This window comes from Parasteatoda tepidariorum, chromosome 11 (genome assembly GCF_982258835.1).
Source record: "Parasteatoda tepidariorum strain Cologne lab strain chromosome 11, Ptep-v5.0, whole genome shotgun sequence".
Classification (NCBI taxonomy): Eukaryota; Metazoa; Arthropoda; class Arachnida; order Araneae; family Theridiidae; genus Parasteatoda; species Parasteatoda tepidariorum.
The window spans coordinates 98,489,914-98,557,001 of record NC_141765.1 but is presented as its reverse complement, the minus strand read 5'-3'; the positions used below and the strand labels follow the sequence as shown (position 1 = coordinate 98,557,001).

At 30.0% G+C, this 67,088-nt stretch overlaps 1 protein-coding gene and 1 long non-coding RNA gene across 17 annotated transcripts; one reads left to right on the top strand and one right to left on the bottom strand.

Moving 5' to 3' along the window:
* Positions 1-14,731: 14,731 nt before the first annotated feature.
* On the bottom strand, positions 14,732-27,818 carry LOC147801981 (mitochondrial potassium channel ATP-binding subunit-like). Of its 16 annotated transcripts, none has more exons than XR_015430339.1 (6): positions 26,741-27,809; positions 25,359-25,449; positions 19,892-19,964; positions 19,720-19,811; positions 18,717-18,778; positions 14,732-15,521 (listed from the first exon to the last, which is right to left on the bottom strand). XR_015430339.1 is itself a non-coding variant. In XM_087154780.1 (6 exons), the coding sequence occupies exons 5-6, from the start codon at positions 18,584-18,586 to the stop codon at positions 15,361-15,363; spliced, it is 189 nt and encodes a 62-aa protein (XP_087010906.1). In that variant the 5' UTR covers positions 18,587-18,623; positions 18,717-18,778; positions 19,720-19,964; positions 25,312-25,449; positions 26,061-26,594; the 3' UTR covers positions 14,732-15,360. The 16 variants fall into 16 exon arrangements, 3 of the variants coding, with proteins under 3 accessions (XP_087010906.1, XP_087010907.1, XP_087010905.1); XR_015430337.1 differs by lacking the exon at positions 26,741-27,809 and adding an exon at positions 26,061-26,593 and having other exon boundaries at positions 25,312-25,449; XM_087154780.1 differs by lacking the exon at positions 26,741-27,809 and adding exons at positions 18,559-18,623; positions 26,061-26,594 and having other exon boundaries at positions 19,720-19,964; positions 25,312-25,449.
* Positions 27,819-31,008: 3,190 nt separating this feature from the next.
* Positions 31,009-41,946, top strand: LOC147801980 (uncharacterized). Its single transcript, XR_015430622.1, has 2 exons — positions 31,009-31,376; positions 33,273-41,946. It is a non-coding gene; the product is annotated as an uncharacterized LOC147801980 (long non-coding RNA).
* The last annotated feature ends 25,142 nt before the right edge of the window (positions 41,947-67,088 follow it).

Here is a 67,088-nt window from a genome sequence, read left to right as displayed (position 1 = left end):
TTAATTAACAAAACCTATTTTGGCCCATTATGTGCCCCCTAATTAATGTATAAATATATCCTTTGGTACGATTGTTTGGTATATAAGACTTTAATTTCTGGCAGAGTTTGAAAATTATAAGTTAATATTAAAGGGAGTTACGGAGTGAGTCGTGTGCGTAGCTCCGGAGTCGAAATTTATCCGTTTTGAAGCTAATATTCCCTCTTTCCCAAAAAGAATAGTTATTTTTATATATAGAACATTTTATTCATGCTGAAATGTCGAAAAAAAGGTTTCAAAAAAATAAAATAAAATAAATAGAAAAAAAATAAAAATTAATCCGTGACCAGCACCAAACCCCTGACCACCAGGTCAACAAACTTCTCTACTGGCGACGCTAACAACTGCGCCACGGCTCACACGTTGCTTCCACGAATATATAGTTTAAAGAACTTCCTTCCGGTTAATTAACAAAACCTATTTTGGCCCATGATGTGCCTCCTAATTAATGTATAAATATATCCGTTGGTACGATTGTTTGGTATATAAGACTCTAATTTCTGGCAGAGTTTGAAAATTATAAGTTAATATTAGAGGGAGTTACGGAGTGAGTCGTGTGCTTAGCTCCGGAGTCGAAATTTATCCGTTTTGAAGCTAATATTCCCTGTTTCCCAAAAAGAATAATTATTTTTATATATAGAACACTTTATTCATGCTGAAATGTCGAAAAAAAGGTTTCAAAAAAATAAAATAAAATAAATAGAAAAAAAATAAAAATTAATCCGTGACCAGCACCAAACCCCTGACCACCAGGTCAACAAACTTCTCTACTGGCGACGCTAACAACTGCGCCACGGCTCACACGTTGCTTCCACGAATATATAGTTTAAAGAACTTCCTTCCGGTTAATTAACAAAACCTATTTTGGCCCATGATGTGCCTCCTAATTAATGTATAAATATATCCGTTGGTACGATTGTTTGGTATATAAGACTCTAATTTCTGGCAGAGTTTGAAAATTATAAGTTAATATTAGAGGGAGTTACGGAGTGAGTCGTGTGCTTAGCTCCGGAGTCGAAATTTATCCGTTTTGAAGCTAATATTCCCTGTTTCCCAAAAAGAATAATTATTTTTATATATAGAACACTTTATTCATGCTGAAATGTCGAAAAAAAGGTTTCAAAAAAATAAAATAAAATAAATAGAAAAAAAATAAAAATTATTCCGTGACCAGCACCGAACCCCTGACCACTGGGTCAACAAACTTTTCTACCGGCGACGCTAACAACTACGCAACGGCTCACATGTTTCTTCCGCGAATATATAGCTTAAAGAGCTTCCTGCCGGTTAATTAACAAAATCTATTTTGGCCCATTATGTGCCCCCTAATTAATGTATAAATATATCCTTTGGTACGATTGTTTGGTATATAAGACTCCAATTTCTTTCAGAGTTTGGAAATTATAGGTTAATATTAAAGGGAGTTACGGAGTGAGTCGTGTGCGTAGCTCCGGAGTCGAAATTTATCCGTTTTGAAGCTAATATTCCCTCTTTCCCAAAAAGAATAGTTATTTTTATATATAGAACACTTTATTCATGCTGAAATGACGAAAAAAAGGTTTCAAAAAAATAAAATAAAATGAATTGAAAAAAAAAAATGAAAATTAATCTCTGACGAGCACCGAACCCCTGACCACCGGGTCAACAAACTTCTCTACTGGCGACGCTAACAACTGCGCCACGGCTCACACGTTGCTTCCACGAATATATAGTTTAAAGAACTTCCTTCCGGTTAATTAACAAAACCTATTTTGGCCCATGTTGTGCCCCCTAATTAATGTATAAATATATCCTTTGGTACGATTGTTTGGTATATAGGACTCTAATTTCTGGCAGAGTTTGAAAATTATAAGTTAATATTAGAGGGAGTTACGGAGCGAGTCGTGTGAGTAGCTCCGGAGTCGAAATTTATCCGTTTTGAAGCTAATATTCCCTCTTTCCCAAAAAGAATAGTTATTTTTATATATAGAACACTTTATTCATGCTGAAATGACGAAAAAAAGGTTTCAAAAAAATAAAATAAAATAATTGAAAAAAAAATTTAAAATTAATCCGTGACGAGCACCGTACCCCTGACCACCGGGTCAACAAACTTCTCTACCGGCGACGCTAAGAACTACGCCACGGCTCACACGTTTCTTCCACGAATATATAGTTTAAAGAACTTCCTTCCGGTTAATTAACAAAACCTATTTTGGCCCATTATGTGCCCCCTAATTAATGTATAAATATATCCTTTGGTACGATTGTTTGGTATATAAGACTCTAATTTCTTCCAGAGTTTGAAAATTATAAGTTAATATTAAAGGGAGTTACGGAGTGAGTCGTGTGCGTAGCTCCGGAGTCGAAATTTATCCGTTTTGAAGCTAATATTCCCTCTTTCCCAAAAAGAATAGTTATTTTTATATATAGTACACTTTATTCATGCTGAAATGTCGAAAAAAAGGTTTCAAAAAAATAAAATAAAATATATAGAAAAAAAATAAAAATTAATCCGTGACCAGCACCGAACCCCTGACCACCGGGTCAACAAACTTCTCTACTGGCAACACTAACAACTGCCCCACGGCTCACACGTTGCTTCCACGAATATATAGTTTAAAGAACTTCCTTCCGGTTAATTAACAAAACCTATTTTGGCTCATTATGTGCCCCCTAATTAATGTATAAATATATCCCTTGGTACGATTGTTTGGTATATAAAATTCTAATTTCTGGCAGAGTTTGAAAATTATAAGTTAATATTAAAGGGAGTTACGGAGTGAGTCGTGTGCGTAGCTCCGGAGTCGAAATTTATCCGTTTTGAAGCTAATATTCCCTCTTTCCCAAAAAGAATAGTTATTTTTATATATAGAACACTTTATTCATGCTGAAATGACGAAAAAAAGGTTTCAAAAAAATAAAATAAAATAAATTGAAAAAAAAAGAAAATTAATCCGTGACGAGCACCGAACCCCTGACCACCGGGTCAACAAACTTCTCTACCGGCGACGCTAACAACTGCGCCACGGCTCACACGTTGCTTCCACGAATATATAGTTTAAAGAACTTCCTTCCGGTTAATTAACAAAACCTATTTTGGCCCATGATGTGCCTCCTAATTAATGTATAAATATATCCGTTGGTACGATTGTTTGGTATATAAGACTCTAATTTCTGGCAGAGTTTGAAAATTATAAGTTAATATTAGAGGGAGTTACGGAGTGAGTCGTGTGCTTAGCTCCGGAGTCGAAATTTATCCGTTTTGAAGCTAATATTCCCTGTTTCCCAAAAAGAATAATTATTTTTATATATAGAACACTTTATTCATGCTGAAATGTCGAAAAAAAGGTTTCAAAAAAATAAAATAAAATAAATAGAAAAAAAATAAAAATTATTCCGTGACCAGCACCGAACCCCTGACCACTGGGTCAACAAACTTTTCTACCGGCGACGCTAACAACTACGCAACGGCTCACATGTTTCTTCCGCGAATATATAGCTTAAAGAGCTTCCTGCCGGTTAATTAACAAAATCTATTTTGGCCCATTATGTGCCCCCTAATTAATGTATAAATATATCCTTTGGTACGATTGTTTGGTATATAAGACTCCAATTTCTTTCAGAGTTTGGAAATTATAGGTTAATATTAAAGGGAGTTACGGAGTGAGTCGTGTGCGTAGCTCCGGAGTCGAAATTTATCCGTTTTGAAGCTAATATTCCCTCTTTCCCAAAAAGAATAGTTATTTTTATATATAGAACACTTTATTCATGCTGAAATGACGAAAAAAAGGTTTCAAAAAAGTAAAATAAAATAAATTGAAAAAAAAATGAAAATTAATCCGTGACGAGCACCGAACCCCTGACCACCGGGTCAACAAACGTCTCTACCGGCGACGCTAACAACTACACCACGGCTCACACGTTTCTTCCACGAATATATAGCTTAAAGAGCTTGCTTCCGGTTAATTAACAAAATCTATTTTGGCCCATTATGTGCCCCCTAATTAATGTATAAATATATCCTTTGGTACGATAGTTTGGTATATAAAACTCTAATTTCTGGCAGAGTTTGAAAATTATAAGTTAATATTAAAGGGAGTTACGGAGTGAGTCGTGGGCGTAGCTCCGGAGTCGAAATTTATCCGTTTTGAAGCTAATATTCCCTCTTTCCCAAAAATAATAGTTATTTTTATATATAGAACACTTTATTCAAGCTGAAATGACGAAAAAAGGTTTCAAAAAAATAAAATAAAATAAATTGGAAAAAAAAATGAAAATTAATCCGTGACGAGCACCGAACCCCTGACCACCGGGTCAACAACCTTCTCTACCGGTGACGCTAACAACTGCGCCACGGCTCACACGTTGCTTCCACGAATATATAGTTTAAAGAACTTCCTTCCGGTTAATTAACAAAACCTATTTTGGCCCATTATGTGCCCCCTAATTAATGTATAAATATATCCTTTGGTACGATTGTTTGGTATATAAGACTTTAATTTCTGGCAGAGTTTGAAAATTATAAGTTAATATTAAAGGGAGTTACGGAGTGAGTCGTGTGCGTAGCTCCGGAGTCGAAATTTATCCGTTTTGAAGCTAATATTCCCTCTTTCCCAAAAAGAATAGTTATTTTTATATATAGAACATTTTATTCATGCTGAAATGTCGAAAAAAAGGTTTCAAAAAAATAAAATAAAATAAATAGAAAAAAAATAAAAATTAATCCGTGACCAGCACCAAACCCCTGACCACCAGGTCAACAAACTTCTCTACTGGCGACGCTAACAACTGCGCCACGGCTCACACGTTGCTTCCACGAATATATAGTTTAAAGAACTTCCTTCCGGTTAATTAACAAAACCTATTTTGGCCCATGATGTGCCTCCTAATTAATGTATAAATATATCCGTTGGTACGATTGTTTGGTATATAAGACTCTAATTTCTGGCAGAGTTTGAAAATTATAAGTTAATATTAGAGGGAGTTACGGAGTGAGTCGTGTGCTTAGCTCCGGAGTCGAAATTTATCCGTTTTGAAGCTAATATTCCCTGTTTCCCAAAAAGAATAATTATTTTTATATATAGAACACTTTATTCATGCTGAAATGTCGAAAAAAAGGTTTCAAAAAAATAAAATAAAATAAATAGAAAAAAAATAAAAATTAATCCGCGACCAGCACCAAACCCCTGACCACCAGGTCAACAAACTTCTCTACTGGCGACGCTAACAACTGCGCCACGGCTCACACGTTGCTTCCACGAATATATAGTTTAAAGAACTTCCTTCCGGTTAATTAACAAAACCTATTTTGGCCCATGATGTGCCTCCTAATTAATGTATAAATATATCCGTTGGTACGATTGTTTGGTATATAAGACTCTAATTTCTGGCAGAGTTTGAAAATTATAAGTTAATATTAGAGGGAGTTACGGAGTGAGTCGTGTGCTTAGCTCCGGAGTCGAAATTTATCCGTTTTGAAGCTAATATTCCCTGTTTCCCAAAAAGAATAATTATTTTTATATATAGAACACTTTATTCATGCTGAAATGTCGAAAAAAAGGTTTCAAAAAAATAAAATAAAATAAATAGAAAAAAAATAAAAATTATTCCGTGACCAGCACCGAACCCCTGACCACTGGGTCAACAAACTTTTCTACCGGCGACGCTAACAACTACGCAACGGCTCACATGTTTCTTCCGCGAATATATAGCTTAAAGAGCTTCCTGCCGGTTAATTAACAAAATCTATTTTGGCCCATTATGTGCCCCCTAATTAATGTATAAATATATCCTTTGGTACGATTGTTTGGTATATAAGACTCCAATTTCTTTCAGAGTTTGGAAATTATAGGTTAATATTAAAGGGAGTTACGGAGTGAGTCGTGTGCGTAGCTCCGGAGTCGAAATTTATCCGTTTTGAAGCTAATATTCCCTCTTTCCCAAAAAGAATAGTTATTTTTATATATAGAACACTTTATTCATGCTGAAATGACGAAAAAAAGGTTTCAAAAAAATAAAATAAAATGAATTGAAAAAAAAAAATGAAAATTAATCTCTGACGAGCACCGAACCCCTGACCACCGGGTCAACAAACTTCTCTACTGGCGACGCTAACAACTGCGCCACGGCTCACACGTTGCTTCCACGAATATATAGTTTAAAGAACTTCCTTCCGGTTAATTAACAAAACCTATTTTGGCCCATGTTGTGCCCCCTAATTAATGTATAAATATATCCTTTGGTACGATTGTTTGGTATATAGGACTCTAATTTCTGGCAGAGTTTGAAAATTATAAGTTAATATTAGAGGGAGTTACGGAGCGAGTCGTGTGAGTAGCTCCGGAGTCGAAATTTATCCGTTTTGAAGCTAATATTCCCTCTTTCCCAAAAAGAATAGTTATTTTTATATATAGAACACTTTATTCATGCTGAAATGACGAAAAAAAGGTTTCAAAAAAATAAAATAAAATAATTGAAAAAAAAATTTAAAATTAATCCGTGACGAGCACCGTACCCCTGACCACCGGGTCAACAAACTTCTCTACCGGCGACGCTAAGAACTACGCCACGGCTCACACGTTTCTTCCACGAATATATAGTTTAAAGAACTTCCTTCCGGTTAATTAACAAAACCTATTTTGGCCCATTATGTGCCCCCTAATTAATGTATAAATATATCCTTTGGTACGATTGTTTGGTATATAAGACTCTAATTTCTTCCAGAGTTTGAAAATTATAAGTTAATATTAGAGGGAGTTACGGAGCGAGTCGTGTGAGTAGCTCCGGAGTCGAAATTTATCCGTTTTGAAGCTAATATTCCCTCTTTCCCAAAAAGAATAGTTATTTTTATATATAGAACACTTTATTCATGCTGAAATGACGAAAAAAAGGTTTCAAAAAAATAAAATAAAATAATTGAAAAAAAAATTTAAAATTAATCCGTGACGAGCACCGTACCCCTGACCACCGGGTCAACAAACTTCTCTACCGGCGACGCTAAGAACTACGCCACGGCTCACACGTTTCTTCCACGAATATATAGTTTAAAGAACTTCCTTCCGGTTAATTAACAAAACCTATTTTGGCCCATTATGTGCCCCCTAATTAATGTATAAATATATCCTTTGGTACGATTGTTTGGTATATAAGACTCTAATTTCTTCCAGAGTTTGAAAATTATAAGTTAATATTAAAGGGAGTTACGGAGTGAGTCGTGTGCGTAGCTCCGGAGTCGAAATTTATCCGTTTTGAAGCTAATATTCCCTCTTTCCCAAAAAGAATAGTTATTTTTATATATAGTACACTTTATTCATGCTGAAATGTCGAAAAAAAGGTTTCAAAAAAATAAAATAAAATATATAGAAAAAAAATAAAAATTAATCCGTGACCAGCACCGAACCCCTGACCACCGGGTCAACAAACTTCTCTACTGGCAACACTAACAACTGCCCCACGGCTCACACGTTGCTTCCACGAATATATAGTTTAAAGAACTTCCTTCCGGTTAATTAACAAAACCTATTTTGGCTCATTATGTGCCCCCTAATTAATGTATAAATATATCCCTTGGTACGATTGTTTGGTATATAAAATTCTAATTTCTGGCAGAGTTTGAAAATTATAAGTTAATATTAAAGGGAGTTACGGAGTGAGTCGTGTGCGTAGCTCCGGAGTCGAAATTTATCCGTTTTGAAGCTAATATTCCCTCTTTCCCAAAAAGAATAGTTATTTTTATATATAGAACACTTTATTCATGCTGAAATGACGAAAAAAAGGTTTCAAAAAAATAAAATAAAATAAATTGAAAAAAAAAGAAAATTAATCCGTGACGAGCACCGAACCCCTGACCACCGGGTCAACAAACTTCTCTACCGGCGACGCTAACAACTGCGCCACGGCTCACACGTTGCTTCCACGAATATATAGTTTAAAGAACTTCCTTCCGGTTAATTAACAAAACCTATTTTGGCCCATGATGTGCCCCCTAATTAATGTATAAATATATCCTTTGGTACGATTGTTTGGTATATAAGACTCTAATTTCTGGCAGAGTTTGAAAATTATAAGTTAATATTAGAGGGAGTTACGGAGCGAGTCGTGTGAGTAGCTCTGGAGTCGAAATTTATCCGTTTTGATGCTAATATTCCCTCTTTCCCAAAAAGAATAATTATTTTTATATATAGAACACTTTATTCATGCTGAAATGTCGAAAAAAAGGCTTCAAAAAAATAAAATAAAATAAATAGAAAAAAAATAAAAATTATTCCGTGACCAGCACCGAACCCCTGACCACCGGGTCAACAAACTTTTCTACCGGCGTCGCTAACAACTACGCCACGGCTCACACGTTTCTTCCGCGAATATATAGCTTAAAGAGCTTCCTTCCGGTTAATTAACAAAATCTGTTTTGGCCCATTATGTGCCCCCTAATTAATGTATAAATATATCCTTTGGTTCGATTGTTTGGTATATAAGACTCTAATTTCTGGCAGAGTTTGAAAATTATAAGTTAATATTAAAGGGAGTTACGGAGTGAGTCGTGTGCGTAGCTCCGGAGTCGAAATTTATCCGTTTTGAAGCTAATATTCCCTCTTTCCCAAAAAGAATAGTTATTTTTATATATAGAACACTTTATTCATGCTGAAATGACGAAAAAAAGGTTTCAAAAAAATAAAATAAAATAATTGAAAAAAAATTTAAAATTAATCCGTGACGAGCACCGTACCCCTGACCACCGGGTCAACAAACTTCTCTACCGGCGACGCTAACAACTACGCCACGGCTCACACGTTTCTTCCACGAATATATAGCTTAAAGAGCTTCCTTCCGGTTAATTAACAAAATCTATTTTTACCCATTATGTGCTCCCTAATTAATGTATAAATATATCCTTTGGTACGATTGTTTGGTATATAAAACTCTAATTTCTGGCAGAGTTTGAAAATTATAAGTTAATATTAAAGGGAGTTACGGAGTGAGTCGTGTGCGTAGCTCCGGAGTCGAAATTTATCCGTTTTGAAGCTAATATTCCCTCTTTCCCAAAAAGAATAGTTATTTTTATATATAGAACACTTTATTCATGCTGAAATGTCGAAAAAAAGGTTTCAAAAAAATAAAAAAAAAATAAATAGAAAAAAAATAAAAATTAATCAGTGAATAGCATCAAACCCCTGACCACCGGGTCAACAAACTTCTCTACTGGCGACGCTAACAACTGCGCCACGGCTCACACGTTGCTTCCACGAATATATAGTTTAAAGAACTTCCTTCCGGTTAATTAACAAAACCTATTTTGGCCCATTATGTGCCCCCTAATTAATGTATAAATATATCCTTTGGTACGATTGTTTGGTATATAAAACTCTAATTTCTGGCAGAGTTTGAAAATTATAAGTTAATATTAAAGGCAGTTACGGAGTGAGTCGTGTGCTTAGCTCCGGAGTCGAAATTTATCCGTTTTGAAGCTAATATTCCCTCTTTCCCAAAAAGAGTAGTTATTTTTATATATAGAACTCTTTATTCATGCTGAAATGTCGAAAAAAAGGTTTCAAAAAAATAAAATAAAATAAATAGAAAAAAAAATAAAAATTATTCCGTGACCAGCACCGAACCCCTGACCACCGGTTCAACAAACTTTTCTACCGGCGACGCTAACAACTACGCCACGGCTCACACGTTGCTTCCACGAATATATCTTTGCTACGAACGAATCTTTGCTACCACAGGAAAATCAAGCCAGAAATTAAATGCTAGCCAGCAATCATGGTCTACTATAGAGAGAAAACATATGCCATAATGAAAAAATTCGAGGTTTGGGTTTTTTATTAAAAAATAGAGTTCTATACGCAGTGGCCCCCATCCCCCCCAAGCTCTTGGGTGCATTCTTGGGCAAATTTTAAATTCCCCCCCAAACTATTCGTTTTATTTAGTGTAAAAATTCCCCCCCAAGCCTTAAGTGGGCTCATCGTGCGCCCACCTCCCACCCTGGTGGGGGCCCTTGTCTATACGGAATACAACCCTCTACCATTTCTAACCAAAAGTGCAAAGCACGACTTCAAAGATGGATTCTTTGAATGGATGGATCTTTACAGAGATATAACATTACTATCAAACATTGCCCTGGAGACATGGGTGCAAGTTGGAAAATAGGCCAAGACTGAAAATTTTTTGACTGAAATACCTAACATACACAATACCCCCTTGACATATGCAAACTATCTAAGAAAGCTTTACCATAATACATCAAGTTTAAATACTGTACAAAAAATATTTATTCATCTGTCTTTTGATAAAATAACAACAGGACATACGAAAGTAGACCAATAACGTAGACCTAAAAAATATTTTTAAGGACAGAAAAAAAAAATTTCCGTCTTCGAGTCCGTCATACTTCCGTCCGCGGACATTTTCGAAAGACGGAAATCCGTCCACTGGGGACGGAAGACTTGCAACCATGCCTGGAGATAAAATGCCCGCTCCGTCTATTTTAGTGTTTTTATATAATTATTTTTCAGCTGTGCATAATGAACAATTTTTGTGCTTAAAGAACATTAATTTGTTTTTCCATCAAGGTATTCGTAAACATTATTTTTACTAATTGAAATGCATTAATTTTGGTTCATGATTAAAATATATTAATATAATGGTAAATTTATTAATAAGAATTTCCAGTTTTATGTAGTTTTGATGAAAATTGTAAAACTTGTGGTATTTCTTTAATTTTATATTCTATATTTATTTTAATATTTGGTAAGGTTATTTTAATATTTGATCATTTTTGTGTTAATATGTGATAATTGTTATTTTAATAGTGGATAATTGTGATTTTCATGTGGATAATTACAAGCTTACTTTTGTATATTTTACAAGCTATTTTATCGAAATATTTAGTGTTTATTTTGATATCAGAGAGAGATTATCTTGGTAGTGGGGTGCTCACCGCTAGAGGGCTAGTTAATCACTAACCCAATTAAAGAATTAAGAGATGTAGAGGAGCCGGCGCGTTAGGCTGGTCCTATTAGAGCAATATTTTTACATTTTGGCCTCTGAGGGCTCTTAATATTTTCCATAACTGTTTTAAATATTAAAAAATATTTTTCTTACTGTTACGTTATTAGATATATATCAAAAGGAATAATCCTCATGACACCAGTTCTGATTCATTTTAAATTTAAAAATGTAGAATGATTAAAAAACAAATTGTTACTCATGTAAGAATTTAACTCCTTAAGTCTTCATACTTGTATAGTCTTATTATTCACTAATTTCGAATAAACCAAAATGTGTCAAAATTAAATGATATAATTTAATCATGAACAAATTATTAATGCTTCCATAATTTAAAGCAAAATTAATATTTATTCAGAAAAAGTGTTTTTCATTTCATAATACAACCTGAAACATTAATAAATGTTTTGATGGGCAACACACCTTACAACAAGATGAAGAGTTTCCAAAAAAAAGAGTCTTCATTCTACAAGATTATATAATCATATTTTAATAAAAATCATAAATTAACAATCATAAACTCTTAATTTGTATATTAATTTTGATATGTTATAATTAATTAGTTCTTAAATTTTGTATAAATAACAAGTATATATTTTTTGCATATTAGCATTAGAAGCCTTTATGCAAGGCAATTAATGAAATATCTTAAAAAATTTAGATTTTAAATGTTGTTTTTTTTAAAAAAACAATGATGTGCTAGAGTAAAATGTTTATTTCAATTGATTAATTGTAATATTTTAGAAATTTCTATATAAAAAGATTTTTTGTTTAAAAAAAATAATAAATTTTTATCATAATACTTTACTTAAAGTTTAAAATTTTATTAAAACAATACTATGTAGAAAATTTGTACCAAAATATTTATATTGATTAAGTAAAAACAAAATTTCTTTTCTACTTTAAACAGACTTTGATTCATTTTCATTTTATTTTAAAACCGTCATTGAACAGCAGACCCAATTTTGAGTTTAAAACTACCAATGTTCAGCTCCGTAGTCGTGATTTTGAACCCAATCCAGAAGACAAGGGAACTCCTGGATGCAATCTGGATCTTATAGGGAGATCCCTAGACCGTATAGGCAGAAATTTGCCTTTGGAGGTCTTTTTGAAGGAACTAACTCGCATTTGTACTTTATGGAGATGAAAACCTCCCACGGTTAATCTGACAAGAAAAGGGAACTCTAAACAACAATCTGTCCATTACAGAGGATATTTTACATCAGCTCTGTGGTGGGTTTTAGCCCAACATTGATTGGAATCAATACATTTTAATGCATTACATAAATTTTTTAATAATTTAGAAAATTTTGGATAGTCTAGATGATAACCAGATGATTTAACACAAATTTTTTAAAATTAAATTTGTAAGATAATTAATAAATTTTGACAGTCTAAATAATAATTACATTCTAAATAATAAATGGCATAACACTAGAATGGCATTTTGACATTCTAAATAATAAATGGCATAAATTTTGACAGTCTAAATAATTTATTCATGTTGTACTTTAAGTTGGGAAGGTCTTCGTTTATTTGCGTTCCTAAAGCAAACATTGAATTTGATGGATAAAAATTATGAGTTTGAGGTGAAAAACGATAGAATCATTATTGATTACTATAGGATAGTCAAAGCTAATGAGGATAAAAAATCAGAAACTGAAATTCCTGATAAAAATTCAGATAATTTAAATTTGTGCAATAAAGAAATAGTGGATGAAGAATAAAAAAAAGTCTCGAATGGGAATTAAAGTTAATTTCTAAATATTGAACCCATATCTGTAATGAAAAATATACACAGTTAAAAAAAACATGGATTCCAGAAGAATACATACATATTTTTCTGGAATCCATGGTTTTGTCAACAGTGCATATTTCTCATAATCAGATGTCTTCAATATTTAAAAATGATACTAAATCACAATCGAAAATATTCATCATTCATCCCTTTGCTCTTTTTCAATACATATAGTACGTGATAATTACGTGATTATAGTACATGATCTCAAAACTCACAAATTACTGTCAGCATAGATATAATAATAATTTTTTAATCATAAAAGATGTATTCTTATCGATCCACAGGGTTTATAAAATAAGATTTTACAGTATCTAAAGAAATTTTAAATAAGTAGTATATACCTTCGTACTTAGCAGTGTAGTATCTAGAAAAGTTAAGTAGCACAATGCTTATTAATAGTTTGTCACAAAGGCAATTTTAGTTAGTTACTGCATTTGTATTAGCAACATTGAAAATGCTTTACACTATTAAATAAAAACTTATCCCTAAAAGAAAGTACTTTTCCATTCCTCCAGCGCAGGCAATCAAGTTGCCAATAGAAATTCACTAGGCCCAAGTAAATTCAACTGTTTTATTCTTTTAGGTGACAGTAATTTTGTTAAAATAATAAATAAAATAGATGAATTTAATCATAAAGTACCAAAAAAATTATTCTCATTCTATGAATTTTAGTATAAAAAATAACAATCCATTACTCGTGTAATTAAAACTTCTTGACTATTTACACAAGCCTGCCAACCATCTACTTGCTTTATCACAATAGTCACTTCATGTAACTAGTGCATAGCATTTTTTTATATAAATATTTTTGTTTCCTAATGTTTACTAAGTTAAAGTGTGATAGAATTACTGCTGATTGATCAAAACTTTGAAATATATTTTCATTGATTAAAACAACAACAAATAATAAATAACATATTACATTTCAAAAATGGAATTTAATGTTAATACTTGCTATGATTCGATGGTGAATACTTAATTAATACTGCTTTTTAAATTCATTATCTAGTAAGTTAAATCTTACCATTAAATTGTAAGCTTTGAAACACATTTCATGGGAAAATTTTAATAATAAATATATATTCATTGTTTAACTATAACTTTGTATAACTAAATAAATAAACAATAAGTATGAAAAAATATGTTTTTTTCTACCGTGTGCATGGTATTGGGCCCAATAAGTAAAAGTGTCACGCCGCTTATATGGCGGCATTAATCTGATTAATTCTTAGAAGGTTTTAAAATTAAAGTAATGAAAATATATAAAAAATATTAATTCTACAAAAATAACATACTTTAATTTTTATACATAAATATACAAGGAAAAGTTTGAACAAAAATATTTAATACTGATATTCAAACATTGGTAATTAAAATATTTAAACAAATTTTTAAAACAGCTCTTTAAATATTAAAAAAAAAATCAACAGCACACCATCAATAGTTTGATTATAAATAAACCAGATTTTTAATCACATCATATTAAAAATGCAACCTTTTTGACAAAATATCAAAGTGCAAAATATCAACTGTGCTGGATAGGTAGAACATAGCATTCATTCAGACATAACGAGAGTTATGGCAACTAGCGTCTAAGTCATGACAGTTAAATGGAAGCGAACAGTCTAAGTGAGAAGGCATGTTACTTCAAAATGGAGATATGCATTAAAGTAAAAAATATTTTTAAGTGATTTAAAATCTCTAGAGGAAAATTGAAGTATAAAAAGTGTTTCCAGCAATATGAAAAAATAATTTCACCAATATTTTTTGGCAGTTACAAATCTGATATCAAGAGTGCATTCTAATTAATAGTAATTATAGTTGACCCTTGATCTTGATTGCTATAGTTTTCATTGTGAATGAAAAAATAGGAGAAAACAACAAAGGAGGGTCAACATGAAATTTCAAGTCATGAATTTGAAAAAAAATTAATAAATTTACAATAAGGAAAAAAATTTCAATTAAAAAATTTATGTATTTACTGTAAAAACAATTGCAATACAACATATAAACAATAGAACGATGAATAAAAGCATTCATTTAGTTAGTTAAATAATTCAAAATCTTAGCTGTTTAAACACTCTCAACACAAACAATTACTTTTACAAGATTTTAAATTGATTCTTGTTCACTTTCATGTGAATACAGGAAGTTGTTTCAAAAGCTTTGACACCTTTTGTAGTTTATGGAACTGACTTGTTCCATTTCCCAGTCGTAATCACTTTGCTTTTGCCTGCAACCATTTCTTGAAACAGCAGCGAAACAAGTTTCAACATTTCCATCAACTGATACGGAAACATCTAACGTAATGTTTATAAGGAAATAGAATATTGTATTTTGCATAAAAAATGCCTTTAAATTAATTTCAAATTAGAATTGTCAGAAGAAGATTAGAAATTAGAATTAAAGTACTTAGTAAAAATATGCGAGACAATTAATGACGCATTTTTTCTTGTTATTATTTACATGTTGATGGCTCAGGCACTGAACTGTCAATGTTAAGAACTGGGGATTAATCCCCAATAGCGGTTTTAAGCCCCCTTCCAGCTTTGATGGAAACCAGCTTGTATGAGAAGTAAAGGCGGCCAGCGCACAATGCTGAACTCAACTATTTGGCCTCTTTTTACTACAGCAATGAAATCTACATTTTGGACTGTACTCAAACTATGAGCTATCACTAGCACAGTATGACCTAAGCAAATAAAAAGTGAAACATTTTATTCAAGAAAATAAATTTGTCAATTTTATAAAAACTAAAAGCAAACACATTTTTCAAGGAATTCAAAAAAAAAAAATTTTTTTATAAAGTTTAACATAAAAATAAGATGTGCTTAGTTATATATAGCTTATAAATCTTATTCTTTTATAGTCTTATTATTTTCTATAGAATTTCAAAGTTTAACAAAAGCTTTGAACTCTTACAAGTAAAAATTATTAAATCACAAAAATTGGAAAGAAACTCTCAGGTAAGAATATATTTTGTTGAAATAAAAATTTTCATGATGAAATAAAATAAAAATGCAGCAAAAATTTTCAAGATAAAGTAGATTACAAAACATAAAAACCAATTTAATTTGACTCAGTATAACACATACAATAAAAATAAAATGTATGAGTTATACTGAGTACTTTAGCATGCTTTTTACAAAAATGTACTAAAAATAATATAATTATAAAGTAAAAATTATATAAAATGCACACTTAATATAAAAATTTTTATATTTGGAAAACTTAAATTATATAAAAATTTGATTCCATTTCCTTTAACAGCATAATCTAAAGCTTCTTGAACAACTTTTTCTGATTCTACATCTGAGCACTAAAAAAATTTAATGATTGATACAAAACATTTATATACATTATTTTACATAAGAAAAATTAAAGTCTTTAACAAATTAAGTTCTCTTGAATATTACACAAGAGAGTTAGAACTAAAGGAAACTTTTCATAGAAGAAATTTGAGGTATCAAACATATGAAAAATGTTTGAAGAGCTCATCAGCTATTTCAGAACCCTTTGATTAAAAATTTGAAGGGTATCACGAGAAATTTAAGATTTGTTCTCTTAAACTTAACATGCTTTCAGTTTTTAAAATATAGGGGAGAGCGTAGTACTATGGCACAAACAGCATAGCCCGTCCATCAACTAGCGACTAACAAAACTAATCTGACATAGTCCTTTCCTTAGCCACTAACAGTTAGCATATAGTATCTAGCATTATAGTGAGATCAGTGGGAGCTAGAAAATAAAAGGAAAATTTTTATTGAAAAGTAAATTATTATTTTTTTCAATTCTATTCTTTCCTAATTGATTAGTATTAAAAATTAAGATAATGTATTGAACTTTTAATTGTATTCTACTTAATGGTATGATAAGTTAATCTGAACAACTAACTGTAAACACTTTTACATGCCATGTTTTTTTTTTATTTTTAATGTGTTGTACCTAGGGACTGAATTGTTAAAACGGGAATGAACAGAATCCTGTGCTTGTTAAAATGGGAAAGAATACCTTCCTTTTAAGAAATGAAACAATATACAAAAGAGATGAAGAAGAAATAATATGTAAACTGCATTCACGCTGAGCAGCATGGTCTTCAGCTTGTCAGAAGCAATCACTAAGTACCCTGTGCATTTCAGCGCATATGACCACCAAAAAATAAAGGCGTTGAGATCACCAAGGTCTTTTAATGACGTCACAAACAGTGGTGTATAGCTGATAAGCGATTAGTCGCCAATTTCAAATATTTGCCATTCATTAAACAGCAGTCCCGTTTGCTTGTCGGATATGTCATTACAAAACACTATCAAAAATACATATAGCATTATTTTACAACTTTTAACAATGCCATATGCATGCGTAGTTCCAAAATGTAAAGGGAACTACAAATAGGGCCTAAAGTATCCGAAAAGAGAAGAAAAGAAACATAGATTAATGGATAACGAGACAGTCATCAAATAATGGTTAATAGTCGAGTAAGTGTTTATCTTTTGTATTTTAATATACGGTTTTTGCAGACTTCATGGTTACCTTTTTAATGAAATAAGTTGTATTTAAGAATTACAATGTTTTGAGTATTGTTAGCGAAGCAAATATTAGAATATAAAACTAGCAAAACATTCGTACTTTCGCAAAACTTTTAGACGTGAAATAAAATAAATTTAAACATCATTAGTCTTGTTTAAATATATATATAAACAAATATCAGGTATCATTAAAGAGTTAAAATTTTTATTATTTAAAAAACTTGTAAAAAACGCTTTAATTAAATTTTTAAAAGAAAGAAAAATGCTGATTGGCATTTGAAACTTATTAATACATAACGATAGCTTACGATGAGTAAAATTTCATAAATATTCAGAATTGGATGCAGAAGAACTTCAATGCATAAAATCATATTAATAAAAAAGGAATTTAATTCATTGTTAGCCATTTTAGTTTTTGAGTTTGCTCCAGATTAAATAAGCTATTCTCATTTTTATGTTTATCTCATAAGTCAGGAAGAGTTTATGTAAACAAGCTTTAAAACAATGATATATAAGTTTATACATATGTATGCATAATAATTCAAATGTGTCTTATATGTAATATATAATTAATGGAGATTTATCACATCAAGTAACAGGAAAAATGATTTTAATAAATGCTTTAATATTTTTTCTATCTTAATTTTTTTTTTAAATTATGATTTAAGAAAAACTTGTAGACAATTTCAAATGTAGTTCATAAAAAATATTCAATATTTTCTTGTCTTTTACAGTGCTTTATTTTTTTAGATATTGAACGATTTCTGCTCCAAAAGTAATATCTATTTTGGGATATTTTTTAACAAATCTTATAAGAAAGATTGTCATCAATAAATTTATATGCTAGAAAAACTTAATATTTGAAAATACTTTATTTTTTTATAATAATCAGCAAGAAATAAAAAAAGGTATATTATTTTCAAAAATAATAAATACTATTTTAAAGTTTTACAATCTTAAGGATCAAAATACTTTGATAAATTACTTATAATTTATTTATTATTATTACTTTATAATTATTACTTAGCTAAATTATTTTGTCCCATTTTAATATTATATGTGTTGTTTATTTGTAAATAATTGCAGTGTTTATGTTTAGATTATTTCCATTGGAATTTAAATGTATATCATACGATTATGAAAGAATTCTATAGAACTTATTTTAAGATTATGAACGTGCCAATAAAATTATAATTTCTTTACTTGTCTCTCTTCTGTCATGATAAGACATATTTTTATGTACAAGTAAGAGTCTTCATATTTCAAATCTAAAACAATAAAATGTCTCGCTCAATAACCAAAATCATAATTATAATAATAATGGAAATAATTGAAATAATGATAACATTTGAAATCAGTACCTCCACCAGATACTCCACATTCTTCTAGGTGGCAAAGTTACATCAAAATGTAACAAAACAGCCTATAATGGATATGTTAAAAATAAAATTATTGCTTTCAATCTACTATAATCAATAAACCATCAATAAAATTACTAGATAAAAAAATTTAATACAATAAATAAGAATTTTTTCCATTATACTATTTATTACCAAAAATGATAGCAAATCAATTTCTTTACTTAAATTTATCGAAGAAATATCAGGGAATTATATAAATCAGTTTCCTTTTAATTTTAAATTCTAAAAAACAAGAAACAAATATTCCTATTTTTTTGAAGGAATACATCAAATTTAGCTTTTTAATGTTGAAACTAATGCAGTAAGCTAAAATGAATCTTGATATGTTTTAATTTATTAAAACATAATAAATACTTCAATAAGACAAAAATAACACAATAATTCAAAAATCTCATTTAAAATTTTCGTTTATGCGCAAATAGAATGTATCAAACTACTTTCTCTGGTAAGAAAAAATTCTTTTACAACTCTTTGTTATTTGAAAGATAATTTCAGCAAATTTCTTATGAAAAATGCCATTTTTTAGTATAAATGAATAGAATCTACAAGAAAGTATGAATAATGAAAGTGACAAAGTAAAGAAGAAAATAAAAGACCAGTGTTACAACTCATTGTAACATGTATTACAACACTTCAATTTTGTTTTCACAGCATTGTAGTATATGCTACAATGAGTTGTAACGACCAGGAATATTTTTTTTAACTATTTACTTTAAATTTATAATTGTCCAAAAAACAATAAATAAATGGAAACCAAATATCAATTTTGAAAAAAGAGGAGAATTTAGTATGATCTACAATACATTCATTTTAAAAAGTTCAATATTAAATATCAAGAATGATATATTTTACAAACCATCATAAATAACAATATTACAATAGATATTCATATTTCAAAGAGCTTGAAATAAAATAGTTTAATTTTAAAAGTGACCAGATTAACCTGATTAGGTCTTGATGGATATCTAAAAGTAACATCACAAAATTGTACTTCTCCAAAAAGCTAAATTATTTTCACTCCTTTCAAAGATATCTCTGGAGATAAATTCATGTACTTTAAAATAGTATTTAGTTTCTGAGTACATCTAAATAAATGCCAGATAAAACTTGGTTACTTGAAAAATTCTTGCACCTGCAGCTAAACCAGGAATGAACTGCCCAAATAATAAGGACAGATGAGCAATGGATCTGTAATAAAAAAAATATCTGTAACTAAAAACGATATTCATAAACAAATAAATTAGCAACAAAAAATATTTAAACACTTTTTCAAGACTTTCACATAAAACTGAAATTTTCATGAGATAATTGAATCTGAAAAAAAAAATCGAAATTAGGATTCTTAGAATTAAGTGAATTCTTTCCAAATAGAAAAATAAACTCCTTATTAAAATTTTAATAATGAAAAAACTAATCATGTATCAGACAAGAAGATATATTTTCAGCATCATATTAAATCTTACATAACATATATAAACTGATAGATACTAACTTTTTTTTTTAAAATCAATTACAAGAAATCTAAATGCATGCTTGATTAAAAAATAACTGCAACTATCTTGCATAGTTATTTTATTCAAAAATGCATTGTTTTAATAAACATAAAATAATTCATATCAATTCAATCATTCATTGTTAACAGAATACCCTTAAATATATACACATAATTTTGAAGTCATTATCTAGATGTTTTTAGTTTTCTTGTTGCCATAGGACATTTTTATGCAAGAAGTTAATGTTAATAATGAGTGTGTCTCAGATTGCAGCAATTGAAGAATTGAATTCATAAGAATAAGGATCTACTATACACGGTATATTAGAGTAGGTGTCCCTAATTTTTGCATCGCTTTATACTCACCAATTCTTTACATGAAAATTCTCTTAAGTTCACATAAAGTATGAACTTTCTTGTGACTACATGCAATCTACATTTGACAATCAAAATGGATGATGTTTGAAAACATATTCAAAATCTTTATACAAAAAAGTACAGACCTTTGAAATTTTCCAGAGAGGAAAAAAGAACGAAAAATTTGTCTTTCATACTCTAAAAAGAATGAGAAGCACTGGTGTCTGCTCAATTCATATTACAGGTGGAATAAAATAAAGGTAGCGAATGTCATCAAAGCTGTTGGAGAATGACACAATCCATATCAAGCATTGTTTGAGGCATTTAAAAAAAGATGCAAACATCATTGATGAACAGAACAGGATTGTGACTTTCATCTCTTCAGAAGATAAACGTTTTTTATTCTGCAAGACAGTTACAACCGGCAAACCAATTGTGTATCAGCAGCAAGTCTTACTATAGTATAACTTCATAACCTAATAGTCAGTAATAATTTAAGATCCAATCTAAATATCATAAGTTCAATTTTAAATCTCAATTATCCAACTTCACAGCAAATAAAAGAAATTTGATGTTTTATCAAAGAACTTAAAAAGTGATAGTTTAATTATTACTCACTAATAAAATTAATACTAAATATCCTAACATTTATGGTATACCCTATTATTGGTAAGTAAATAATACTATCTCTAAGGCCTGCACTAAGAATATCAAATTACTAGCCAGTAAATTATCCAAATATCGAAAGTGTTAGCCAAATTTCAAAAGTCTTAGCCAAAAGCAAACTTTAACAATTTTTAATGATTAATTTTTTCCCCCATGGAAAACTGAGTTAAAATACAAATTTACTATAAATTGAACTTCCTTAAAAATGCAACTTCAATTGAAAAGTCATTTTACAGTTGAGGAGGAATAAATGAGCAATGAATTGGGGATAGGATCAAAAATGTTTTGTCTTCGAGGAAAAAAAATAAGAATATGTTTGGGTAAATTTTTGATAGCTTCTTAGACTAGATTAGTAATATAAAGATAAACCTGAAGCAGCATATGATATTTTTATCTATTCCGACTATCTTTTAAATTAATATATTTCATTTCAAATAAACCGTTTCATTCTTTAAGTCTTTTATTTAAAAAAAATTACTATCTCAAATTTTTTTTTAAAGTCACGATTGTAATCATTTAGAAAAAAAAAGTATCATGGTAGAAGATAAGTTATATGAATAATTTAATTGTTCAATTCTGTTTTGAAAGGTTTTTTTACTACTTGCAGAGATTTTTTGACAGAATTTGGGTGGGGGTTTAATACGTTTATTGACAACTGTGTGCAGATGGTTATACTATATATCGATCATCGAAAAGTGGTAATCTTAAAAGATAAAATTAAAGTTACATTCTCTTATTTTAGTAAATGCTTTAATTTCCAAATTTTACAATAAGTTTACTTTAATAAGCAATATGATATTGTCTTGAGAACAAATATTTTCCAAAAAATAGTTGGATGATTACATGCATCTAGCTACCATTTAATCTGCTTAATTGACAGAAACTTTTCGTCATGCGATACCGCCTGATCCAGCCAACGAACATATTAATCTGTATTGCACATTTTACTTTACTTCTTTCTTCCTGATGCTTATATAATCTCCTTTGTTGCTTACATTATCTGGACTCAATATAGCTCTAATTAGTTATGCAACATATCTAAGGAAAATAACTGTGATTAAATAAAAAATACAAGATTTGTTTAGAAAAATTCATTTTGTCAACATCAAGGAAGATATATATATATTTAGGCAAAAAAACTCGTTCGCCAATACTTTTACCAAAACACTATTTGGTTTGCCGAATTTACAACTTTATTGCATTTAGTGAGGTAATGAATGCTTAGTGAGGGCCCTGTATCTGGTATTATTTTTTAAGCTAGTTCATTTTTTAAGACTAGAAAATATTCAAGTGAACTTTCAATTATATTTGCAAGCAAGTTTTCTATTTGATTATGTTAGCTGCAATAAATATGAATCAACCTGTTATTGTAGAAAAATTTATTCTATACAAAGAAAAAAGACTTTCAAGGACCTTAAAAGAATTCTCCTAACTTAGTTACGTTGAAAATCAAAAGATTTCTTCTCTCTACTAAATTTTCATGTGAAATCCTTCCTACAATTGCTGATCTGATTACTGAAGCAGCATACATATTAATGACCAACCTATTCTTACTCTTAGTGTATTTTTAAAATATGGTTATAGAAGCACAAAATGATAGTCATAATAAAAAACATATATAAAAGTGAAGCTCAGAATTGCTCAAAAAATTATAAACAATGTATCAAATTAAGTAAAATATTTTGCTAAACCTGGATTTTTTTTCTTTTAAAGTTCAAACCAACTATGATAAATGCATGGTAAGTACAAAACAAAAGCAGATAAATAAATGTCTTTCATTTTTTAATTTTTGGTTTTTCTGACAATTTTTTTTTATAATTAGTTTCATTTAGAGCAGAATAATTTCTGTAAATATCAGATTATTGAGATTTTAATATAATTTACACAAGACAATAGCAATTGTACTAAGTATTGCCTCGAATCTAAACATGATTATACTTTTATATAGTTTGTGTAGCAACAAGAAAGGCAATCGTGCATTTCAGCAGAGCACAAAGATCCTTCCATGCATAAAACACCCAACACAATACCTAATAAATAAAAATTCAATGAATTTTAAGCACTACTTAAAGATTCTGGTTATTAATTTATAAAAAAGTAATATTCACTTATAATATAAAATAATTTATAAAGGCCACAACTTTATATAAAATTATATTTATTTTAAAATAATAATAGAATCTACTAGTTCCAATTGTGCATATTTTTTTGCATATTTGCTTAAGCTTTCAAGTTATTTACAATAACCAAAATAATTCTGAATAAAGTAAAATGTGATTTTCTGCTGATGAAATATCTGTTTTTAAGTTTATCAGTTATTTGAAACTATAATGAAATTTCAACAAGCTAAGAAACAAGCAAGCTAAGAAAAATATTACATTGCAGTATTTTGTCAGAACTTTTACGTGTATGCAGTATTGCATTTGCACTATATTTATTAATGTGGGAAATTTAGTAATAATCATGAGATATATTTTATTTTTATCTTAAGAACCAGAAATAAATTTTTGGGGATGTAAAATTACATGTTATGCAAAGATGAAAATTAGTAATTGTTGAATTCTGTAATGTACAAACACATTAGTTTAGCAACACCATTCTGATTTTGCCCAAAAAGTAAAAAAGAAAAATAAGCATTAAAGCAAATTAAAATAAAATATTTTAAAATTTAGATTTTGAACAATATAAATATTTCACATTTTAATTTGTACATATAATAGGGCAATTAACACAATATATTGATGTTATTTTAATATTTTCAGTTCTTTAAAAATAGTATCTACTCTGAAAACACCAAATAAACTGGTGCATTAAAATTTCATTTCCCTTTTTCAAGACATTGTCAACTAATTGAGTTCCAAAAAGTGACACTTTTGTTAAATCTACAAGAATATTAGATTTATAACATTAAAACTTTAACTGCTCGAATAAAATCATACACAAATTCTCTACTTTTCCACTAAATAAAAGGCAAAAAAAATTCGCTCGATATAAGCAACAAAATTAAGCCTTAAATTAAATTTAAAATTGAAGAATTTAAATAAAAGGATTATTTTTAATAATTTTTCTTAAAACATTAGCATTACTTCTATTCAGATCATTATTAGAATGTTTAGTTCGATTTTTTAGAAGAGAAAAAAAAAACAGTGCCTGTATTACTAATTTGATTGAACATAAAAGTAATAATTTTCCTTCATTTTTTTAAAATTTAATTTTCGTGCCATTATACATGGATACAAAAGGAAAGGAAACTATTTTTAAATACTGGCATAAAATTTTCAAGCATTTAAAATTATTGTGAATGATTGCTGCTTAACTTAATTAAGAAAACACAATAATATATTTTTTGCTAAGCTTTGAAATGGCAAACTTATCAAGAGAAATTGTTCATTTTTAGAAATTGAGTTATTAATAAAAGAGTCAGATTTAGTATTTTTGACAAAATAAAAGAAGATAAAATAGCTTGTTTTCCACGTTTTCAGAAAAGAATAACTCTGGAATGTATCAACATTGCCTTAAACCAACCAAAATATTTCCTATTTTTGAAACCATAAGTTGCAAAGATATAATATAACAGCAGGATATTATAGCATTTTGAAAAATTTAATCACAATAAATAAATAATGATATTATGAAACATAATACAATTATTCTGAAACGTGCCCTTTGTCATAATTCATATTTTGTACATTGAGTTACAATTATAAAATAAGTACAACATTTACAGAACAATTGCATTTTAACAAGCTTGATCACAAAAAAATAAACACAAATAATCAGTTGAAACTTACTAAAATTTATTCAGAAATACATGAAACTGCGTAATTAACCAAAGCTTTTCATATTCTGCAAATTCTAAGTTGAAATTACAAAATAAATAAGGCATTTGCAATATTTCCTTTAACAAACTTCATTAAAAAAAAAAAGTAGCAAATTCTTATTATAAGCACCATAAAAATAAAATTTCAAAAATGAAACATTTAAAAAAGTTTCAGTATAAATAAAAAGAAAATATCAAACCATTTAGAGCTAAATTTGCAAGTCCTTGAAAAAAAAACAATGCCTACTCTTAATGTGCTGTTTAATTTTCTAACTTCATTGACATGCACCCAATGCAATTGGAATATGGATATTCAATATAGCAACTACAAGAGCACTCTGAGAAAAAAAAATCAAATAAAATTTATGAATTTTTATAGATATTTTAGTTTTGGAAAATTAAAAATCATAGTTATAGAAATATCATTTACAAAATACAGTAACAAAGTAGCAACAAAAAAGACTTATTAAATTAATATTGATAATAGCTTAAATGCTGAGTCGTAAAGAAGTTATTTGTGACTCAAAGTATGTTATTTTTAGAAAGCAAAGGGAATTGAAATGATAGTATAAAATAAAAATATATTTATAATACTGTAGTATGTATATAAAGTTTGAATATGTCGAATGTTAATAGAGCGTATATTTTAAATGTGGTAAAAAAAATTATTCGAAATAAAGTTACAAATTTTGAAACTTTTAATTATGTCATTAAAAACAATTGAAATCGTTGCCAATAAATGTATCTCCTCTTCAGGGCATTGGCGTGGGGTCAGGTGGAGAAGGAATTACATAAAAATCCTATTATGTCACTAAATTATGAGATAATTTGCAATATACAAAAATTTTGATATTGTCATTATTTTTAAGAAATTTAAATTAAAATCAGAACAGTAATAATAAAAGTATTAAATAAATAATCCTAATAAACTGAAGCAGTAAGATATTACTCGATTAAAAAACTTCAGTCGCTTCAAAAATATACACATTGGGAATAACAGCCAACATTATTTCAAGTGCTCAAAAATAGGCCCCTATTTTCAAGACTTGCCAGATTTGAATGAGGAGAAACGAAAGTGATTTGATATATAAAATGTTCAGTTGTCAAGGAAACAACTTTCCGTTTTACTTAAATTACATTCAATTTTCGTAGGTAATATTATGTTTTACATTTCAAATCACCTTTGTTCCTTCTCATCCACAACATCTAGAAAGTCTTGAAAATAGGCGCCCATTTTTGAGTGCTTGAAACTTGTTGTTTGTTATATTTGATCAGTATATTTTAAGCCTAGGAAGTTTTTTAATCAAGTAATAATACAAGCAATTATTAAAGTGTCAAAAACAACATTTGTAACAGTTATGGGAATTTGTATGCATGCATACATTAAAAACAAGAAAACACAAAAAAAAAACTATTACGAAAAGCAGAATAAAAAATAAAGCAGAGTAAGAATATTTAAAAAATTAAACAGAATAAGAGTTTTTTAATGCTTTTTTTTCAAAACTAACAATTTAAAACATGTCATTATAATAGTCAAGCGAATTTAGAATATTGAATTTTTTATTTGGTTATTTGAATGAGTAAGTGGTAAGAACGATAAAAGGGGCCTCCCTGGATAAGTGGTCTCACCATTCCACCAAACGCTCTCTAACTTGGAAGTAACGGATTCCACCGCCGTCCTGAATGTATCATTGCAATTTCCTTCTCGAGTTTTCGTCTCGCAGTGGACTGATTGTAAAGACACGGTTCCCAATAGAATATCGAAGTCAATCTGATTGAGGTCAGTAAGCGGGTGGGTAATCGCTTTAATCAGCCGGCGTATGGACCGATTGCGCGTGATATCAGTCCTCGTGAAACTGTTCTACCGTAAAGTGCTTGACTTCAGGTGCAAGCCGTCCTTCTACAGAGGATTAAAATTGTGATGATAGGTCTTCAAATCATCCTTAGGGAGGTTTCTCAGACCGTTGCTAATAACCCGTTGTGCAGCTCTAGTACGACGTAAATTAAATACCCATCTGCCTATATCAAGCTATTTGTTCTTGATATTGACAAGGGTTGATAAGCCGTGCTTTTAAATTAGCATACAAGCTTGCATATGCATGTGAAGACAATAAATAAATTAATAGAACGATACAATATTTTATTGGACAACAGTTTGGTTGTTGAGCTCAGGGGATAGAGCGTTCGCCTTCCAATGAGGTGAACCGGATTTGAATCCCACCAATGACTGTCCGATACGAATCCACATTCAGTTTGCACCGACTACAGTGCTGACGTGAAATATCCTCAGTGGTAGACGGATCACTGGTTAGAGTCCCTTTGCCTTCAGGCTGACCATGGGAGGTTCTCGTGGTCTTCCTCTCCATGTAACGCAAATGGGGTTAGTTCCATCAAAAAGTCCTCCACGAAGGTAAAATTTCTCCCAATACTTGATCTAAGAATCCCCTTTGTCTTCTGGATTGGGTTTCAAATTACAAGCATACGGAGTTGATCGGCTGTTTAACGACGGTTATAAAATAAAATAAAATAGTCTAAATCAGAGTTTCTCTAATGTTCTAATAGTGACGATCTGCGTTTCATCCATCCTCATGATTCGAAGAAGGTAATGTTTATGTTATTTAGTAACTAAGAAAAGCCTTCTAAAATGTAGGCTTATTTTATTATTTATAAACATGTGTCGCTATATAAATAATTCGCTGACTTGTGTACTCATTAGAAAAAACGGTTTTTCGATATAAAAACATTATATGGCGATCCTTTTGTCGTAGTGGTTTTTCAGAGATTTTGGGGAACGAATCTGTTCATATCGCCATGCGGAAATTTTGTTTCTTTGCTACCCTGCTAGATTTTATTTGATTTATTCACATGCATAAAATGAATATTCAATCAAGCCCTTCGTTTTATTTATTTTGACCTTTATCGAATCGAAGAACAGATAGCACAAATTTGATAAGGTTACAATCAGGGCGAGAACGAATTCGAACCCGATACCTGTGCGCTTCAAAGTATTCGGCAGGAGGACATGTATCTTCCATCTGTCCGATTTAAACTGTGGTAGTGTAATGCGTGTGAATTCGAATCATGAGTAGGATTCGTTCTCGCCCTACTGCGTTCTCACCTGAATCAGAGAACGATCGATCTCCAATCCAGTACTCCCCAGAGGTATTGATTTGTTATGGGAACATGGAGGACTTTTGCGACTCGACAGATTTAACGTGCATCAGTCACTTTACTACATGGGGAGTCTTCTGTAGGCGGGGTTCGAACTCGCGGACATGGGTCCAGCACCCTACCGACCAGGCTATCCCGTCCCTGATTTGTTGTAATTGACTAATTGGCGATTGTGATGAATAACAGGATAATGAAAAATGACAGTTGCAGATCAAAACTGGATCATAAATTATAATAAAACTTTTATTTAGTAGTATTCGTAGAGCTCGAGATACAAATTATAATTTTATCCATAAGACTTTCTAAGTTAAATAAATTTCGGATAATAATATTAATAAGGACAGGCAATAGGGGATTGACCAGTCTAATCAAAAGCCAAATTAAAAACTGATTGAATTGTTCCTAACGGACAGTTAGGAGTATGGAGGAGATCCAAGGTTGGTGATTTATCGAGAGATAACATAGCCAAAAATAAAGCCTATGGCCAATATTAGGTTTGAAAATACTTTGACGATCGCGAATCGCTAGCATGACTGTGAGAATTAGTATAACCATGTAACTGAAACATATTTGTGTTGTTGTTGTTATTTTACTTCGCACTAGAGCTGCACAATGGGCTATTGGCGACGGTCTGGGAAGCATCCCGGAGGATGATCCTAAGACATGCCATCACAATTTTGATCCTTTGCAGAGGGGATGGCCCTCTCTCTTCGGTAGCCCGATGACATGCACGCAAAATCGAGCACTTTACGGTAGCACAGTTTAACGAGGACCCATACCGCACACCCTCGGTCCCTACGCAGACTGTTCCAAGTGGTCACCCACCCGCACACTGACCGTAGCCAGTGATGCTTGACTTCGGTGATCTGCTGGGAACCGTGTCTTAACGCTCAGTCCACCGCGGGACTTGACTTATTTGGGGTTCAGTAAAGATGAAGTCCTGCGAGTCCTTTTATGGACTTTTTGGAGGTGTTCGGATTCATGGGAGTCGCCTAGCGCTGCTGGACGATTCCGAGATTAGCAACAACATTTTATTTATTTATTATTTATTTTTCATTTTTTTTGAAGATTTGACAGCTGAAAAGAAAATGCCATTTAGAATGTTTTGGAAGTTCGAATCCCACATCAAATATGGATGTATCCTTGCGATGTTTTCTACATTGCGCTTCAACTTGACAAGCTTATATAAGCCGTTATTTATATTGATAACACAAGCCCCTAATGAATTGACTTTCAAAATGCCAAATGTTTGAAACTTATTTTTTGAATCAACCATACAAATATGTAAGTTTGTGCACAGTTTATTCTTCTTTAGCTATGCTTTGCTCTGTACACTTTCATTTAAATATTTACGTATCAAACGTAACAAAATGCAATATAAAAAGTCCCGCAGTGAACCGAGCGTTAAGACACGGTTCCCAGCAGATCACCGAATGTCAAGCATCACTGGCTGCTGTCAGTGTGCGGGTGGGTGACCACTTGCATCAGTCTGCGTAGGAACCGAAGTTGTGCGGTATTGGTCCTTGTTAAACTGCTGTGCGAGTCATTGGGCTACCGAAGCGGGGTTGCCATCCCCTCTGCAGAGGATCAAAATTGTGATGGCATGCCTTCGCATCATCCGCAGGGATGTTTCCCAGACCGTCGCCAATAGCCCATTGTGCATATATATATATATATATATATATATATATATATATATATATATATATATATATATATTTATATATATATTTTATGTTACTTAAATGTGTAACTACAAATAAATAAAATCAGTAATTAGGTATTAACTATTAAGGATTTCTGTTTTTGTAAATTTTGTTTGCAAAATAAAACGAAATGTTCCTCAAAAAAATTATCATAAATTAAGAAATGAGAGTTGTTTAATTATTTTTGACGAAACTCACAGAACATTTGTAATTAGCAAAACTTCTGCTGTAGAACAATGAATATAATACTCCTTGCTGCAATTTCGGGAAACTGACCTTCTAGAACTCTCGGCCATTTCGGTGTTGCTTTATTGAAATTACATACTTATTGTTGTTGTTAATTTACGTCGCACTGGAGCTTCACAATGGGCTATTGGCGACGGTCTGGGAAACATCCCGGAGGATGATCCAAAGACACGCCATCACAATTTTGATCCTCTGCGGATGGGATTGAAATTACATACATTTGAAGACTTGTGTTGTGTTCTATTTAGGCTCATAAACCTTTATCAAGTAGAAGGACAGATAAAACAGTTTAGTGAAGGACATCACTATGTTGTCCTTAAAGACAAATAAAAAAGATTTGATAGAAATTGTTTAGATTGTTGTTGTAGTTATTTTACGTCGCACTAGAGCTGCACAATAGGCGATTGGCGACGGTCTGGGAAACATCCCTGAGAATAATCCTAAGACATGCCATCCCAATTTTGATCCTTTGCAGAGGGGATGGCCCTCTCTCTTCGGTAGCCCGATGACATGCACGCAAAGTCGAGCACTTTACGGTAGAACAGTTTAACGAGAACCAATACCGCACACCCTCGGTCCCTACACAGACTGATCCAAGTGGTCACCCACCCGAACACTGATCGCAACCAGTGATGCTTGAAGCACATCACGAAGAATACATTCAGGGTTACGAACCTGAAACCTTCACGATTCGCACAGTCTATTGCGGGTGATACCACTCGGCTAGGGAGGCCCCTTTTCAAATTTAAATTTTTGTCTAAAATAATCGTTATCGGCATTTTTATGGAGTATATATATGTCCGAAGTCGAGAGTTTGTTCCTCTGTCCTAAGGTTTTGCGACCAGGTTGTGAGTGTCTGGAATTTTCCATCGAAATTGTTATTTTTTCTAACAAATGGTTGTAGTTATATACTGTAATTTTGACGTTTTTTTTTATATTCAATGTATATGGTGTACTTATATTTGAGATTAGTGGTTTTGATCGAACTTTATGTAGTTTCAAAAATGAAAAGAAATCTGACAGTTTATCCTAAATCGAAAAAAAGTTTATCCTGAATTGAAAATTCCGTTGTATCTTCCAGATCGCAGATTAATTTTAAAATTTGCCAGTGCGAAAGTATATTTCAACAGCATCCTTTTCCGGTAAGTGATATATTCAATTAATTATTTTCAAAAAACTTTTCGCGTTTTTGTTTAAATGATAATTTAAATAATTTACTGAATTGTTGTCTTCATTTATTTTTCTCACTGAGGCCGTTTTACTAATAGGCAACTTTAAAATACATAGCTGAATATTACAATAAAATTCTAAGTTAGAAGACGATGATAAAAGACAATAGACGATAAAGCTCTACGTTGCACTGTGGGCCAGAAGATTATGATCTTTGGCCAAAAGTAAAAAATTAAATTTTCAATTAAAATATCTGCAGGCAGTTTTAATATATCCCAAATTAAGTATTCATAATCATTCCAAAGATTGTAATTGACTTTTTGGACGACTGGCGAGAGTACAATTTAATGAAAAATATGCTAACAAAAATTGTTTTAAAAGTAACTTTTTAATTTTTATTTCAGAAATATATATAGGAATTTTACATTACTGTTACATTTTTATCAGAGTAATTAGTTAGTGTTAAATTATAATACAATTTTTCAATTTGTTGGATAAGTTAATACTCTTGACAAACTTATAGTTTATATCTTATCATTTGACATTTTACAATGTTTGATTGACTTTCGAAACTTAGTTCCACGAGATAATTAGCTAAACTTTTTTTTTTGTTGTCTTCTTTGATGTTTCTTCTTTCGAGAAAACATGACCCATTTTGCCCGTATTGCAAAGGTGGACTAAATATACCGAAAAACAAAAGTTATGTTTTTTTTTCTTCAGGTTTTTGCGTTATTTTCTAATTCGTGTTATTTTGTAACATTACTACGGAAATATAATTTGCTTTTCATTTATGATATAAAATTACGAAAACTATTATATTTTCATTGCTATATTAATTATTTAAACGTACTGTATTTTTTTACTTTTGCTCGTTATATTTCAGCCGCCATTTTGTTTCACAATTGTATTTTTGAGTTCAACTTATATTGCTTTAATGTTGTCGTCTTGCATTGAATCCTGAATTTATAAACACATAAAAAACTCTGTCATTAAAACAAATTGTGATAAATTTTATTCAAAATATCGTTAAAAATTGAGTATACAAAGAAAATAAAATAGTCAGATTTAAATAAAATTATAGCCTTCATGCACAACGCTTGTACGCTTTAAGGAGTCGCTTAATAAGTCGTATTTCAAAAATACTGCAAGAATGTAATGCTCGACGTGGCTATTCTTTGAGTTTTTTAAACTAAGTTGTTTCTTGGATCTAGCACTGGCTTTTTCGGTTTTTATAGAACGAACAGGTTTTTTTAGAAAGGAGATTTTCACTGGAAAAATTACATTTAGAGCAAACAAGTAAAAATTAGAAAATGGTGTCTTTTTTAACTATTTCAATAAAAGCTATGCGCTTATTAAATTGTAATGTGCTTATAAAAGCTATATACTTATAATTGAACATGAGCTTATTATACTTTGTACAGTGATCTTCGTAAGAATCAATTATGAATATGATAAACAATTAGGTAGCTAAATTAAACACAAACTTATGTTCTTAGAATATACCTTTTTATAGATTTGTAATCTAAATTTGGGTGGTACTCATACTCAAAAATCCTTTTACTGTTTTGTTTTCTTTTCGGTACATTACCATAGGTAAAGTTAATTGAAAACTTTTTGTGCATAATAGTTTTCAAAAATAGTGCATCAAAAGATAATCTTATATAACGAGTAGCTTTGAATATGCTAGTGGTTGAAAAATTCGGTAAAAAACAATTTTACTTTTTTAATTTTAAACTCAAACTTTAAAATACAAAATTTAAGCTAAATCGATGGAATAGTGAAAAATTTTAAGAAAGTTTTTAAAATTAAGATTTTTAAACTATGAATTAAGTTTTTCGTCGTGACTAATGAATGTCCTTTTCTTACAGCTTCACTACCATTTTCATCAAGAGTGCAGTCATTAGTTCTTCTGTCAGAGTTACCAGAAATCTGTGTACATCTAAATTCCCGTCAATAGACAGAGCAACGACAACAGAGCAATAGTTCATGGAAGTCTACTTGCAATAAAGTTTTGCCACACCCTACAATAAGTTAGTCTATATTTTTCTTCGAACTTAAAAATTATTTCGCTTCTGTACTGATACATTTTGTACGAAACATTGTTTTAGAGAATTGACATCTGTTTCAAAATATTTATTCGAAATATACTATTTCAGTTGATGTTTTTTGTACAGTATAAAGTTCGGTATAAAGTACGGAGGCAAATGTGTAACTCGAACTAATTGTTTCCTGTTTTGATGTACATATCAGTATGCTTTTTATCAGTTCAGAACTAGTTAAGAAATGAAAAGGAAGTCAAATAACTGACAGTTAAAGAATTTGTTAAACCGTATCTATTCTAATGTTAAAATCTCTTAAAATAATTGTAACTTTTTAAAATTTTAAATCTGCCTTTTTTTAAAAAAAATTTAAATGCTTTTTAGTAATGAAATCTTTAATTTGCAAATAGTTTGACTGAAAATCATAAGTTGGACTTCTATTTGTTTCTTATATTAGTGGTTTAAGTCTTTATTTAGTTAATTCTGCGATAAATGCTGGAAGAAATAGTAATATGAATTGGCGCATTGAAACTGTAATCTATGTTAATTTCAACGTTAAAACAATTCAGTCTTCATAGACAGTTAAATAAGCAAAGTAATTTATAAGTTTAAATAAAAGTTTAAAAAACTTGCAAATCTCACATTTTAATTTCTTTTAAAAATACAAATCTAAATGTTTTCAAAGCTTGAAACGGGAAAGATAAAAATCTTAATATGTTTTTGCATTTAAAGATGCAGGTTGGGTAAAAATAATTTCTAAAAATTAAATTTTTATGAAAAGTGAATTTAGATTTACTGGTTCTCTAACTTAAATCCAAAATTCCAACTCAATATGGCATTGTTTCTTTTTTTTAAATGTGGATACAGATTAATAAATTGCTGCATTAAACGGAAATTTACTACATTAGAGTAGTAAGTTTAAAAATTGTGATTCAATAGTAAAATATAATGGTTATAAGTAATGGGAAAAAACTAAAGGGATAAAACTTAAATTGTAAAAATAGAATAATATTAAATTTAAAATCTAGATAAACTTACTATTAAACAGTAAATGATAGAGAAATACAACATAAATACGTTCACCGTAAGGGATAACAAAATTCAAATTTTCCAAGGGCTAGAAACCAGTTTTTGTAATCTATATTGAGTAATCGGCAATCGAATATAAAGTATTAACATTTATAAAATTACATAATGGCTATTTAATATTTTCAATATTAAAAATGACCATCAGTCCGACTAAACTAAATGATCTAAAACATTTAGATGTTTATAATTTAAACAGAGCAGAAACATTCTATCATTTAGATTAGAAATCTACTGTAATCTGGAAATTTCAAACATTATCTTTATATGTTTTCCTTGTTTCTGCGACTTCCCAAATAGTTGGCAGTAGTAAATTTCTTCGATTCGACGAAGTAATTTTAGTTTTAACAGACCCCTCCTTTTTTAACGCTTCGACGCAGAATTTTCATTAAACCAATTTGCACTTTTTCATTTTGTATTTAGGCCAAAACAAGTGACAAACGTATTCAGCTCTTTAATAATTTATAGTTATGAAATGCAGCGTAAAACACCGGTGACTTTTTGGCGACTCACTGCTCAATACGACTCACTTCTAAATCTAAAAAGGTTATTCATCCTTAAAAGATCTTAAATACACTTGATAAATTTTTCAATGAACTTTTTTGTATTTTATAAAGTATTTATGTAATTTCAATAATCTAACATACTTATTTAGTAACTAGTTTACTTTTTTTATTAAGATATAGCAAAATGTTTTGCTTGTAATCAGCTTCTAAAAATAGATATGGGGCGCAAGTAAATATCGGAAGAAACTTGGTAAAAACGATTACTAATTCGACATACTTAACAAAACACTAGAAATGTAAAACTAAACGCACCGATTTTTTGCAACCTCTGATTAAATAACTAAGAGCTACAGTATCTTTACTTTCAATGTAATGCCTGAGGACGAACTTTCTAGTGTTCTGCACCACTAAAGTTTTCAATATAAATTCGTAGCTTCGGAAAGGGCTAATTAAGCGTGTTTAAGAATATTCTAGATCATTAATCTTTAAATCAAAATTCTGTCTAAAAACGTTTAAAGAATTATCAGGATTTACCCTTATTCTAAGCACCACAGTGACTTGGAGTTTTTGCTTTTTTCCACCTCCACGCATATTAAAAATTTATTTGCTCTCATTTTAGAGTTTTCAAAGATTTAATAGAACCTGAAAAGCTTTGCAAGTGGATAATTGTTTTAAGTTAGTAAATAAATTTTTAATATTTTCGTTTAACTTTAAATCTTTTGGTGGCTAAAGAGAATATTTGCAAATAAGGGAAAGTTTGAAGTGAAGATTGAAAAAGATGAAATAAAATTGCGTTTTATTTAAAAATCTTAACAAGACCCCTTAATGTTTAGTTGGGTTTTTTTAAGTTTCTAAACATATTCAGTTTATCTACATAAAGTTTAATTTTTACGTCCCTTACGTTTCAGGTAAAAGTATTTAATAGGGGGAAATCTTGATGAAAATTAAAATTCTTATAAAGTGGCTTCTTAATTCTTCAGAAGAGATTCAAATCTTATTTCGCTCTGAGTAAATTACTAACAAGTAACTCCATATAACTTACCTTAACAGAAAGCTAACACTAACTTATTTCAGAAGCAAAATAAGATTTGATTTGCGTGGAATAACATAGTAATTTAACATAGGATTAGAATCCGGATTTCTTATTATAAAGAAAATGAATTATAAAAATTGCTGAAATTTCATAATTCTGAAGATTATGAATAACAGATTATCTGTTCCTTTCCAAACTATATAGTTACAATATCTAGTTTAAAGTAAATATTTTTAGAAATGACTAAAATATTGATTATTTAAAAATGCTTAGGTCAAAATTAGATCACTAGCCTTTATAAATGGTGTTGGATAATCTCAAATTTTGAACCAGTTTTAATTTGTAAGAATGTTAAATTATTCTGTAATTTTAGATTTTTATTTAAAGGTACTGAATTATCTACTGTAGTTTACTGGTAGATTAACTTCATACCTTGAAACAGCATTTACTTGAATTTCTTATTTGCCTCAATATGTTCAGATTGCTTTTTTGTTGAGAAAAATAAAAAGTGGAATTCTAGTCACTGTGGTCGTAGTATATGTGTTATTCTTAAATTGTTTCTTTAAAGTGCAAATTTCCTTAGATCTCTTATTTTCAACAAAGACTTGTTGTAGATATGATTTCCAATATCAAACATTTCTACGTCGTTGGTCATACGAAATTTAGAAAAGTTTAGGAATAATGAAACACGTACAACCATAATATCAAGTTAAATAATATCAATGGGTCTAGAATTTTTGAATTAACTCTGTATTACTAAAATATTAAACTGGGAATTTTATGTTTTAAACTTGCAAGCACCATCTTAAGCACAAAATTTAAAGCAAGAAAATGCAAAATTAGCTGAAGAAAAGTAACTAAAATAGTTAAGACCCTGTCTTTGATCAGAAATTTACTTCCATCAAGGAACTTAATTTTAGACGCCTGCATTTCATAATTTCAATCTTAAGAGTCCGTAACTTCAGTTTAATTCTAAAATTAATTATGACTTTTTTTTCTCCTAAAAACCAGCAATCATTGTTTTCACAAAGATTAGTAAAAATACGAAAATTTTATCTCCAGAAATGCATAGGTAGAATTTTCCGGATTTCTAAAAATCCGGAATAAGCCTTTCTTAAAGAACGAACGTCAGTTTCACAGAACAATATTTATATAGGATTCTCCTTTACATATTTCTGAGAGCGAGGTTTAAATGAGTTTTTTAATTTCTTTTTAATTCAAATTTGAAGTTTCTGCTAAAGTGACGGGTATCTTCAGAAAAGGTTGCAAAGTATAAGTATTTGGGTACTGCTATAAAAATTTTATTACGTGGAATCAAATTTTATTTGAAATCAAACATGAGCATGCACTGATTTTGCATGAAAAGCAGTGTTTTTTTCAGAAACTAGTGTGGGAAGTGTGCTGACTATTTCCCGCAAAACAGAAGCTTTACTGTCAAAGTATAAACTGTTATTTTAAATACGACCTTTCAATTAACTTTTACTTAAACAGAGCCTTGAAAAAGCAGGAATTACGGTAAAGTTTTCGTTCAGTTTGCGGCACTAAATAAGAGTAGAAGTTATCTAAATCTCACATTTAAAATCTAATCTCGAATATTAATTTCAATGGGCTTTTTGACGTATTAATGTAATTTAGTTTACATTAAATAAGAAAGGATTTTTTTAAAAAGAAGCGAAATTATGAAGTTCAATTATCAGATTCAGTCATTGGTTTTGCATATCGTTTCAAATTTCCAACTGAGGCACTTTACATATTGAATGTGTAACAGATTATAGTGTAATAGTAGTTTCTACTGATTTGCTTTAAAATACTGTTTTTAAAAGAAAAGGTATGAATTTGATCAGAAGGATTCAGCGTAATTGTAATTTTTCAAAATTTAACTTTTAAACATTCTGTAATTTATAAATTTATATTAATGTTCTTTCCTTGCTATAAAGAAAGATAATACAACGAAAATGGGGTATTGTCGATAGTGATAAGGAATTAAATTGTATAATACAAAGTAATCTGTTTCCAACTCAAATTAGAACTTTCAGTCAATGTTCAATTTGTATTTTCAACATCTTTTTTTTTCTCCATTTAGTTATGAATTTTTGCTTCTTAATGTGCGACCTATAAATGTTGTGTAGTCAAAAATTCTGTTTAAAATGTGTAGATTACTGTCTGGAGGAAGACCATAATTTGTATTAAAGTTTATTTTGTACTTTCTTTGAGTGATTTGGAAATTGCTTAATATTTTCAATGGTTTGAGATGCTTGTTTTCCAGTACGAAGTCTTTTCTTTCAGTAGCGGGAACTTAATTTTGTTTAAATTATCCATTTCATCTATTAGTTTTTCAAATGCTGAATCCTTTCTAAATGTTAAATTAAAGAACTAAAATTTAAAGGGACTTTATAAATCTTTTTTTCTTCTCGAAAATAACGAATTTTCTACATTTAAATTAGCTTCTATTTCTAAATAGACCCGATAAACGTTAATAAAATTTAATCCTATAAATCTGCTTTATATCCCAGAGATTGTCTCTAAAATAGTAATTAAAATTTCTTTGCGTTACTTAACAAGAAGTTTCAGAAAAAGTCATTAACTATTACTGCGATTAATTAAGGAAAGATGGATTGTTTTAACTTTTAGTGGAAATGAATAGCAGTTTCGTAACTCTTAAATTACCATGCGTTTCCCGTTAAATTCCCGTAATAGTTTTTTTTAGTGCGCAGAATTTGCATTAGATGGAATGGAAACGGCGAAAAACTCCAATGGTTAGCCAAACTGTTATCAGATCCTAAATTTTTATTACGGAAAGCAACTTTTCTTCCGTTGAAAGAAAGCCTAAATTTAGTGACTTTCATACCGAAATGAGAATTGCTGAATTAATGCAACATAGGACAATTGAAAAATTGAAACTTGCAAGTAATGATCAGAAGTTTTGAAGTGACTGGGAGAATGTGATGCATGAAGTGAAAGTGGTAGACGGCCGCTACCGCTTTTGCTTTGTGTTTCACACTCTTTCAGCCGTTTCGGAACTTCACGATATACTTATTCAAATTTCTGTTTTTGGACAATTCGGCTTCGTGCTGTGTTAGGACAATATAGAACAGGATCTTGCAAGTAATGATCAGAAGTTTTGAAGTGACTGGGAGAATGGGATGCATGAAGCGGAAGTGGTAGACGGCCGCTACCGCTTTTGCTTTGTGTTTCACACTCTTTCAGCCGTTTCGGAACTTCGCGATTCACTTATTCAAATTTCTGTTTTTGGACAATTCGGCTTCGTGCCGTGTTTTCATATTTCGTAGAAGTATGAAAACAAATGCTCAAGGAATAGAGCGCTTGCCTCTTGGTTTGATGACTCTAATTCAAATCCCAGAGATGATGATGACCTGGTCGATTTGAATTAGGCTTGCGGCTCTCCCAGACTCCAGTCTTAACGTAAAATATACTCTGTGATAAAAGGGATCATGGGCTTGAATCCCCTTCTCAGGCTACCTATTGGAGATTTTCGTTGCTTTTTTGTCGATTTGCATATGCGGATAACTTTACTGTAACGTTAAAACTTAACAAAAATTCGGTTAAAAATCGCCCAAGACTATTTCAGTGCTTGATAAACGTTTGTCTTTTGGGTATGATTCAAAATTACGAAGCTACAAAGTTTAACATTGATAATTAAAACCCCGAAAATTTTATAAAATGAAATTACTAACTGAAATTAATAAATTAAGAAGTGAGATTATTTTAAATTTTAGTTGTAAAGTAATCGAAATATCCCTTTTCACTGAATTGAATTAATAAATTTAATCAATAAAAATCATTTTGTTTTAATGCATGGGAAGCTTGCAATTTATTTTTATTAATGTTTAATTCGAAAAAGTAGGAAATCCCCTAATGTAGTTCCCCTAATTCTGGTTTTTGAACGAACTTTAAATTTTAGTTCTTGTAAACTGTAAAGTTTTCTTTTAAATCATCATTTATATGTAGTAGTGCTAAATTTCATCAAAATTGTATGTAGAACTAAATTTAACATTTACATGTGAATTTTCGTTTAACCTCTGTTTGGCAATAGAAATTTTTTTCATTGGTAGTCCTGTATATTAGAACTTGTACTGTATGCATGACGGAATTTGTGAGCTGTTTATTTCGATGTTATAATTTGTGCCAATTTTTCTCAGTTTTGCTGTGCATTTTTAAAATGAGGAAACAATAAATTAGTCTTGTAAGTATTTATGTGTATTTAATGATGTTTCTCAAAACAAAACTGTCAAATCAAACTGTCACTTTAAATACGAGCTTTCAATTAACTTTTATTAAAATTGAGCCTTAAAAGCTTGAATTGCGGGAAAGTTTTATCTCAACTGTGGCATAAAATAAGAATAAAATATATTCTAAATCTAACATTTAAAGAAAAATCTTGAACGATCCTTTTATTTACTTTCAATGAGGATCCTGTAATTTACCTTTTTAAATAAGAAAGGAATTTTTAAAAAACAAAATGAAGTAAATTTATCTGATTCAGATCATTGATTTTACATATGTTGCTTCAATTCTTCAGAGGCACTTTACATATTGAATGTGTAACAGATTATAGAGTATTAGTAGTGTTTCTACAGATTTTCTTTAAAATACTGCTTTTATAAGAAAAGGCATGAATTTGATCTCACGGATTCAGCGTAATTGTAATTTTTCAAATTTACCTTTTTTTCTTTTTTAAACAGTCTGAAATTTATAAATTTCTATTAATGTTATTTCCTGCTATAGAGAAAAATAAAAGAACAAAAATGTGGATATTCAATATTGATAAGGAATTAAGTTGCATAATCCAAAGTAAATAAGTTTCTAACTCAAATTCTAACCTTCAGTCAATGTTTAATTTGTATTTTCAACATCTTGTTTGTTCTTTTCGTTGTGGATTTATGCTTATTAATGTACGACCTATAAATGTTGTGTTGAACCAAAATTCAATAGAAAGTAAATCACTGTCTGGAGGAAAACTTAAATTTGTATAAGTTTATTTTATAATTTCATTAAATGTTTAGGAAATTGCTTATAATAGCAAATGGAATTAAAAATTGTTTCCAGTACGAAGTATCTTTTTCTTTCAGTACTTTATTTTGTTTCAATTATCCATTTCATACTCTAGTTTTTTTAAAAATGCTGAATCCTTGCTAAATGTGACGTTAAGACTTAACAAAAGTTCGGCTAGTTTTCCAAAGTTATCACCCAAGACTTTTTCAGAGTTTGAGAAACGTTTGTCTTTTGGGTATGATTCAAAATTACGAGGCTAAAAAGTTTAACATTGATAATTAAAACCTCGAAAATTTTATAAAATGAAATTAGTAACTGAAATTAATAAATTAAGTGATAGTTTATTTTAAATTTTAGTTGGAAAGCAATCGAAATATCACTTTTCACTGAATTAATAAATTTAGTCTCTTAATAAAAATAATTTTGTTATAATGAGCATAGAAAGCTTGCAATTTATTCTTACTAATCTAATATGTTTAATTAGAAAAAGTGAGAAAAGAAATTCATATAAATAGAATTTTTTTTGTTCCCCGAATTCTAGTTTTTGAACGAACTTTAAATTTTAGTTCTTGTAAACTAGTGAACTGTAGTAAAGTTTCTCTTAAATGATCATTTATATGTAGTAGTGGTAAATCTCACCACAGTTGCATGTATAACTAAATTTGTATTGACAAATGTGAAATTTTGTTTGAACTCTGTTTGGTTATAGAAATTTTTTAAGCATTGGTAGTCTTGTATATTAGAACTTGTACTGAATGTATCCTGGAATTTGTGAGCGGTTTATTTCTGTTATAATTTGTGACTATTTTTTCTTAGTTTTGATGTACATTTAAAATGAGGAACTAATAAATTAGTCTTGTATGTATTAATGTGTATTTACTGGTTTTTCTTAACATTCAGAAATCTTACTTCCGTGGTGTCGTTTCATATAGTATGTCCTTTCAAAATAACAATTTAGTAATCAATAAAGTAATTTTTTTAGAGGGAGAAGTCACATTTCTAATTTACTTAAGGAAATCTGCGAAATTTGAATCAATTAGAAACTTTAGATTTACAAATTTTTACCCTTCTAATTCTTTAATTTGCACATTTAAAAGTGTTTTCCTTTAGCATAATATCGACAAATTTCCTTTTACAAACTAAGCATAAAAATTTTATTGAGTTTAAGCTTCACGCTTCAAGCTTCACTATAAGAGTTTAGTGTACGGCTTTGAATATCTTTAATATGCATTAAATACATGGAAGTAAATATCAACATTCATTGTTATATGCAAATGTTATTACTCACTACTTTGTTAGATGCAGCTCAAATAGTATAGTTAAAATTCGATAATTTACTGAAATAATAACTAAAATTGTGTTTTGAAATTGCTAAATTTTAATCTGAAAAAATGTAAAAAGTTGGAAAATTTAAACTAGATGGATCAACACTAGTAGCACAATTTGAACTCCTAAACTAAAAAAAAAGTGAACTATAATTTTAAGCCACATTCAATGTTAATTTCTACATCAAGGAATACTTGTAAAGCAGTGGAAAGTATGTTTTAGGAACACTTGCGGCGCTTAGAAGTTCTGAAAATGTTTTGCTACTACTTTTATAAAATTAGTTTGAAAGCAGTTTTAACTATGTATTTGTAATTTAAGTAACATCAAACGTGTTTGTGGAACTTAAATAAGAGTTTGTGTTGCTTAGTTGTTGGACCGCTTTCTATGTTAATTCTTCTGATCTATATGAATAAATGCTTTCTGTTAAACATACAACTGGTTTTGACAACTAATAAAACTGTAAATGCAATTTTATTCTCTCAAACTATAGAATCTATGTACATTTGGTATACTGAATCTGACAATGACAGTTTTTAGAAATTTCAAAAAAATTAATCGCATTTGACATTCGCCATGTCTCATTGTTTTGATGAGCAATAAAACGGTAGCCCATGATGTCACATTTTTCAATAACTTTGATCTCCCTTTTTTTCTAAGTGCACAAGCCATTATCAGAAGTAAAACTACATTAGATAAACATATACCCGAAATACAGAAACTTATTTATAGATTACATTTTACTTTTAAATAACAAAGTGTTATAATATAATTAGAGCATAAAATAGTTTGTACAGTATTGCTTTAATTCAGATTAATATTTACAAGAAAAAGCGCAATTAAAATAAGAGTGAAGTGGAACCTTTAAAAATATAAGCACTAGAATATATTTGAACTAAAATGTGTGATGTGGTACTTGTTACCTCTCCCTCGAAATTAATCTTCTCAAGTCTTTGCATCTTTGTTGACGGCCTCTTATTAATATTACTTTTAGTACAACCTTGCATAATTTTAACCTAATTTAAGAAAAATCACTTAAAAATTGTTTTAAACAAATCTATAAAGTACAGATTATTTTGTTGGTAAAAAGCATATTTATTTGAAAAGTTTTTGTTTTACTTGATATAAATCAAACATTTGAAACACAAAATAAGTTTAATTGTGGAGTTAATGAGAATTGTGGAGTTTTTTTTTCTTACCGAATTTAAAAATGTATAGCATTTTTAATGTAATAACTTTGCTAAATTATTAAGTTTACTTTTTTTAACACGAGGATGTTTTTATGGAACATTCATTATTCTAGCAATAAAAACCCAAATTAAATGTCTTTATTTTGTTTCGAATAAATCAGTGGTTGTCATTATCTTTTGTAAATGTTTTTTCAGGGGAGTGAAAAAGATTAAGCTTCTTAGTAGAAAAAAATAAAGGCTCATAAATTGGTTCTATATTCTATGCAGTAGTGATTTAAACAAAAATGATTTAACTTGTATCTGTTATGTTGAAGTAAATTTGACCCACGTTAAGATTCAAGTTACCGTATTATGGTTGAAATAATTTTCCTGACGTATATGCATAACATATTTTATTTTACCTAGACTGAACTAGATCAGTCTACAGTTAGCAAAATCTTTTTCTTAGTGACTATAGTTTTGTGTGGTCAATTTAAGTCGAATGTTGCGTTTTGTATTTTTTTAAATATCAGTTTCTCACATTTTTTTAAAATTTCTCTTCCGTGCTTGTAAATCTATCATTTTATCACACTTGTGATCTTATAACTTATCGTATCCCAAACAACATATGCAATCGGATCAGAAGGTTTGTGAATCAACTTTTTTGACTGTGTCTCGTGTATTTTCTTTTTATGCATTATCTTCCTGTCACACACATTCAATACCTATCTTTTAGATTTATTCATTTGTTTCATCTCCTGATAACAAAAATTTAATTTTTCCTAAATTCTGAAAATTTAAAAAAACAATTTTCTTCTTTTCTTTTGGCCCTTTTCTATTTGTTTGAGATATCTTTTGGAAAAAAAAACCTAAAATACATCGAGTAGTTATAATTTCAAATTCCTTTGTATGAAAATGTAAGTTTTTTTTTTGCTTTCAAGGTCTTTAAATTAATACAAAAAATGCATCCTAACTTAGTATACTACTGAGCAGTTATACTAACTACTTCTTACATTTTCTCAATCTATATTTTTGCATTAAATTTAGTGCGTAAATGAGTTTTATTTATTTTTTCACATTTATTAAACTTGTCAAATCTTCCGATTTTCAGTGTTTTTCTTTTTGAAAAATTTTCATAAATTCAAGGAATTCGTTCAATTCTTTGAAATTAAACAACTTTTTTTCTCGAAATTTAAAAATTTATTTAATTTCTTATAAGAAAAATCCCATCTTTTCTGCAACGTACGGGGACAGCTATTCTATGTAATTTAAACAAAATATATCTTAATAAAACATTGTTTAATTGCACTTAATGAAACATCTGGTAGTTTGTGTAGCCGATTAAAAATATAAAAATAAATTTAATTTCTTAAAGTCGAAATCGCACATCCTGAATCTCTTAGAATAGGGGTGCACAACCTTTTAGAATAAAGGGCCACTTGCACAGCAGGCTGACTAACGAAGGGCCGCACATGTATTTGGATATGTTAACAGCAAATGTAGTAATATTTATTTAAACATTAGTGTTCTATTTCTTTTTATCAATAAACTTAGTAATATATTTGTAGAAAATTAAAGTTGTTCAATTATTAAAATTCATTAAAAGATAAAAAAAACTAATAATTTAAGGCAAAAAAAATTGCCATTTTTATCATATCAAAAATAGATTCATCAAAATAAATAAACAGTGGAGAAAAGAAGTGCTTTTTTTATCATATTTTGCAATACAGAAATTCATTTTAAAAATAAACTCTAATTAAAAAAACTGCAATGCTCATAGAATGAAAGTAGGAAAAAATTTGGTACATAATTAAGTAATATAAATGTTGAATTCCAAACGTAACAGAGGGGAAATCACACAAGTATTTTATTCTAAAAAATATATTAAATATTTTTGAAAACAAAAATTCTACTAGAATATGATACTTTAGGGTTTAATGTTTAATTAATTGGCATAAAATAATAAAAGAGCTTCATAGTTAAATTGCAAGTTAATTAAAAGTACTTGTTACAGAGGAGACAAATGAAATCCCCTATTTTTGACATGCAGTGTTATTTATGCTAAATTCTGTGATTAAGAGCATCCTAAATTTAGACCCTGTAACTTTTTTTAAAATTATCACATTTCAAGGTAAAATAAATTATTATAAGATTTTTAAAATTGCAAACACATTTTTTTAAGTCAAAATAATGCATTATAACAGAGTACATGGAATGTAACAGAGGGGAGGTCTTACAAATTTGACAAATAGTTAAAATGAAATATCACTATTATAAGTTACTCTTCGGTTATTTAAAGTTGGAGTTGGCAGCACTGCTATGATTGAAAACCGTGCTACATCTTTGTAGTTATATTTGAAAAATTTTATTTTACCAGACCGTGTTTAAAAAAAACTGGTGTATTGTTTGTTTCTTTCCCAATTTCAGTTATTTCGGCAACAAAATTAGCTACTAAATTTTTTCCTTGAGCTTTTTACTGTTACAAAACTATCTATTACACGGCATTTATGAAATAAAAAGTCAATTGAGCCATTGTCGCAAGTCGCTATATTTAGTAATTCTATGTAGTTATTAGGCTAACAAGTATGATTTTAATAGTAAATTCACATTTTTGTGAATAGCACATACACATTTTATATGGTGTTTTATCTACACATAAAATATGGATGGGTCATAGTGCAGCAAACTTAGATTTGCCAATTTTTATGTTTGGATGCATCTGCTTTGTTACTTGATTAAATTCCATCAAGATGTACATTTGGCTTCGTGGATCCATTTTCTTTGACAATCATACACTCAGCTCTACCAGAAGTCTGGTAAGAAAGTTTATTAGATGAGTAGAAATTTATTACAAGCCTTTTTTGTTTCATCAATTACTAAGCTATTTCTTTTGTTTTGGTAGTAAGGTTACAGAGTATGCAGCATAATGTTTTCTTAGAGATACATATAATGCATGGTTCAGCTTTTACTCTGAATTCAACTTTTTCAAAGCTTTTTAAGCTCCATACATTTCATAATGTTTGATTGCGTTTATGTAGAATTCAGCTTTTTTTGCTAATTCGTATTTTCATCTCTGATGGTTGGCTTTTTTAATACATTTCCCCAATGCCTAAAGAATACTGTAAAGAAAATATTCTACCTCAGTTTCTACTGCTTGTATCAGTGCATTTTTATTTTTCCCATATCTTCATTTTTTTTTTCAATTTATCTATTTTTCTGCTAAGTTTTTTTTTTCAAAATACTTCTGTTATCATAAATTTTTGTTTCATATTCTTTATCTTTCTTCTCACAAATATTTTTAATTATCTGAGAGGATATAGAACATTCTAGTTCTATATTCTCTCATTCTTTCAGCTGCTGTTTTCCCCATACTGATTACTCGCTTAAAAAACTTTTAACTATAAACTAAGCACAATGTCAAATGAAAATTGCACATCTTTATATGAAAAGTGTGCTCTGATAGTGGAGGAACTAATTGAAACTTATTGAATCAGGATGACAGTTCCTTAATGGTCAACTTGTCAATTTTGCGTAACTGAGGGGAGATTTAGTTTTGACCTCTCTGTTATAGGAGAAACTTTAAAATTTTTAATTTTTTTTTCTCTAAAAATATAACATAACATGATTGTACTAATGGACTTCATTGTAAAAACCAAATATTAAGTAAAAAGGTTTTTTGTGTAGTGATAAAATAAACTTAGGAGAATAATTGTAACAGAGGGGACAAACATATATTTGAGATAATTTTTGACTTAAACAATAAGAAAAAATTTTTTTTAACGGTAATCACTGCATAATTAGACTCAGGAACAATTTATTTTACAATATAAATCAAACTATATATAAAATCGTAATATTTTTATTAACCTATTCTTCTTTAAAAGAGACAGTTTTTTTGGTAAAATAAGTCAAAATCATAAAGCCTTGCTACTCATGATGAATTTTACTATACTAATGCATAACTCCAAAGAATAACATTTAAATTTATAAATTACAACGAATGTCCTTTAAAATGACATCAAATACAAGGATATTGCTCAAACTTTAAAAATTCACTACAGTTGGCATGGAATTCAACAAATTCAAATTAAATACTTTAATTGAACAAAATTCATAAGTTTTGAACAAAAGCCTAAAATAAAAGCAAAACTGTTATTGTTCAAAATAAAATCCAATTCTTATTTGGTAATGTACTTTATTTATTTTTATTGATTATTCGATTTTTTTTATATAGTAAACGTTTTCTTTTTTTAATTGAGAAAGATCACTTGACTAACAAAAAATTGAAATCAAAACTACAAACAGTGAGCAGTTTAAAAATTCATGTTTTTCGCCTCTTTATGAATTTATCAGGTTCCAAAAACATTGCATTTATATTAGGGATGTAACGAGTATTTGGCCCTTTCGTCAAAAATTTAGTTGGTCGAAGGATCAGCCAAATATTCAGCAGAATATTTTTTAGAAAAGTATTTCTTTTTTTTGAATTTGTATAGATATGATAAGGAATAATATAAAATCGTATTTTTAACTATATAGTATTGTTTATTATGAGATATAGTTTTTACACAAATTTCTTAAATTTTAAAATCCATGTTTCTGCACATAGCTAGCAAATTTATCATATAGAAGGCAAATGGAAAAACTAAATTTGAAGAATTGAAATTAGATTAGTTTACATTGAACCACAAGTTTTGGTTTCTTGTTAAAATGTATATATATGTATTCAGATAAGTAAATTTCGTCATTTTTTCGATTCTTTTAATTCTAAGAATTTAGAAGGATTTTTTTTTTCATTTTTGCTGATTTCATTATAACACAACATTTTAACAGAATGTCTCATACTATTAATTTATTATCACTTTTCCCTGTACTAAAATATGAATAACCAGTAACATAGAACTGTGATTTTCAGTATTAAAAGTTTTGTTTTAGGAAGTAAGAAAAATATATTTTTTTCTGTTTTTCTTTTTAGTTAACTTTTCCTTTTACAAGCATTTTTTTAATGAACATTACTAATTAACTATTTTATAGCGATTTTTTTCTTCAAAAAATATGGCAGTATGAAACATTTAAACTGAGATTTTCAGCATAAAATTTTCATTAAAAGAAATTAAGAACGTTTTTTGTTTTCGTTTCTATCTCTCTTTTTTTTCTTTTTAAGAAAAATTCTTTCGTATAGTCGTTTTTATTATAACGCGGCAATTTTCAAGAGCATTTCTGTTACACTTAATTCTTTTTTCTTTACTCTTTCTGGTAATTTTGAGGCTTTAGGAAAGTTAAAAAATCCGTTAAATAAGAATAATAAATTAAAAAATGAAAACAAAAATTCTAATTTAAAGCAATTGCTTAAAAATCAAAACATATTGAGAAATTTGCGGAAAAAAAGAGGACATTTTCGCCCCAATTTGCGCCGCAACAGACCTGCAGCCGTAATCATGAGAGAAAATGAGAAATGTTATCTTCGTTAAATCGGATGACCAATTTTGCAATATCGGTATTTTTAATTCATTGTTTCTATAGAGATTCATTTAGGGATTCTTAAAATATTCGTTGCATTGAAATTATTGCTATTTTGGAATTTAACTGTATATTTTCTTTGATGTAAATAATGTCTGGTGAGCTAAGCGTTATACTTATCTGAATTTAAATTTATTCTCCATTTTTTTTTGTATTTAGTATATTCTTCAATCATTAACAAAATAACTAATGAAGAGTTGAATATAGTTAGTTACTATTTAAATAAAAATTAGTGTGAAAAATTGGTTGTGTCAAAACGTGATGACTTAAAAGTGCGATTAAAAATTGCCATTTTTTAAAATTTTTTTATTGTGTTTAGAAGCTCTCGCGGGCCGCACTTCAGTAGTCGAAGGGCCGCATTTGGCACGCGGGCCGCAGGTTGTGCACCTCTATCTTAGAATATCAATATTTGACAAACTGCTCAACGACTTTCAATCTTTAACAGCTGGAAACAAAACATTTTTAAAATCCTATGATTAATTCACGCTCTTCTTCAAATTATTAATAAAATAAAATTTATTCATCTATTCAAGGTCAAATGTTTTTTTTGAAACTTGTAGTGGATGATGACACTTGATGCAGTTTTTTTCAAATATTTAATTCATTAAATTTAATTAATGAATTTTAGTTCTATATGGAAGAAAAAATTTTAATATAAAGTAACTAAAATAATGAAACCTGTGTAGTAATTGATATTAATTTTTCTTTTAATATTATATCAGATAGTTCAATCAATTCAATTTCCTTTGGTGAAATCCATCGTCGTTTAAATTCCTGAGAAGACATTTTAAAAGTATCAAAATAAATGAAATGACGCGAAGATTATTTACGATTGAAAGAAGTTCTCTTCTAATAGTTTTTCTGCATCTAGATATTGTGAAGGAAAAAAAAATTTTTTTTTGCAGTTTTTATAACAGATTTCGAACTAAAACAATTAATTGAAACTTCCTGGCTCAGCCAGAACTAAAATTTTCTTTTTTAAAAAATTCTTAATGGAGGTGAAAGAGAAATTAAGACGAAAAGTTTCTCCCTTGGTATGGCGTCCTCTTAAGCATGGAATTTAATTTTAGAAGTCTTCCCCCCCCCCGGAATCAAATGTCCAGAAATGACCTGTAGTAGGGTATGCTCAGCTGGCACGTTGCAATGCTTTGACGTCCGTGGTATATGCTCGTTCCAAACGTTACGTATGCTCGTATTGTCAGCGGTTGAAACACGGCCTGTAAGTTACCCTGCCTGTAGCGCCCGTAATTGATGCTCGGCTTGTACGTTGCAATGATGTAGCGTCCGCTGCCGTGGAGGTGTTGGTGGCGAGACGTTGCAATGATGTAGCGTCCGCTGCCGTGGAGGTGTTGGTGGCGAGACGTTGCAATGATGTAGCTTCCGCTGCCGTGGAGGTGTTGGTGGCGAGACGTTGCAATGATGTAGCGTCCGCTGCCGTGGAGGTGTTGGTGGCGAGACGTTGCAATGATGTAGCTTCCGCTGCCGTGGAGGTGTTGGTGGCGAGACGTTGCAATGATGTAGCGTCCGATGCCGTGGAGGTGTTGGTCGCGAGACGTTGCAATGATGTAGCGTCCGCTGCCGTGGAGGTGTTGGTCGCGAGACGTTGCAATGATGTAGCGTCCGATGCCGTGGAGGTGTTGGTCGCGAGACGTTGCAATGATGTAGCGTCCGCTGCCGTGGAGGTGTTGGTCGCGAGAGAAGGGAGTAGGGGAGCGAGCCGAGGAGTCGGTCTTGTTGTTACTGTGAATGACTGAAATCAAGTGAATGTCAACAATCACATAGGGTCCGAATTATTTGCTATATCCTATTTGATATTCCTTAATATTATTATATTTATTCGTTATTTTAATATCTGCTGAGGATTAATTAGGCGATGTTTTCGGAATAATTTTTCAAATGTATACTGGGTAGTGGCACTTGACATTAAGAAAAAAAACGGAAATTAAAGATGTATATCAGGCAGTCAACTATATGTAGTATATATTTCGCACATTTACCAAAGCGACTCTATGCTAGTCTACAGGTGGAAATCAACAACCAAGAATTTCAGTCATTCACAGTAATATATACACGTCAATCTCTGACAAGTTATTTTTTTCCTGCAGTTATAAAATTAAAAAAAAGAATTGTTTTTGTCGTTAACTGATGAATAGTTAATAATTAAAATTCGTAAGAGCTTTTACTTTTCACAAAAACCACTTCTTATGAAATGGTTTTGATACCAGTTTTTACGTCTTACTTTCAACCTTGTTATTGTAATCAATTCGAGGATATGACTCGTATACATGCGTTCTTTTTTTTCGTTAGCAAATCGAATTATGTAAGAGATAGTAAATTAGATGACACATCCTCAATAAGTTGACCATTAAAGTAATGCACCTCTGGTGGTTAATTTACACAAGTTTCTCTGAATATTACACGTTCCGCAGTGGACTGATCGTTAAGACACGGTTCCCAGCAGATCACCGAAGTCAAGCATCACTGGCTGCGGTCAGTGTGCGGGTGGGTGACCCACTTGGATCAGTCTGCGTAGGGACCGAGGGTGTGCGATATGGGTCCTCGTTAAACTGTGCTACCGTAAAGTGCTCGACTTCGCATGCAGGTCGTTGGGGTGTCGAAGCGGGGGGTGCCATCCCCTCTGCAGAGGATCAAATTTGTGATGGCATGTCTTCGGATCATCCTCAGGGATGTTTCCCAGACCGTCGCCAATAGCCCATTGTGCAGCTCTAGTGCGACGTGAATGAACTACAACAACAACAACTGAATATTACACAGTCAATTTACACGAGTTTCTCTGAATTTTACACAGGTAATTTACGCAATGTTCTCTCAATTTTACAAAGTTACTTTACACAAGTTTTTCTTAATAACGTTTAAATTGACTCAGTTATGATAGAAAAATATTTTTTCTTCATTTTAAAGCATGAATAGATCACACACCTTTTTAAATTATTGCGTTTATATAGATTCTATGGGTCAAGATTAATGCAAATTCAATATTCAATTATAAGAAATAGAACTATTTATCATCCACTATAAGTAGACCACTGTTGTAAAGGCTCAGATTTCCCTGTATTGAACATGAAATGTTTTAAGGAAACTTTTAAATTTACTGAGTTTTGATTCGGAAAACGAAACTGCTGTTTCATTTTAAAGCATAGAGCGCACATCTTTATGAAATCGAAAACATTTTTATGAAGAAGCAATTAAAATCCTGTTTTATCGGATAATAAAAACGAAAATATTCTGGGAATGACTTACACCAGTTATGTTCCGAGTCTGTTCTGATTGTTGAGGGACTCGAGAGGATGGATCTTGGATCTTTGGTGGTCTTCCTCAATTCGATCTCGAAACGATTGAAATTTTTCATTTATATTCCCCTACCCTAGCTTTTTTTTCCCTCAAAGAAGGAACTCCCCCCCCCAACCTTCACCAAAGAAGGAAGGAAAAGCCAAATCGTTTATTTTTTCATTCGATATCATTTGTTACAGCAAACAGTGGGCCAGCATCCAAGGTTTCGACGCCAAAATTAGTATTTCGATAAAATTTGTTTCAAAATTTGGGGTTTTTTTATGTGCAGGTAAATTGATTTCATAGTTGAAATTTTGAAATACACTAAAAATACCAAAAAAAAGACCAAAAAAAAAAATAGCAGCTGAAATAAAGCGAGCAAAAATAAAAATAGTAATATAGTACGTTTAAATAATTAAATATAGCGATGAAAAATACAATAATTTTCGTAATTTTATATTACAAATAAAAAGCAAAGTATATTTCCTAAGTAATATTACAAAATAACGCGAATTAATTACAAAATAACGCGAAAACATGAGAAAAAAAAAACATAATTTTTGTTTCTCGGTATATTTAGTCCACCTTTGCAATACGGGCATGTTTTTTCGAAAGAAGAATCATCAAAGAAGACAACAACAAAAAGTTTAGCTAATTACCTCGTGGAACTTTTTGGAACTAAGTTTCCAAAGTCATTCAAACATTGTAAAATGTCAAATGATAAGATATAAACCATAAGTTTGTCAAGAATATTAACTAATCCACCAAATTGAAAAATTGTACTATCATTTCAGACTAATTACTCTGATAAAATTGTAACAGTAAGGTGAAATTCCTATATATATTTCTGAAATAAAAATTTAAAAGTTACATTCAAAAAAAAATTTTTAACATATTTTTCATTACATTGTACTCTCGTCGGTCCGAAAAGTAAATTATAATGTTTGGAATGATTATGAATACTTAATTTGTGCTATATTAAAACTGCCTACACATATTTTAGTTGAAGATTAATTTTTGACTTTTGGCCAAAGATCATGGTCTTCTGGCCCACAGTGCAGCGTTAGGAAAGTTAGTACGTCGAAGTGACGCGTTCTCTTGAAATGTGTACTTTTCGGTACAATTCCAAGCATAATTAAATTGGAACTCGTAAATCTTGTTGTGTGTCAATAGTTGGTGTTAATAAGGAGCAAATACTAGCTCAAAAACAGAAGTTGCATGTGCAATTTATGACTTTATTCTAGTTGTTTCATTTTATTGTGTGAAATCTACCCAATTTTTATTTGAATAAATTTTCTGTTTTGAAATGAGATCGCCAAATCAACAATAAAAGTTTACTATATGACAAAGAGCCCTATTAAAAAAGTTGAAATTTGTGCATTTTAACAGAAAGCTGATCACTGGTCTAGTGGTTACTGTACTCGTCAACGGGGCCAGTGGTTGCGGGTTCGAATACCGCCGTAGGCATGGGTTCAACTTCTGTGTGACTATAAACCGCCCTATAAACTGGTTTGTGGTTGTATGACGAGGTACAACGCTACTCCACCGACGTGGCTCAGAGCCACAAGTGAAGCTGGATAGCGATAAGAGCAGCAATTCTGGCATTTATGAGGCAATTGAGACCCTAGTGCCCGTCTTTCAAAACATTTTAACAAATATTCTAAACATATTTAAACTTTACTCTCGAATTGCCATTTTAGAATGCGGCATTAGTTGATGCGAATAAAGCATAACTGAAAGGATAACAAAAACAGAAAATGTATATCTGTTTTTGTATTATCAATTTTAGCTCTATTGAAATTGGTTAGCTATGTAGTACGAAGTATATATTATCATCATTCAAATATTCAGCGTATTGATATAAATATTGCCAAAATGAACAAGGAAAGTTTACTGTAAAATTAAGAGTGTGGAATTGTATTTTGGCAGTGGTAGATACACTACAGTTCTCCCCCACCAGAATTTTATCTGTGACAGAATTCGATGAATGGATACCACTAGTTGATTCATTAATGTTTTGTGAGGAAAGCCCGGAGAGCTGTATTAAGATCACCGTACTTTTGCTGATAGTGAGAGCTGTATTAAGATCACGGTCGTGGTTACTCCTGCGCTACCTTTAGCAGTCGTGTGTATATGTTGCACGCTGTGTGTGATCGAGACTGAGAAGCAATAACGTGAGGAGGCGGATAATGTGACAGTCACAAGTTGCAAGTCAACTGTTCAATGTGGACCATCCATCGAAGTAAGCTTGTTCAAATCTTAGTGAGTGTTACTGTCAAGATAAACGTGTTCATATCACGTCCGGGTCACCAATGAGGGGATAGTAGTTATCGGCAATGTGCAAACATAATATAAAAATATACAAGTAATCGTATGCTATACAGTTAAATACAACTGCATTTTTTAGAGTTAGTTTACTTAAATTCTGAAAAAAGAAACTGCATTAGAATTTTTATTTATTTCATCCAATTAATTTGAATTTATTTTGTTTAACTATTTAATTTCGTCTATTTTTGTTGTTTTAAACACTGTTGCACAAATTTATACGCTGTTGTGGGAAAATGTTTCTCTTGAGAGTTGAGAGGTAATCAGCTTATCTTTTGAATAGTCTTGTTAACGAGTAAATTTTATTATTCTTTGTCATTTAATAGAGACGTACAATCTACTCCTAAGTTTTAATTTTTTCTTTTAAAGTACAACTTTATTCATTTCTTGTGCGATTTTCATTTTATAAACTCGACTTCCTGTCTAAAGTGAATATGAAATGAATAAATAAGATTAAATGTTCTAACATTTACATCGAAATTCTAATCATACTGCCTGTAGAAAAATAAGGCTCCGTATAAACAGCTTTCAATTTGAACTGTTAGAGTGATGTAAGATTATCGTTTTTTGTCATTAATAAGTCTTATCGCATATATTATTTCTTATTGAATTAAATGTCTTGTATTTCTAAGTTTAAATATTTCAAGTATTGCTGATTTATCCTCAAACATATAAATCCTATCCTTCAAGTATAAAAACCCTATGTTCATTTTGCTACGATTAGCATATTAACTAAATGTTCCTCTCTTGAAGTATAAAACTTGCATCTTTTATAAAACAAAATGTTTTTTATGAAAAATATCGACTTTTAAAGGTAAAAAAAGTCATTATAGATAAGCGATCTCGGGATTTGTAAAGCGGATCGATCTGAAGTGGCGTCCACTATTAAATTAGAAAATCATATAAAGCCGATTTGAAGATTCAGAGACTCTCAAATTTCTAGTCGATCCTTAATATCATGTGTCGGTAAACCGAGAATAAATAGTAACTTAAAAGAACAGTATTACTCGTGAACGATTTCAGCCAGCTTCTCAACGATGTGAGAGGAAAAAAGTTATTTTGAATTGTCATTTTGTTCGTCTATGTGCTTCGCATTTCAATGTTATTAATTAAAATATCTTTCTTCATTTATAAAATCGAATAAAGTTTCTTATGAAAGATTTAGGTGTTTGTGATTTATAAAAATTCTCTAAGAAAATAGCACAATCGGAAAGAAAACACTCATCCAAAAAAAAAAGGCAAGATCTTTTATTTACCTTTTCCAATGATGAAAATTATCTTCTCGAGAATTGGAACATCATGCGTGCAAAGTTGATACTTACCGACCATAAGGTGTCCCGCAGTGGACTGGTTGGACAGACACAGTTCCGAGTAGAACACCGAAGTCAAGCATCATACTGGCTGCGGGTAAGGTTGACCACTTTAATCAGCCTGCTTAGAGACCGAGCGATATCAGTCCTCGTTAAACTTTTCCACCGTAAATTGCTTGACTTCGGGCTTAGGTCGTCGGGTTAACGAAGCGGAGATGCCATCCCCTCTGCAGAAAATCAAAATTGTTAAGGCATGTCTTGCTGATCATTCTCAGAGATGTTTCCCAGACCGTCGCCAATAGCCCATAAATAAACTATAACAACACCAATAAGGTTTAACGTATCCCCCTTTTAAAGTAACAGAAAGCTTAATCTAGACTACGATTGAACACTAGGATTTGGATACATGATTTTTATAAATTATGGTCGAAACACTTCTGTATTCAATGTGTATCATTATCATTAATGATCGCGATATTATTGTAGTTGATGCACCTGTGTATATTTCGAGTAATCAGTGAAAAACAGAAACGAGCGTTATTTCTACGAGATGGTGATTTTGGATTCATAAATCCTATAGCAGAAAAGTATTGACAATTCATGTGTATTGCTGTCATATGTATTACGGTGTCACATACATATCGGTGTTGAGTTTCTAATTAATCATAATATAATGATTAAAGTAAATAAAAATATATGTATGCATTTATAAGTATCTCTCATCAAATTCTTCAAGTTAAAATAAAATTCACTAATGCAAGGATGTAGATTATTTTTCTATCAAAACCATTCTAAACTGTAAGAACAATTATTTTTCCTTTGCACTCATAATTTTACTACACTTCAGTATATTCATACTCCATGAACTATTTCATAATTTAAATACTGCTATCTTTACATTAAAAATATTCAGAACTATAAACAGGATTTTTCTAAATGTATCTGCTTTCGTCTGATTATTGTATATTTGATAAAAAAAATCCCAATTTCTACAAACAAACTAAAATTTTGGAAGAAATAATATAAGCTCCATAAAATAAAATTAAATGTAAACGCCTATTAAAGAATATAATTTTATGCAAGATTTATTCGCGGATTGTGAGATCTGCCGATTTGAATAATCTACATTCTCAAAAATGAGGATATGAAGTTTGAATATTATGTAATGTCAGAATATTAATATATAATGCTTAGTAATTGAATATTTTAGACGAATATTATCCTTTTTGTTGATTCTATGCGAAATTTTTTTAAACCTAGTAAAATAGGAACCTATTAAATATATAGGATAAAATATAAAAATTAATTTGAATTTTAAGGACACTTACTTTGCATTCAAACTTGAATTAGTTTGTTTTGAACGGGATTCAGCGTCACCTTAAAGCAGGGTTTCTTAACCTGTGGTTCACGAACCGCTAAGGGGTCCATGAGTTATATTTTGGGGGTCCGCTGACTACTCCTAAATTTTAAAACGTTTGGAAGCCTACCCATTGCTTGTAAAGCGAGCTATGGCAGCTATAATTCCGTTTGCTACAGTGTATCTTTGCAAAGAGGGAATTTCCGCACTTGTGACAATGAAAACATAACATCCAAATCGATTGAATGTTGAACATGATATGCACGTTGCTTTGTCGAAAATCATCCCCCAATTCAATTTATTAATTAAGGAAACGTGCAGCAGCAACCTTCACATTAAAAATTTCAATTTTAAAAATTTTTATACTATTAAAATAATAAAATTAAATGTTTTCTAATAATTTATGTTTTTTACAATAATTTTTTTCACAGGGGGGGTGGTCCGTGACTTCTTAAAATTTTTTAAAAGGGGTTCATTATATCAAAAAGGTTAAGAAACACTGCCTTAAAGAGTTACCAAAAACTAAAAATTTACGCCAATTTCAGAAAAATTAGCGCCAGAGCAAGTTTCACTCTTAGTTAATATTAAAAAAAATAATGCATAGATTTTGTTGTAAATTTACACGTAACAACGGTAATAGAATTATGTTTATTTCCCCCTGGTTTCAATTAAACTTATACTTTTAATAAAAAAAATAATAATAAAGTTTTTTTTTATTAAAATATAGAACATTGCAATGCATATTATTGTTAGAATTTAACTGAAGTGTATGTAAAAATGCTATGTCTCGTTTATTTTATTATCGGCGTTGATAATAGACCATAAATTCGTGCCAACCAATGTTTAACACTTTCTAATTTTGATCGCAACGAAGAAAAGAAAAGTTACTGTCACAACCTGCATGGCAAGACTTGAAGTGGCAGTAATCAGCATAACAATGACGAAAACCAAAGAAACCTTCTATGGTTCGCCCGATCTCATAATCCATATACAACATTTGCAATGAAAAGGAATTTTGTAGTCGAACATTAGATATAATTCTGCTCCTGGGTTAGGGAGAAACCATAAATCTAGAATAATTTACTGCTGAAAATAAATATTAAGTACAATAAAGATTGAAATGTGTGAATTAAATTTTATTTCTATTAAGAAAAAATATTCTGCTAAAGCAAAAAGTATGGAAATAAAAATGAGGAATATTTTTGGGTTTCATCAATTTTATCTTTTTTTTAAAAAAATAGAGCACTAAAGTGAAACTTTTAAAAGAATCACCGAATAAACTAAAAATCAAGAGTTGAAGACATTTTAAATCTAACGTGAAATAAAATAAATTGTCATTTAAAACGATATTCTAAAAATTAAAAAGTAGAATTGATTTTTTTTTTGTAATACCAACGTTGCTAAACTAAAAAGAAGATTTTCGATTTTAATAATAAATTCTGTATTTCGATTTTAATGTAAACTTAGGAACCTTTCTGATGGTGCAATTTCTTATCAATGAGAAACTATTTCAGTAAAACCACCTTGTACTTTGTTACAAAGGGAAGAAAACCACGAAAACTTTCTTAGTTAGACTAACGATTTTCTTAGTTAGACTTAACAAAATATATAACGTCACTGGTTGAAAATTGAATTTATAAAACTTAAGAGCAAAAAAAAAAAAAAAAACCACATTTTATGAAGAAAATTCAATTTATACTTACCGCTTACTTATTACATTCATACGTGCTTCAGTTTAATTATAAGCGTGAATGATTTCAAAATATATTTAAATATTCTCAAATGAGCTTCTTTTTAAGTTCTGAAACCTTTACACAGGTTTTAACAGCTTTATAGGTGTGTGTTCTTTTGTAAAAATAGTAAGATTTTTAGAACTTGATGAGAGTGCGTTTCGTATTTATGGAATTCAATGAATTATTTAATGTATTAAGTGCTTAAAAATTTTTTTTTTGAGTTTGCAACTAGCACATTGTAAAAAATTGCTGTAATTTTTGCAGGAAATTACCATGAATTTTTTTTACAGTACCGGTGTTGTAACGATAAATGAACCTGGTTAGCAGAACGCTGGACCCATCTTCATGAGAACAGGAATTTAGCCATTCGAAGACTCTCTGTGTAGTAAATAGTAACTGGTGCAAGTTAAATCTATCGAGTCACACAGTTCCCATAAAAAATTATACCTCTGAGGGAACTGAATTAGAGATTGATTAATCGTTCTCTGGATCAGGTCAAAAATTACGATCTGTGGAAGAATGAATGGATGCATGAATGTGTTCACCCTGTAAGCGGGTGTGACGTATGGGTGTGGCAGAAGTCAAATTCTTGGCCATAGATGGCGCCACTAAAAACAAGAACAATCGCACCCTTTGCTTTAATTGCCTACGACAACAGCAACAACGAAAAATGAAAATGCTTTTTGCTGTAAAATCGATTGTTTTTATCACGTGTGCCAGATAACCCCCATCAGTGCCGACTAAAATCATTTGTTGCCATTTTCAGTTCATTGAAGAACATTCGATGTGTTTAGCACTTCTCTTTCTTTTCATACTATTAATTAAATTTTATGTTAATTTCTTAAAATGTTTCAAGAAGAAATACGCAATAAGTAAAATTAACAATAAGGGGATCAAACTTTTGACCTCTCCCCTCACCAAACTCTATTTTCTAGATTGCAGCAATCCCCTTTATTTTGGGAGTCAATAATCATAATCGGTAGAAAAATTGTTATTCAGAGAAAATACGTTATTGCATCTGATTTCGTAACCTAAAGTATCATCTGCACTAACTAATTAACAGATTTAAGATCATCCCCACTCCTTGAACTATTAACTTGTACAAGAACTTAAAAATGCTCTGTCATTAGATCAAAAGTTATTCAAGGTGTTTTGCTTATTTATTTTTTTACGCACTGTTCATTACTTTAATTCTACTATAACAAGATGCTCAAAAATAACAGTAAAAACGGGTAAAACCGAAAAACGCAACGCGTAAGTGCACAGAAATTTGTTTTTTCCGCATGGATTTCCACATGAAAAAAGCTTCCTAATCTCTTCCGCTAGAGAGTTTTATTTAAAATACTTCTATGGAAAAAGAATGGAGTTCGATCTGAGAAAGGTCGTCAACTTTATCTCAATGCAGCTATTGTATAAATATTTATCTATTAGAATTGATAGATAAATATTTTATGTATAGTTGTTGTACTCGGCAATATAGTCAGAGGGGGTAAGATTGTTCCTGAATTCCAGTGGCGCCATCTATGGCCAAGAATTTGACTTCTGCCACACCTGCTTATAGGGCGGACCCATTCATACATCTACAGATCATAATTTTGACCAGAACCGGAGAACCATCAATCTACAATTGAGTACCCCCAGACGTATTGATTTTTTATGACATGGAGTACCTCGTGATCCAACTGATTTAACGTGCAACAGTCACTATTTTACTTCACCGGCCGGCTGGATTCGAACTCCCGCTTTCAAAAACGTGAGTCCAGCGCCCTACATGCCAAGCTATCCCGGCCTTGTATAATATGCATCTACTATTACTATGGAAAGCTCCCCAATCGGTGCCCGGGGGATAATTTTGAAGTTGACAGTTAGGTCCGGCAGAAGTGTCTTCTAGCGTTTGAGCTTTAAATTTGAAGTGGATTGGTTCATAATAGCGAAAATAGGTGGAAATTATCGGAATTCTCTCAGGACTGTTTTGAGTCGTAATGGCTCAGTGGCTAAGGCAATAAACTGTCATTCAGAAGAGCTAAGGCTCGATTCCCAGAGGCGGTTTGAAGCCCACTCAATTAGATCGATGGGCATCAGTTGGTGCGTAAAGTAAGGGGAGCCTGTGCTTACCACATTGTCACAATTATGCCGTCAGTCACGAAATAGTGCAGTCTTATCCCCCATGGCCCACTACGGGCTGTTGCGGGAACTTTTTACTTGACCAACACTCCCACCACTAAAATTTTAATTGAACTATGCATTTAAAATATTATATAAAACATTGTGTAAAATTAAAAAAAAAACTGAGAAACTATTCATATTGAACTATCGGTAGTTTTAAGCAATGCAGATGCGGAAATAATTACATTTTCCACACAAGGTAATGAAAAAAAATCCAATTCGAACGTGCTTAAAATTTCAAAAGTAATTGATAAGCAGTAAAATATTTTTCTGAAATTATTTAAAAACAGGAACAGAGAAAGAATCATCTTCCAATATAAAACGATACGTGAAAATTGTAATACAATTTTATTTTATCCTACAAGACAAAAAATGTTTAAATTAATGTTAAGTTTAGTAAATAACTAAAACTACTTTCTTTGAAAATATATTCTGATTCAATGCAATGAAAAAGGGATGGAAAGAATAAAATTAACAATTAGCGGCTCAAGCACTCAAATTAACAAAACTGGGGTTATTCCTTATAATTTGAGTCAAAAATTCGTCGTAAACGACAATCTCTAGAACACCGATTCTCAAAACGTGTTCCGTGGAAGGCCGAGAGTTAAGACAATTCTATTAAATTGAGCCGTGATGGATCAGGGGATAGAGCCTTTCAATGAGGTGAACCGGATTCGAATCCCCTCGATGGCTGGTCGATACGAATTACACATGCTGCTTGCTGACGTAGAATATCCACAAGTAGAGAAAAAAAAAGCCTTTTTTTTCCAACTTCAAAGCGATCTTTTACGTAAAAAACTTCATTTTCCTCTGAAATTTAAGTAAGGAAGCGAATAACGTGCTTCCCCGCTTCTGAAATTTAGATATTCATTAAAATAATATCAAGTTAAATTGATAATTTCAAAAAAAAAAAAAAAAAAATTCAACTTTGAAGTTTTTTTTAAAATTTTAAACTTTATTTCACTTGGAACTTTAAATGAGAGGGTGAATAATTGGCTTCGCTCCTTCTGAACTTTAGACATTTGTGGAAATAAAGCAAAATTAAATTGGTTATTTTTTAAAAAAAAAAACTTTTTTACTTCAATACAGAAGCTATTTTTCGACAAGAAATCTTTCTTCTGAAATTTAGTTTAAGGGCCAATGAAGTGTTTCGCTCTTTTTGAAATTTAGACATTAAAACAAATAATGTGTCAAATTTAATTAACAAACTTACTAGAGAAGAAAAGAAGTGAAAAAACTTGACTTTCTTCTGAAATTAAAGTAAGCGGGCGAATAATAGGCTTCGTTATTTCCGAAATAAAATTTTCGCTAGACAAATACTTTTTTTTCTTTACATATGATAAACCTTTTTATGTTATTAAATGAAAGAAACTCTTTTAAAAATAAAATGCGCCCCCCACGAACATTTAAATTTCTTGAATTAAAATATTTGATTGGCATTTATGTTGCCCAATAAAACAATCATCTATTTTTTACTTCAATTCAAGAGCATTTTAATTAATTAATTTTAAAATGCACTTTTGTATTACGTAATGTGATTAAAAAATCATCACGTTTCCCCAATATTTATATTTTTTCAAATCTATTTTTTGATTTAATACTTACTTCACCTTTTCAAAGTAAGATTTTGGCATTCTTCGGCTTTGAAATAATTTTTTTTTAAAGACTCTTAATTTTAAGCAAACATGTTACTTTAGTTGACAGATAAAAAGTAATGTATTTGAAACATGGTTGTTTAGTTTAAAATAACCATAGTTGCCATCAGTCAAAAAAAGTTGTGTATCTCTTTTATTTCAAAGTGGTAAGTGCATACAATGTTCTGATTTCGCACTTTTTCTAAATTCCACCTTTCCGTCGCAATTATTAATTAAATTGATATCAAAATAATTTAAAATAAACTAAAATAGAATGAATGATTTTTAGAATGTCATTTTTTTCATATTATTATTTTAAAGAAAAATTGTGTCAAGTTTTACAAATCATTCAAGGCTGCGTCTATGTAAGACACTGATATGGAGGTAAGTAGTAAAAGAGGCTCGCAAGAAGTACGTTCCCATACTAAAATGTATTAACAAGAAACCATATTTACTTAAATAATATTAACATAGTTTCTTAAAGCAAAATGGGATTTATCTGGCCTCTTAACGGCATAACTATCTGTGATTTAAAGTATAAAATAATTGAAACAAAAGAAAATTATATTAATTACAATCAGATAGTAAATTTTAAAGGGACATATTTAAAATATTTTTAAATGAATTATTATTTTAGATGAATAACTGTTATGTGACTGCACAGCAACAATCATAAATACTCGAGTATTTGATTTTATTTCAAGTACTATAATTATACTTCAATTATCATTAGTAAATGAGTAGTATAAGTAAAAGAATGACTACTTTAAATTAATAATTTTTCTAACAACATTCTAAAATGACATTCTTTAGATATTTTTAGCCTAAATTTCATTCCTATAATAAGGAAATCAATAAGGATAATAAAGAAATCCTTATATAAAGTTCATGCTAAAAAAAATTATAAAGCTGTTTCGGAGTTCTGCTACATAGATTGACAGATAGCGCCACTATAATTGATAGAATAGGCTGTTTCTAAATTAATCGTGAATTGATAAGGAAGCTTTTACAATTGTTTTAATATTTGCTATTATTCTGGCTTGAAAAAACATAGCTAGCAACCCTTCAATTAATAAAAAACAAAACAATTTTATGCATATAACATGTACAAGCTATTTCGAATTTATTGTATGTTTACTAATAAGATTAACTATTTTTAAAGATAATTTGATAGCTTCTTTTACATATTATGAAGTCTGCCACAGTGAAATGTTTTAAATTTTCGCTTTGAAAAAGTGAATTAGCGAAACGTTTTTCTCCTCTTTAAGAACAATTATTTTTTACTCTATTTAATACAATTACTTGTCCTTAATATCGAAACTTTTCGCTCTATAGTTGATAGTATTTTAATAATCAGATTCTACTGATGTTAAATACCAAATTATGGCAAATAAAAAAAAATATTTGTTAACGGGATATTTTCATTAAAATTTTGATTGCGCCATCTATTGATTCATAAAGTAACTACATAGAACGGTTGATACCGAAGACTCAATATTGAAATTTATTTAATTATTTAAATGTTAGTCTAGTAAATAAATAAAAAAAAGAAGAACTTTTACGTTCCTTCACTGGAAGTTATGGATTTCTTGTATATATATATATATATATATATATAATATACTATCTGTATTCAAAACCAATCCCGAGACGATCAAACTAAAAGTTAAGAATTAAAATTTTGTGCTTGCACTTATTACGCACAGTTTATATTGCTATGCATGCAAGTGAAATACTGTGTCCTTTTAATTTTTTATCGTTCAAGCGAATGAGTACAGTTATGAATCAAATGGGCTAATAAATAAATAAAAACATGGATTGATGATTAAATCGGCAAAAAAATAAACCAAATGTCAAAAGTGATGATTAGATTGCCTGGTTAGAAAATTGCGAGTCGTTATTATACGGATTAAAAATATCAGGCTTTTCGAAGCTCCGGGGAAAAGAATAACAATATCTGTTAAAAGAATAAACCTTTTAGATTTGCTGTAATGTTAGCAAAAGTAAAGTCGCAAATTTGAGTACAGAATACAAAACAGGATAAAAAAAAAAAATATTAACTTGGATTTACAATAAAATTGACACTATAGCACATCAAAAGTACTCGCTTCGAAATTTGCGAGTCTTTATAATATCGTATTTAAAAGATTGGGATTTTAGGAAACACGTAGTAAACAAACAAGTTCGAAAAGCAACTTACATTAACTAAGAAAAGGTATCATAGAACTTTAGAAGTGATTATATTAATTCGAAAGTATTTTACGTTATTATTCTGCTGCATTAAAAAATATTGCGAAAAGTGATCGAAAAACTACATTGTAGATTAGACGCTTCTAAAACTTCGGTGCACTACATAAAAATATCAGACTTTTATTTTCCAAAAAAAAAAATTATAAATAAATTAAATTTATAAGTTTTTTATTGCGTTCTGGGGCTGTCGCGGGCAGTACATCACTAAACGATAAGGGTAAACTTCTTGCGGCAGCTGGCGAGTCGCTTGTTTTGCAACCATATCATATGCAATCAATATTATTTTTGAATCACGTACCCCTCTCCTTTTAATATTATTGTAATTAAATATTTTTGTAATTACCTACCCTGATCGATAATATCACGTGATAGCTCATATCAAGCAAATTAAAAGTCTGTAATATGAACATATTCTTTATAGAACTATATGGGTAAATTAAAAAGAACTTTTTCGACATGTTTAGAAATGCTAAGAAAACACGTAATAACTTTCCTTACATTTAAAATGTATCTACGAGGATTCGATTTTAAAATTTATGTTTCGAAAGTAAATAAAGACAACAACACCAAATATTATTTTACTTACATCCACCAGTATATGAATAACCTGCAGTAATATTAATTACTATAATGAATACCACACTGCTTTTTTTTAAAACTGCAGAATTAGAACCAAGATATTCGGTACAGGGAACAATCAATTCTCTTGAAATACACCATTTTAACAGATAGTCGATTCTTAAACTGATACGGAAAAGTTTTGTAGTCTATTTAGTCCATTTTGAAATCCTCGGAAATGAGGTTGAAGAGCGTTGTTTAATTCGGCTGGCAAGTCTGGGGGCACCCCCGATCCTTTGTTGTAGACACTGTAATAAAAAGTACATTATTATTACCTCTTTATAACACATTTTTTACAATAATAGAATGATAACAAAGGCCTTCGCTTCTTGGTTTCGTGTGATAGAGCTATTAAATAATAGCAACAATTTAATAATAAACTAAGAAAAATTGTATAAACTTTCAAAAGTCACAAAAATAAAAAAATAATGATATAAAAAAAGAAAGAAAATCAAATTCTAACATTTAAGCAAAATTAATAAGTCTGTAAACAGAAATAAATAAACAAATAAAATAAAATATATAAATGAAATAAAATAAAATAAATAAATAAATGAAATAAAATAAATTAGAAAAACATTATAACTAAATTAAAAATTGAATAAAAGAAAATTAGACTGATATTTTACTAAAATTAATTGCAATAATACAAAACTTAATATAATACAAATCAAAAAATTTACTTCAGGGTCTTGGCATTATACACTTCGTAACAAAGTATATTGAATTAAAATAAGTTTTACGTAAGATAATGGTTTTGGGTTCTAATTTGAAAAATTAATAACTTGTAATTCGTCACAACTTTCTAAAAAATCAAAATAGTGTAATTTACTTATTTATTTTTTATTGTTTTTATTTAACAGCTGGCAAGTTAAACAATTCCGACAACAATTGAAATCTGAAAAGTCGAATGAAACAATGAAATAAATCTCCCCTTGATTCAAAATTAAATAGTTAAAAGGTCAATTATTTCGAACTTCTTCGCCCTATTCGAAAATTTTGAAAATATATTTTTTATTCTTCGATCCAAAATCTAATTTAGATATGTTTTAAGATATACTTAAGGACATATTATGATAGAGTTTATATTATACTCCCATTAATTTTTTTAAATATATCTTACTTAAAATTACGCAAGTTATATGATTATATGTAATTCTCATCACTGCCCCCCTTATCTGTCCTGCCGTCTTAATAAAGTAAAGAAATAAATTTGATTTCCAATAATTTTAATAAGTTAAATTGTTTCTAGCAGTGAATTAATTCCTCCAAAATTATTTCTATTCTGGGGTTAAAAAATGAATTAAACATAAA

Excerpts from the sequence above, each read along its gene's own strand:
- LOC147801981 (XM_087154779.1), bottom strand. The coding sequence starts at position 20,077 with ATGAAAATTTCAGTTTTATGTGAAAGTCTTGAAAAAGTGTTTAAATAT. Across the intron at positions 18,779-19,891 it reads CAGGTGCAAGAATTTTTCAA|GCTGTTTTGTTACATTTTGA; the intron begins GTAACCAAGTTT and ends TATCCATTATAG. Across the intron at positions 15,522-18,716 it reads ATGTGGAGTATCTGGTGGAG|GTCATACTGTGCTAGTGATA; the intron begins GTACTGATTTCA and ends TTATTTGCTTAG.